This window comes from Choristoneura fumiferana, chromosome 12 (genome assembly GCF_025370935.1).
Source record: "Choristoneura fumiferana chromosome 12, NRCan_CFum_1, whole genome shotgun sequence".
Lineage (NCBI taxonomy): Eukaryota > Metazoa > Arthropoda > Insecta > Lepidoptera > Tortricidae > Choristoneura > Choristoneura fumiferana.
In genome coordinates this window covers 7,837,336-7,898,913 of record NC_133483.1, presented here as the reverse complement: position 1 = coordinate 7,898,913, position 61,578 = coordinate 7,837,336, and the positions used below count along the sequence as shown (strand labels likewise).

At 35.2% G+C, this 61,578-nt stretch overlaps 3 protein-coding genes and 1 pseudogene across 8 annotated transcripts; all 4 read left to right on the top strand.

The window, feature by feature from the left end:
* The first annotated feature begins 97 nt into the window (after window positions 1-97).
* LOC141433224 (lysosomal proton-coupled steroid conjugate and bile acid symporter SLC46A3-like) lies at window positions 98-9,668 on the top strand (annotated as a pseudogene). Its single transcript, XR_012451907.1, has 8 exons — window positions 98-247; window positions 1,060-2,342; window positions 3,651-3,803; window positions 4,782-4,883; window positions 5,171-5,308; window positions 6,516-6,599; window positions 6,898-7,054; window positions 7,911-9,668. The product of XR_012451907.1 is annotated as a lysosomal proton-coupled steroid conjugate and bile acid symporter SLC46A3-like (transcript).
* A 1,264-nt stretch (window positions 9,669-10,932) lies between these two features.
* On the top strand, window positions 10,933-17,355 carry LOC141433221 (lysosomal proton-coupled steroid conjugate and bile acid symporter SLC46A3-like). The gene is made up of 7 exons (XM_074095166.1): window positions 10,933-12,077; window positions 12,156-12,306; window positions 12,571-12,672; window positions 13,025-13,162; window positions 14,613-14,696; window positions 15,187-15,343; window positions 16,373-17,355. Exons 1-7 carry the CDS (start codon window positions 11,268-11,270, stop codon window positions 16,533-16,535), a joined length of 1,605 nt encoding a protein of 534 aa, XP_073951267.1. The 5' UTR covers window positions 10,933-11,267; the 3' UTR covers window positions 16,536-17,355.
* A 1,340-nt stretch (window positions 17,356-18,695) lies between these two features.
* LOC141433223 (lysosomal proton-coupled steroid conjugate and bile acid symporter SLC46A3-like) lies at window positions 18,696-34,699 on the top strand. The gene is made up of 7 exons (XM_074095167.1): window positions 18,696-19,572; window positions 23,705-23,864; window positions 29,325-29,426; window positions 30,819-30,956; window positions 31,719-31,802; window positions 33,392-33,548; window positions 34,496-34,699. The coding sequence occupies exons 1-7, from the start codon at window positions 18,793-18,795 to the stop codon at window positions 34,602-34,604; spliced, it is 1,530 nt and encodes a 509-aa protein (XP_073951268.1). The 5' UTR covers window positions 18,696-18,792; the 3' UTR covers window positions 34,605-34,699.
* A 557-nt stretch (window positions 34,700-35,256) lies between these two features.
* LOC141433218 (lysosomal proton-coupled steroid conjugate and bile acid symporter SLC46A3-like) lies at window positions 35,257-48,947 on the top strand. 5 transcript variants are annotated; one of them, XM_074095155.1, is made up of 8 exons: window positions 35,748-35,847; window positions 35,948-36,216; window positions 37,275-37,431; window positions 38,656-38,757; window positions 39,272-39,409; window positions 45,877-45,960; window positions 47,709-47,865; window positions 48,819-48,947. In XM_074095155.1, the coding sequence occupies exons 1-8, from the start codon at window positions 35,829-35,831 to the stop codon at window positions 48,883-48,885; spliced, it is 993 nt and encodes a 330-aa protein (XP_073951256.1). In that variant the 5' UTR covers window positions 35,748-35,828; the 3' UTR covers window positions 48,886-48,947. The 5 variants fall into 5 exon arrangements, with proteins under 5 accessions (XP_073951252.1, XP_073951254.1, XP_073951255.1 ...); XM_074095151.1 differs by having other exon boundaries at window positions 35,257-36,216; XM_074095153.1 differs by lacking the exons at window positions 45,877-45,960; window positions 47,709-47,865; window positions 48,819-48,947 and adding exons at window positions 39,880-39,938; window positions 40,183-40,268 and having other exon boundaries at window positions 35,257-36,216.
* Window positions 48,948-61,578: the final 12,631 nt, after the last annotated feature.

The following is a 61,578-nucleotide window of genomic DNA, read 5'->3' as shown; positions in this document are numbered from 1 at the left end:
GCCCTCATCATGCATGTCTCAAGAATCGGGCTGTATTTACTGGTCTGCGAAAAATGGTTTGTTTAATGTTTTATTTTTTGCTGTTTGTTTCCGATAGCGATACAATTAACGATGTAAAAAATTCTCATTGTTGTCGTTTGCGAGTTCCGTCGCTGTATCTTGTAACAACGCAGCACAAAAGGCACGCAACTTCAATGATGGGCATGTTATAACCACATGCACACAACTATTTGTACCGTAAAACGGGGTGAGTAGAGACAGAATTTAATATCTACCTCGATAAAAAAAATATTATCATATGTGGCAAGTAGATTTTTGTTCCGGTGGTATGAATTTGCCGAAGAACGAAGTAAAGTCACCGCATAGCTCAAAAAATACGGCAATTGGTGAATACAAATGACGAATTGACGTTCGTTGTAGAGTTCTAAAGGGAGGCTTTGTTCAACAGTGGACGTCTTCGGGGTGATGACAATGATGATTCCAGTTAAAGTCTTTTCACGACCATGAGACTCGGAAAACGAGATGGAAAGTAAAACATTTAAGACGTGATTTTATCATCTAAAAAATTTTTGTTCCAATATGAATTATTTCTCTAGTTAAATTTAATATGGCAGAAATACAACTATGTTTGTAGACATTTTCCTTGTTAAACTAAAAAAAAGCTTCAAACAAGAAAAAAATTAAAACAGGCGAAATAAAGAAAAACACTAAGTACTGAATAAAAAAATAAAATGTAGCTATAGTTCACAATAAGTATTTCATACTGTGGCAATGATATTAGGTACTTAAGCTCTCGTGAGAAATGATTAAATTTATTAATGAAAATATTAAAAACACCACATTATGCACCCATCATTGAAAAAGATCTTCCGAATAGATAGTCGGATCGTTCCTTATTTCTAATTGTGAAACTTACAAAACAACAATTTTACAAAACAAAATCAAACGATTACTAAAATATTTGATCATCGACAACGATCGAACTTTACCTGGAGTTATAAAACTTGCTGTTTATATTGTGTCAATCTTGAAGAGGTGAAATAAACTTTTTTTTTGCAGGCCTACTATCTAAAATTGCTTAAGCCATCAATTTCATTGGGATTACTGCATAATGTAATGAAATCTATCAATGAACAAAACAAAATTATCCTAAGAATCATGAATAATCAATTAACGCTTAAAAAGGAATAACTAGCAGTAAATCAACTAAGGATGGACAATATATAATAAACACAAAAGTGGTACGCTCAAATCGATAACTGCAAAACTTAATTCTGAAGGGTACCTAATACAGAGTTATCATTAGCAAGTAGCGTGCTAATTGCAGTAATTACAAACAAAAGACTGATATCTGTAGTAGACAAGCTTTATCTATATGTACTAGTAACTGATATCGGACAAACTAATGAAATAAATCATCCAGTCAATATTGCAAAGGCAAACAATGCACCACTCGAAACATTTGTAGCCGTAGCAGCGTCTTCATAGTTAAGATAGTCTCCGGAGTTTGATCATTTGAATAAACGTAACCACCATGACGGATCAAAATAAAAAATCGACGGAGAAAGTGGAGGAAGATCCACTAAATAGACCAGAAAAAAACAGGAGACGAAAAAAAATACATTTATAGAAAAACTTACAATCATCAAGGACAACATCACAGTCGAACCACTTCTAGCTGGACTAATTGTACCAAGTGTTATCTCCCGGTTTGCAATGGGAAATTTGAACCTAGATAAAGCTTGTAGAGTAAATAAAGGATTTGGTGACGAAATCTGCGACGCACTGGTAAAGAAAACTAGTGACAACTACACGTTTTATGAACAGGAAGTACAAAAATTGATTTCTTCTATTGATATTTGGAAAGGACTCATACAAACAGCGATGCCTTGTATCATTATTATTTTTTTGGGAGCATGGAGTGACAGAACTGGCAAACGAAAACTGTGCATCTTGCTACCTATTTACGGAGAGCTACTGACTGCGATTAGTAATTTGGTGAATGTTTATTTCTTCTACGAGATCCCTGTGCAGGTGACTGTGTTAATGGAGACTATATTCCCCGCATTAACCGGTGGTTGGGTGACAATGTTTCTCGGGTCTTCAGTTACATCAGCGATATAACATCAGAAGAGTCTAGGACCTTCAGGGTGGGACTTGTCAATTTCTGTATGACAGCTGGTCTCCCCGTTGGAATTGGTCTTAGCGGGTACTTATTGAAAATCATGGGATACTACGGCATATTCAGTATGACTTTGGTACTTTTTATAATCATTCTGATATATGGAACCTGCTGTTTAAAGGAACCCGAACAGTGGCTGAAGGATAAAGGACTGCCCGTGGTAAGTTGGTGCCTATTTAGCTCTGTTGTTATTTATACACTTGAACTGGACGGTTTATAATAGCGTAATCCATGTTATTTATTGATATACTCGTAGTAACACTTGTCTCTAAATACCTTATTTAATTGAAATTTGGTAATGTGTAAATATCAAAAATAATTACCTTATCAATTAATAATTTATATATTATATATATCCGACTGCAAACTGCGTATACGAGTAGGTAGTGGTTATAATATTATAATTATTTAAAGCTTTATAATTTTTTTTTTTGTGATGGTAGGTATTACATTTTGGTCGGTCATTACTACTTACTACATATAATCACGCCTCTTTCCCGTAGGGGTAGGCAGAGACCACTTCTTTCCACTTGCTACGATCCTTACATACTTGTTTCGCTTCGTCCACTTTCATTATTCCCTTCATACATGCTCTTCGGTTTAGGGTACTCTTGACCTGGCCTTTTTTCAAGACGTCCCTGATTTGTTCTCGAAACGTCTGCCTAGGTCTACCCCTTCCTACACTTTCATTCACACTCGCCTCATACACTTTTTTCGTCAATCGTTCTCCATTCATTCTCTCGACATGGCCAAACCATCTCAGCATACCTTTCCTCAATTTTTGTCACTACATCTTCTTTCAGACCACAACGTTTCCTTATCTCACTATTTTTTATCCTGTCACTCAATTTAACTCCTATCATACTTCTTAACGCTCTCATCTCAACTGCATTTTTTCTGCTTTCATGTTTCTTCTGCCATACCAAACTTTCACTTCTGTACATGAGTGTCGGAACCATTACCCCCCCATGCACAGCCAAACGAGCCTTGTTAGACACCTTCCGACTGTTCATAAAGGAGTGCAAAGCTCCATTCACCATGTTTCCTGCATTCACTCTTCTTTCAATATCACTCTCACACTTTCCATCTCTTGTAAACTTTGAACCCAGATACACAAACTCATTCACCTGTTCAATTTGTTCATCTCCAATCACGATATTGCAGTCTGTCACTGTCTCATCTCTTTCAAACACCATCACTTTCGTCTTCTTTACATTCATCTTCATTCCCTTTCTAACAAAAGCTCCACTCATAGCAGTTACCATCTCCTGCAACTCCTCGGCCGAAGACGCAAGTAATACTTGGTCATCAGCATAGAGAAAACATTTGACGAGTAACTCATTCATTCTCAACCCACTTTCATTCTCTTTTACTACTTACTGCACCAACTAAACTAGCGCAGGTTATTGCGCTAGTGAGTAAAAGTTAGTAATGTTGACGTTTTCATGATCACATATTGCTTCAACAGATCGATCGTTCGAAAACATCAGAAGTATCGTTCTTTGATATATCACACGTTCAAGACACCGTCGCTGTGGCTTACCGGCCCGGGATGGTAATCGGAGGATTAAGGTTATCCTAACGCTATTCTGTGTTTTCATACTCTATGGACCTACCTTGTGTAAGTAAATTTCGCTTTAGTACCTGTCTGGTTTTTTTTTCACATCTATAGACGCGTAATCGGTTTTTAAGCACTACAAATGGCTCTCATCATCGAACCGATCAAAGTATTTTGAACTAAAAATTCAACTCAAAGAAACTGTGAAGGATTTTTTTTAAACTTCAAAAATAACTACATAATTTAAATCTGAAATAGTGTTCAAAATTTTAAAGTTTTTAAACATACATGGTTTGGTGGACAATAAATAGAATTACTTTAGTGAGCGAGGCGTGCAGGTTTTACTAATCTAATATAACGTATGCATTTCGTGGTCTGATATAGACATGCTTCCAGTATATGCAATCAAAAGTTCATTTTGAACTTAAAGTCAAACAAAATAAAATGTTTTCAAATTCAAATTCACGTCAATAATAATTCGGTATAAATTCAATCACTAAATGCCAAATGTTTTATTATTTGTGAAAATCTAATAATAAAGACACAGCCCCAGTCTCATTGTTCAAAGTGGTTTAGTTTTGAATACACTTTTTAAATTGCGGTAAAATAAAATTATTTTTCTGTACACTTTCGGTATCTCCGGAAATGACGAACCTTCTGTACTTAGATACAATGTTCACACATGGAATACGGCACTCTCCAAGCATAATGCATTGTAAAATCTTCTCCTTGATTAGCTAATTCTGGTAGATTGATTATCTTCATGGAATGTTTTAAGAAATGGTAATTATTTATATCTAAACTAGTTGTTGCCCGCGACTCCGTCCGCGTTTATCGCTATCCCGCGGGAACTATGCAATTTTCCGGGAAAAAACTATCCTATGTTCTTCCCCGGTGCTCTAACTAGGTATCTGTATAGCGAATGTCATCTTATCGGTTCAGTGGTTTACACGTGAAGAAGTAACAAACTAACAGACTTACATACTTTCGCATATATAATATTAGAGGGATTTTAATATACAATATTGTTCTATTTTTCAGCTGAACATTCAGTATTTTACCTGTTCGTGCGTAACCAGTTGAACTGGGACATGGTACAGTTTGGTCTTTTTACGAGCTATTCTATCATCCTGCATTCCTTTGGTAAGCACTTCATTATTTATCAACAGGTATCTATCTAATCTTCTATCTTCTAATACCTTTAAATAAGTAATTCTTGTATAATTAATAGTACCTGGGCGACTCGTACCGCCGTTCTTAACACTACCACGGGACCCATTAGTTAAACTAAACTCACTAACTAATTTAGTTTAACTAATTAATTACTAAGTTCCTTTCTTTACTCTATCAATTCCAAAAAAATAATAAGTATGCTCAGTATTTTACTGTATTTTAAACTACTCTAAAAAAATTATTATCTGTGTTTTCAGGGGCCATCTTTTCGATAACGGTGCTGAGTCGAAAACTTCAGGTGGACGATGCATTGCTGTGCACCATTTCCATCTTCAGCAAGTTTGTTGGCTCCATCTGGACGGCATTTGTAACCACTGACATCGAGATGTACTTGGGTATATTACAATTCTTTGGAATCTAACTGTAGTTTATTACCTACACATATAATCAACTGATATAGACAGTTTGGTGGCAATGTGTTGGCTATATACTGTGTAGAGTTAAAAACAATTGCTAGATTCTGATGAATTTAAATATATAAGCAAAAAAGGCCCGAAAAAATATACGAGTGAGTAAGGTGAACGGACTCGTTCCAAATAGGTATTTAAAGTATGAACCAAATAGCTCTGACATCGACGAGCTAAAAATAACAAAATTCTTTTTATATAATTTTTTTTTTCTCTTACTTTTATTTTCTTTTTATTCTACAATGCTGTTGTTTACAGTATGTCATTTACCTAAATAATATAAATAAATAAAATTAAATAAAACAAAAATAGCGTCGATAAGCTTATTGGAAGCTTATTAGCTATAGCTTAGCCCAATGAATTCAATCTGATGCGTAATAATATATCGGTATCAGAAAAGTGTCCTTTTAAATAATGAATTGGTATGCAATAAATTGCACTAATTGACCTAGTTCCACGCGACGCACGCTAAGAAATTTCAACATAATAATCTTTTTTTTATATCGTCGTACTACCAACCAAATTTTTGGGTAATTTGGCCAACAATCCAAATCAATAATTAAATTTTATCCAACCTTAACAAAACACAAGCGAGATAGCGGAACCCGAAGTGTCCAAATTCCCTTTTATAATTCCTGCCTAAACATTAATTTTGTTTATTCAAATAAATCGTTAGGTATATCTTTTTTTTACTATTTACCTGTGACATTAACTTCGCTTTTACATTTTGTAACACTATTTCACTATATAAGCAAATTGTAATTTATTCAGCTTTGTAATCACTTTCGACTAAAAAGTAAGGACAACTAAAAATTGACCGTAGGTAAGGATAACTACGAGTGTTGGCATCACTCTTCTTAATCAGGCTCACATATTATGTAAATGAAACCAACTACTTCTGTTACCAACTTACCTACATTGCATTGTTGCTTATTTATTTCATAGCAGCCCCCTGTATCATTGTCCTTATCTTTACTAATATTATAAATGCGACAATACGCCTGACTTACCTACTATTAAAAGCTGATGTTAGTTATTATTCCATTCTTCAATAACGAGACAGTGACCAAGAACAGTTTAAACCCCGAAGAAATCTCATTTCGATGTTTGAGAGGGGTACCTATTTTGCTTTCAGTACCTGTGGTTGAGATCTTCAATGCGACTACCTTCACTTCACTGCGATCAATTACATCGAAACTTGTAGAGAAAGACGAAACAGGTACAATTTAGATTTTTTCTGCTAATAAAACATTATTTAGGGCAATGAACTAAAATAATTTCTTTGCTCACCCGCGACCTTATGATAGGTAAGTTTATGCAAAATATGCGTGTTCATACAGTTCCTCCACCTTCATGCTGTAAGAACACACACAAATTACATAAACCCATCTATCACAACCACCACACTATACTGACGCGTTTCGAACTCAACCAGAGCTCATCTTCAGAGCAATACAACCGTACACCATGCTACCAGATGTACACCTGTGCTCACCTATGGTATTTATCGATTTCAGCCAAAGTAAACTCTTTGTTCTCTCTAACGGAGACCGTGGCTGCGCTGGTGTTCCTACCGTTCTACTCCTGGTTGTACATGAAGACTCTCAATGTGTTCTCGGGAACGGTCTTCATCATCAGTGCCGCGCTCATCATACCTGCTGTGATAGTTCTCATGTAAGTTTTCAAAGGTTGTAATTATTAAAATTAAATATTAAGTATGTGAACTTTTGAACGACAAGATTAAATTTCCCTTACGTTGTGTTGGTGATTGCCTGATTGTGTTGGGGAATTTACGTGACTATTCAAGCCCTATTCCAAGCTCAATTACTCGTACTGTTTCTAGTACAGTCGAGGGTATAAATATCTATACAGCCGTACCGTCAAATATATGTATACATCGACGTTATGGTTAGTGGCATAAAAGTGTACAGATATTTTTGACGTCTTGGTAACGTACATATATTTATGCCCTTGACTGTACCTACCAAAAGTCTCTGGCCTAAGTTGGGAATTTAAAGAAATTAATTTATATTTGTAATCTGCATATATTTATTAATACTAAACAGATTTGTTTACACACATTATACATTTAAATTAACTTCTGCATTTTACCCGACTTAGGTTAGATACTTTTAGTAGGTGCTAATTTGTTTAGTATGAATGAATATGAATACACCTTTAGTTACTTTTGGTGCGGACTAGAAAGCAGCAATTGGGTTTGGAATTTGGCTTGAATTAGCATGAATAGTCACGTTAATACAGTGGTAGGGTAAAATTTAGAAAGAAATTGGTATGCCTCTTTAATACGTGAAGATTTAAGATTTATTTCTCAGCTACGTGGGTTTGGATAGGTCCTTAACAATATGCGGTTGAGTACCACTTATCGATTTAAACGTTAGTTTGTTAAATATTTTATAGGAGCAAAAATTCGTTTTCTTTTCAATTTGATTCGTCTTTTGTGAGTGGAAAAAATATTGTCCCTGTAAAAAAGAGTGATATTGATATTTTACAATTGTTTTATTTGTTTCAGGAACTTTTACATTGGACATAAGTTAGAGATGAGACGCGCCAGAAAAATGGCGCTGGAAGCACAAGAAAAGAAAGACACTGAGACCAAACCGGAACCGTTAGACTTTAACAAAGGCCACATAGAGCCGAAGAAAACAATACCGATAGATATTGTTAAGTAGGCATAATATTCATTAATAATAGTGCGATAGAAATGATGAATGGTTGTTCACAAAATTATGAAGGCCAGTGGTAGCGCAGGAACTAAATTTGATGAAGGCAAAACATGTCCTACTCAAACTGCGAGGCCGTGGGTATAGCCCATGTCACCTACGCATTTCACCGTATCGGATGAATAGTCTCAACGACACTGAATAGTTGGTTATGCACCTGTTGGTAAAGACACAGATACAGAAGAATTAATGTATTTATGTATGTAAACTCTTTATTGTACACAATAAGTAACAAACACAATTTACAAACATTGAGATATATGTACAAAGGCGAACTTATCCCTTTGAGGGATCTCTACCAGTCAACCGTTGAGTGGATGAGAGGAGCATTCAGTTAGGGACAGATAAAAAGTGAGTGAATTAATAATTAATTATTAATGTTAGGTATTATCGATAATTTAACAATGGATACCTAGTTTTCCTCTACGAGTACGTACAACTCTATCGAAAAGCCTATCGACAATATCGATAGCATAAGTAATGCCAATAATATTGATACACTTCGGTTTCACGCTAATTTTGGCGTTAGATCAGCCCACTATTCTGGTTTTGTAACATTTGCAACGAATTGACGACTATTATTTAAAACATTTAATTTTCGCCAGTCCGGGCCATTATGTATTATTTCACTTGTCATTCTTGCCAGAATGATGGGCAGAACTGACGCCAGAATGTATGTATAACCGATGTCATTGATTACAATACAGTATTATTGTCTGTTAGTCTATCGATAGTTCTCGAACGAGAGCTACCTACCTAGTCTAATCGATCGATAGATCGATATTATTGTTTTTCAAAACTTCTTTATACTCTCAATTATATTGCACTCCGCCAGAAATACAGTAATATTGTTTATGTGAATATCGTTTTTTTTGTCTTCTATAAAACAGCTCTCGATAGTCTATCAATATTCGACTAGCAGTTGGCAACACGAAGCCGAATGGTATTACAGATTTTTAAAGCTAACCCTTACACGTTTGCAACTGACATGATGTATTAAAGAAATCACCTTAATTGGCTCATATTGTCTTAACATGTGAAAAAAACTCTTAATGTGTCAGTTTTTGTATATTGTTTATACAGGCTGGTAGCAAATTTTTGTATCTTTTTGAGTAACTTTACCTCATACAAATAGTATGAAAACAAAATTCAAAGACAATAAAATTTCGTTCGCTTTGTTAAGTGAGAAATGGCTTCATTTATAGTATTATTGGTTAAGTTTGTGTTTAAGATGTATTTTTATAACGGAAAAGGCCAATAGGAAAGACTATTCTCATAGTTCCGTCACAGAAAGTCGTAAAAAAGAGATGACTGGGAAGACTGATACTTCGAAATTGTAAAATTTTATTGAAATTATTAAGTGTGAATATTATGTAAATAAGTTTAACTGTCATACTTTGTTACATTTACTTGATTTTAACTGTTTCCTTCTGACAATTTGTTGTATAAAGGTATGAGTTAACGTTGTTAAAATGCATATATAAGAGCGACGGTAATTATTTTAAGTTGTACGTTAAGAAAGACATTAAAATAGTTTTTGTTATTAACTAATAGTTTTTCTTCACTTAGTCATGATTTTTTGAAAATAACACTTTAAGGACCTAGCTTTTACGAAAATATTAAGTTCACATGCTACAGTAAACTATGTGATTTCTTGAACACAATACAAATTAAAAATCGTGCATTTGTAACTTATACTCTTTTCATCGAAATTTACGCCCACTACCTACTTATGTACAGTGCTGGACGAAACAAATCATGTAATACACTTGCACGAAAAGCATATTTTCTAATACAACTTTTTTGTTAATTTCGTCACATTGGAGTGCTGGAAGTCACTATTATGGACGGATGAAAGTAAAACCTGGCGTAAACTCGTCCAGCACTGTAGATATATTAGTTGGGTTTTGCCTGTGCTCAATAAATGCTCGATACTTTATTGAACATAATAGTTTTATTAATGGTATGATTTTAACCAGGAATTTATAATTATATTCCCTGTGTTGTTTAATAATCAAGACAACAAGAGCATAACACGAGCCATTTTACCCAAGATGTTTATAAATATAGATGGAGATGGCTATGGCTATAAATATAGCGTTCATATCGAGTTTTACACTCTGATTTTCACTTAGATTGCGAGGAAATAAAATAGCAACAGTGGAAACAATTGTTCGCTTTCTATGTACCTTTTATTTTTCATGAATTATTATATAATTATATTTTTTTAGTTTTATTGATTTATTTTGATTCATTTGATTATTTTTTAGGTTTACATAAATTAAAAATTATTAAAAAACAATGTTTAAACTTTTTTGTTCATGGCTGTTGACACCCGGATTACCACAGAAGTAATTGGATAACCTACCTCAAGGTCTAAGACCAATCTTAGAATAAGATTTTACTTTATACACTAGATCATATACGATATGTTTTATTTGAATAAGGTCGAACTCATTACGAGTAAAAGGCTGTTCTTACGTGGCACAGTGCGTTTTTTAAATGTTTTATACTTAAATGTAGGTACTTCAAGAGCCGAGTACTGTCAGCTCTAAACATATTCGAGTCTAATTTTATGAGCACCTTATTACTCTTAACTGCTTATGCTTAATGTTTTAAAATTAATCCGTAATATTTCAGCAGATAGTTGGATTAGTTTGAGTGAACACCACTGTAAATTGTGTTTAACATGTTTCCATACATTGATCGATGTTTAAAGTTTGCCGCATCAAAGGCGTGATACATTTTGAATTAAACTCCGATGAAAAACCTTTATAAGGGTACGTGTTTAATCACATTAACCCAACCATCTGCTGTAATTTTTAATCGATTATTAAGCAGAGATATGCTCTTGCATTGTATAAAAGTAATTGTTAATTTAATATTTTGGATTTTTATATAGAATACTTATATTGTGATCAAACTCCACAGATTACAAAATAGGCTCTACGTTTAAAATATCATGCGATTGGTCACTTTGACTTATTGCAAATTCAAAATATTACACAAAACAAAGACCTGATAACACCACGGATAATCTTGCTATCTACGTATCTACATTGGACACATTCACGATATTTATAGTAATGTTTCAATAATCGTGACTAGTAATCGTGGCAATTAAGTAAAGAACGGTAACATAAGCCATGGCGGAAAAAAGTAATGATTTAATACATAAATTGGAAGAAGATCCACTGAATCGCCCAAAAATCATGAAGCAACCGAGGAAAAAAACTTTAAAGGCAAAGCTTGTAGAAATGAAGGATAATATCACTGTTGAACCGTTGCTAGCTGGACTTCTTATACCAAGCATGATCTCCCGGTTTGCGATGGCCAATCTGAACTTAGACAAAGCGTGCAGAGTCAACAAAGGATTCAGTAGTGAAATCTGCGACGCTTTGATCAAGAAATCGAGTGGCAATTATTCGTTCTATGAAAAAGAAGTGCAAAAACTAATAGCTTCTATTGATATTTGGAAAGGAATAATTCATACAGCGTTGCCTTGTGTTATCATCATGTTTTTAGGCGCATGGAGTGATAGAACTGGCAAGCGAAAGATCTGCATATTACTTCCTATTTTTGGAGAGTTATTGACTTCTATTAGTAATTTGATAAATGTTTACTTTTTTTATGAAATCCCGGTTGAAGTGACAGTATTCTTAGAGACTACTCTTACATCAATTTCCGGAGGTTGGATGACGATATTCATTGGGGTCTTCAGTTATATCACTGATATCACTTCCGAAGAAACCAGGACCTTTAGGGTCGGCCTAGTGAATTTCTGCATGACCGCAGGTCTGCCTATAGGAGTGGGTCTCAGTGGCTTTTTACTTCAGAAGATGGGATATTACGGAGTATTTAGTTTGACCCTGGTACTTTTTGTAATAACTCTGGTATACGGATTTATGAACTTAAAGGAACCTGATCAATGGCTTAAAGAGAAAGGTGATCCTGTGGTAAGTTTTGAATGTTTATATTTGTTTACATGCTACTAAAACGATAAAATTCACTTATTTATTTTGCCGATGCTCCAGGTTGAACGTCCCAAAAATGACGCCGCTTTCTTCGACCTCTCGCATATGCGTGAAACTATTGCCGTAGTTTACCGACCTCGTGCGGCAGATCGAAGAATCAAGGTCGTTCTAACACTTTTCTGCGTATTCATACTTTTCGGACCTACCATATGTAAGTACCTACATAAGCTAGAAGATCAAGTCAGATTGTGACACCTAGCCCAATAATACTGAATACTTGAAGAAATACTTGTAGATAATGCAGATAGATTTAAGCCTGTGCATTGTGCTGGAACAGATAATATCAATAAAATCAGAAGTGCATGTAAATAAAAAACGGTAGTTATGTATATACTCGTAGTAGCATTTTGCTAAGGAAAAAAAGGTGTGATAAATGTATCACCCAAAACATTTTTTTTTATTTCTCTCTTTTTAGCGGAACAACATATATATTACTTATTCGTCCGCAACCAGTTGAACTGGGACTTGGTGAAACATAGCATTTTTATCAGCTTTTTCATCGTCCTACATTCCATTGGTAAGTTTTTAATAGAACATTAATTCCTAGGCTGTGAAGCAGGTAATTGCTGGCATATTATGAACTTTCACATAAGTTTACAGGTATATAATATTATGAATACATATAATATAGTAAATAGTATAACCGACCTCAAAAAGTATATACATTTCTTAAAGCATTCAGCACACACACTGGAGTATGGGGGGCCAACTAAATATACGGTATTGACTTTTTTGTGACTATATATATTACGTCCGCACTTGACATTATAAAATGATTTAATAACCCTATTCCTCGAAATGGTTTTGGAATTGGATCACATTGCAAAAAAAGAGATCAATGCCAATTGTTTTTGTAATATTTATTCCAGGAGCGATATTTTCAATAACTGTGCTGAATCGCAAGTTGAAGATGGACGATGCGTTGCTGTGTACTGTCTCAGTCTTCAGCAAGTTCGTAGGCTCCGTGTGGACTGCTTTTGTCACCACTGACCTTGGAATGTACATAGGTATTTATTCGATACGTATATCAATTATTCAGAATAATTAAACTATTTTTCATATTTTACTCAAACGAGAACACAAAAAAAATCAAACCCGTTAGTTTACATTCCATACTCTACTATTATAATCTCACTCAACTATGCCAATGCCAATTAGTGCCACACACACACACGTACACAATATATACATCACGCTCTCTTACCTTAATAATATTTCTGTCGTTTAAATCATCATCATCAAAATCATTCTCTTTTACGTAGTAATAAATTTATAGTTTAATTGTGCAATTCCTACCTACATGGGCACGTATTTGCATATCGAAATTTAAAATATCTATGGTTAAAACGTCGACGGTCAAAATATCGAAAATCAGAATGTCGAACGATCATAAGGTCGTAATTCAAAATGTCAAAAGCATAAATTATCAAACGTACAATTATCGAATGCTAAAATGTCGAAAATCCTAATATCGACGGATAAAATATCGAAAATTGAAATTTCGAACGAACTAAGGTCTAAGAAGAACTAAGGTCGAAATTCTAAATATCGAATTTCCATAATACCGAAGGGTACAATAGTCGATAACTGATACGAAATTTAACTTTGGCACTCGCCGGCTGCTCCCGTGGCACGCTCGCTTCGCTCGCTCGGCTCGTGCTTATTTTGGTCACGGTTGAACCTAACCGCTCCTCCTCGCTGCGCTCGTCGTCGCACCTAATTTTTAGATTAGATTACTTAGTTAGTGCCAAGAATTTAAAACTGAAGTCTGATTAATTCGACCGAAAAGTTTAGGTGCGACGACGAGCGTAGCGAGGAGGAGCGTGTTAGATTCAACTGTTTTAACCTTAGATATTTTAAATTTCGGTGCCCACCTACATACCTAGAATTTACCTTTAGGTTTTATTTATAGCCCTAAAAAAGACTCGCTAGGTCGACAGCTCATATTATTATAGTCACTAGTTTTTATTTAAACAACAATTTAATTACAAGCACGTGTTTAAAAAATGCAGCAACTATTTTCAAATAATTTGTAATTTATGGTATGTTTTTGTAAGCAACATATTGATTTGATACGCACAGGAATTGATAAAACATTATTGAACACAAAGAGAATGGTTTTATCGGCTCGTTGTTTATCTTACGCACTTTTGAGGGCATCGATCTGTAACCGCCAAGCTAATCATATTTAAAGACGTTTGTAATACCCAATGACTGAAAACCAGTGTTGAGAACAATTTTTTTCCTCAAAAATAGCCACATTGATTCAATTGCAAATAAACTTTTAATTGATGTGCTTATTGTGATAAAATTGATACGATACCATTATCTCAAACCAAAAATATAGGTACTTTTTCCTTTTGAGAAACGGGATCCTGAAAAAAAAACATTTTTTAAAAGAAGTAAATGAATCTTCTTTTTATTTCACTAATTATACGTATTTAATTATTTTTTCAGTTCCAATTCTAGAGCTACTCCACGCATCGACCTTCACAACATTGCGCTCGATAATATCAAAAGTGGTGGAAAAAGATGAAACAGGTAATAATCATTCGATGGTACCGTTATTGTTTTATCATCACTATACACAACACAAATCATAAGTTTCTTGTCAATAGTACTCGTACTACTGTAGAAAGTGGGTGAAAATCAAGTTCAAAAATTCCATAACATTCATAGATAAGTGGGTCAAAATTCTTTTCGTTGCATTGTTTCTGACCACTTTGTCACGATATTATTTATGTCTTCTAAGAAATGGTTAACTAATATTTAACTAGAGAAAAATTTAAAATGCCACTACGTTCCATAAAAAAAAAACTCCGTGCCTTTTTTTCGGGGACAAAAGCAAGACAATGAAAAGAATTTTGACCCAAGTACGTAGTTACAGGTGAAGTTAAGTGAGAAATAAAGTGTTAGTTAAAGTGAATATAAACATTCAAAAATAAGTTTGTTATCTAATCTGCAATTAATGCTGCTTAATGTGTCATAAAAAAGACATGGCTTTGCACTACATTTTTTGCTTAATTTGTAGCAAAAGTTAACTCCCTGTTCTCACTGGCTGAGACGGTGGCAGCGCTGATGTTCCACCCGTTCTACTCCTGGACGTACATGAGGACCCTCACCGTCTTCCCAGGAACCGTTTTCATGATTAGTGCTGCTCTCACCATACCTGCTATGATAATACTTATGTAAGTTAATCATTGATGGTAATTGGAGGGTAGGTATTATTATAATGTATTCATTAATAACCTACCTTTTAAAGGAAATTAAAATGAATTGTGTGCTGTTTGAAGTACTGGAATAATTTACCATATGTTGTATGTTTGAACTCATTCATACAACTACACATGCCATCGCCGAATAAGATACCGATATGATCATATGATATAACGGATGTCTGTGTAAACGTACCGTAAGACCGTTTGTCACTATATCTGATCACCGGCGTTTCCTGTTCCATATTTAGTACAAAAAGCTTATTTTTGTCGTCATGTTACCAGGAAACATTAATAAACACCTCGATCGTTACGGTGCCAATTTCATAATTTACTTAGTCAAGCCAATTTTATCATTATTACCTTTTCCGGTCATTCTAGGACACTGTTAGCTGACCATCTTTAAAGTCTTGGCGTAAAAATATTTTAACCTTGTTTAGCCTGTATTTTGTCTTCATCTATTTTTACCTCGAGACAGAACAGTGGGCAGTGTAAACGCGCTCGCCAGGACTGAATCACACCGCGATAGTACTGTTTTACTGGCAGTACGAACTTTACAATATTTTGTGGCGATATCGCTAGCATATCGCCAAAAAAATATCTTTGGTGGTAGTACCTACTGTTACATTCTCACAGTAGCAGTTCTGTGCTGTCCATTATTTTATTCTGTTTCCGGCTCCAATATATTAATCGATATTGTGTTTTGGTTGGGAAGATCGCCGGAGTTTCTATTTGTAGTTTTATGTGTAAAAATTTAATATTGTGGGATTTTATCACTTTTGAATTTGTCTATAATCACGCCCGTAATATCTAAATTTAATATTTTAAAACACTGATGACATTAAAATTTAATTTAAGCGAAATTGTATGTTTCGACTTATGTTTCGAATTGTGTGTTTACCAATTGTAGAGACTATTTACTTACAGTAGTAAAAAAACTTCCTATCAATATTTATTGTTAGGTTTCAAGGGTGAACCAATCACAATGATTTACTGTTTCAGGTTTTTCTACATAAGGCACAAGAGAGAAGTAAAGAAAGCTAGAAGTACAGCCTTTAAGAGCGAAAAATACAATGCAAAAGATATACGACTAAGTACGACTTTCATAGAACAAAATGATCAAATAGATCAAGTTTCTGGATCTATGATAGATAAAGAGAAATAACACAGAATTAATGTTAATTTAAAACCAGTTAATATTGTCTAGTGCGAAGTTATAGTTGTAACATTGGTATTTCAGAATGTGTAGCACTAGAAAGAATATAACCAGAAAGCATAGCGTTTTAAAAGAAAATGTAAGATCATAATACTAACCAATTTAACCTATGGTTACTCCGCGATCACACCTATAAAACAGATATGTCTGTGCAATTCTTATGGACGCTCACAAGATGACGGTTTGTTTTCGTCAGTTTAAATAGCAGCCGTTAATCTTATAGTACTCTTGTATTTGATGCAACTTCTACCATTTTTATGGGACTAGTTACTATGCTTTACCCGACAAGATAATGCGTTGGCAGGCCTCCCACTGGCGATATTGCGAGAGTTGCGGGCAACCGGTGGATGGAAGTGGCGAGTAGTTGTCGTTCATTGTGGCGTTCTAAGGGAGGAATTTGGTTCAACGGTGAACGTCTTCCGGCTGATGATGATGATGAATTACTATGCTTTATTTAACAACAACGACTAACAACACGATGACCATCGAAACATGGACATGGGACATGGTATTCTGTAATCAATTCGTTGGAAGTTAGTAGTAGGACTTCGTGGAAAAGTGAGTTAGAAATTAGACTTACCTATGTAAATATTGTTGAATTTACTGTATATGTATAATTATATTATACTCGTACACTACTTAATCCACTTCATTGCTGATAACAAAGACTGATCAATTCTGTTAAAGTGTTGTATTTTACTAAGAAACATTAAAAAATTTACAAAATATTTTGAAAGTACAATAATAAAAACTTCGATCCCTTGTAATACTGAAGCATTTTATTCCGTAGATAAGAAATGTATCTAATCGTCATCCACCACCATTGTTATTCCAAAAGTGACAAAATTTCATCCACGGTCTTAAATCTAAAAAATACTGCCGAATACGAGCTCAAAGTCCTTCGAAACTAACTTAAATTCATAAATATCGAGGCACCACTCACCAATTTCAAGTCAATCCGATAACTGAATATAATACAAATTCGTACGTACGTAGTTCCACTTGTTTACATTTTGGCGTTTTTTTATTCATATAGAAATCGATTAATAAAAATCGGTTTTAGCTACAGAAAAATATTATTTTTATAGAATTAAAATGATATAATTGATTAGTTTTCTCATTTCTACTTGGTTGTTAGGTACCTACGTGTTACTTTGGTTCTAGCGGTTACAATTCAGAAATTCAACTGGATAATCATGGGAGTTTAGGAACACTGCATGAGAATCCCAAATTCCGCATTTACTTTTTGAATGAAATGGGAGTCAAATAAAAAATAATACCTGTTTCATTTTAAAAGTTACATAAAATATCCATCCTAGCCTATATACGTCACACTGCTGGGCACAGGTCTCCTCTCAGTATGAGGGGGCTTGGGCCATACTTCCCACGCTGGCTCAGTGCGAATTGGGAATTTCACACAAAAAACACTTTCACATAAAATATTATTTTATTATAAAAAAAGAGAAAAATAATAAAAACACGACCAATTGGTCGTGTAGAGGATTTGACACAAATTGACAGACAAGCAAAAAGCGACTGGAAAAAAGTACTTAAATGTAAAATAATTGTTTGATTTTTTCACTTTTTCCTTTATTTGCGTTGTGAGGTGAGGCCGAAAATATTTTATTGTATATAGAAGTATTTAGCCTAATTTTATAATACAATGTCAACGAGAAATACCCAATAGGTTTAGATTCCCTTAGGTTTGAAGTCGCGGGCACAGCTAGTACGAAATATAAAGACCTAATGTTAAACAGCGCCCTGCCTTTAAGCAAAACGTACGCAATATTGCATCATTTTACGTTAAAAGAAAGAAACATTTTGGTCACCGTCATCGGCAAACTGGCATAAAAATTAATTAAATAGTTTTAATATAAGAGCTTCTTACCAAATTTCAAGTCTTTTGGACAGTTGGAAGTACCTACTGTATAGGTGTTGATTCCATGGATCTCGCAACTTTTTGGAGACAGACGTCTTAAATGTGTCTTAAGTTGGTTTTTCGGCTGTTCGTAACTGCCGTCAACATATTTTTTATCTCCAATATCAATGTGTCACAAAGGGCAATTCGATTAACATTTAATCTTGTGATAAGCATTGTGCAAGACAAAATGTATCATTGTAGTAAATAAGTCGTTTAGATTAACACGCCAATCGATAAAGAGAATAATGAATACGTATAGCGTAAAATAAATATCTATTAAGAATAATGATGGCAGTAGCAAGTGCCGGAGAAACGGAGCCGCTAAGGGCTCAGGAAGAAACACCTAAGTTAACTTTAAGGCAACGCATCAGTTACGTGTCGAAACACATCACCGTTGAACCTGCCGGCGTTCTTGTCCTCTCTGCAAGTATATTTGCAGCTGTCTGCACACAAACTCTCCAATTAGAAAAAGCTTGTCGAGTCAATCTTAATCTCGGAGATGAAATATGCACGTCGCTCAGAAATCAAGACTCTGACAACAACACCCAATATGAAATAAAGGTCCAGCAATACGTAGCTACTAGGTTAGCATGGAGAAGCGCCATACAGTCAGTCATACCGTGCATTATTCTGATATTTGTCGGGGCCTGGAGTGACATGACAGGCAGGCGAATCATAGTGATCATGGTCCCGTTATTTGGAGAGATTTTGCAGTGTATTAGTAACATCATAAACGTGATATTCTTTGACGAATTGCCTGTAGAAGTTCTTATTTTCTTCGATGTGTTTTTCCCGGCTATTCTGGGAGGTTGGTCAACATTATTCCTGGGGTTATTCAGTTATATGGGTGACATTACTACGGTCGAAAACAGGACTCATCGCTTAGGGTTTGTCCAGTTCTGCACGTTCGTTGGACTGCCTATAGGCATGGGCCTCTCTGGGGTTGTGTTGAAGAAATTTGGGTACTACGCAGTTTACGGAACATCATTGATAATTCATTTGATCAATGTCACCTATATCTCGCTCAGACTAAAGGATCCGGAACGGACAAAAGAACAAAAAAAAGTAAGTATCTTTTTAATACTTGAGTAGACTTAGGTACAGGTACCTACTGAAATTCAGATTAATCCGGAACTTTTCAAAATATAAATAGGTTACTAGGTATGCTAGTTTATAAAATACGAAAAACCGGCCAAGAGCGTGTCAGGCACGCCCGAAATAGAGTTCCGTAGCCATTATTTTTCTAAGGATTTCGTATTTTAAACTGAATATTCCAAGTTTAGGTATATTTTATACCTTAGGCTGCTATTTACTCTTAAACTACTAATAATTCTCAAGAAAACTTAACCGTTATAGTTTTCCTTGTAAGTTTGATATACCTACTACCATCCTGAATTTTTTCCAATTTTTCAATCCACCGGTTTAGATTTTAGAGGGGGGGGAAGCTCAATTTTAATGAAAATATTATTTAGCACTTTAAAGTTGAATATTTTGCAAACAAATCACTGAATCGAAAAATTGTTTTAGCAACCCCCTAATGGTTTTAAAAGACCTATCCAAAGATACCCCACACTAGGTACAAGGTTGGATGAGAAAAAAAAACACCCCCACTTTACGTCTAATTAAATTTTTTTTTTATTATACCATTTTGTCGGTATAGTTTACATATATATTCGTGCAAAATTACAGCTTCCTAGCATTGATAGTCCCTGAGCAAAGCCGCGGACGGACAGACAGACAGACTGACTGACATGGCGAAACTATAAGGGTTCTATTTATGCCATTTTGGGTACGGAATCCTAAAAATGATAGTCTAAACCCAAAGAATATAATGATGTAACCTGAACATATCTCGTGTCATTAATTCATACCAAAAAGCTTTTTCAACAAGATTGGAGTAATGTCAGTACATTACTCGTATCTTGGAAAAAAAACATACACCCGAATTGAGAACCTCCTTCTTTTTTGAAGTCAGTTGAAAAGAATTTTGTTAGTCCATCTTGAAAAAAAAGACATTCTACTTTTTACACTAAACGACTTAATTATATTCTTCGATGGGAATTTAATTTAGGTAGCACTTGTTTGATTGCCAAGATTCAGCTTATTCTAAGATCTAAAACCATTTATAAGTTATATATAATTTGTATTTATGATTCTGAACAAAGAAAAACCTAAGATTTTATTTAGAAACATAGTAAAAGTGCCCATTTTAATTACATATTTATAGCAAAACCGTGACGGATTATGTATTTTTATTACATTTACCGTGCTTGTATTACCAAAAGTAAATATTGAAAATGTGCAAAATGAATTGCTACAGAAATTCTGTGATTTCTCACAAAAATATTCCCAATCCAGTGCGAAAGAATATAAGTTTCTTCGACAGAGTTCGAAGCACAAGCTTGAAGGATATCTCGTACGAACCAGTGTTGATTCTGTATACAACAAGCTGCATGCTGATGTTGATAGCCTCTTCCAATGTTATGTTAGAAAAAGCGTGCCGGGTGGACTTGCACTTAAGAGAAGGAATCTGTTCGTCACTGCGACAGCAGAATCAGACTGAGAAATACCAGCATCAAGAGGGAATCTTACAAAAATACACGACACCTAGTATCAACTTGCGAACGTACATAGTAACAGGCATTCCGTGCATCGTCTTGCCCTTTGTCGGCTCCTTTTCTGATAGAACAGGATATAGAAAAATCGTAGCAACGGTTCGCCTGCATTCACGATGTCACGCACGTGTATTTTATGACAAAAACTGGATTATATTTCTTCACAGCATCAGAAGCATTGGTAGAAGCTTTGGGAGGTGGTTTTTCTTGTCTCCTTTTGACTGCGTTTTCACACATTGGTGAAGTGACAACTGTCCGGGAAAGAACTTTCCTTCTGGGCATGCTTTATTTTTTACATTCGGTTTCATTTTCTATTGGTAAATCGATTGGTGGACCGATTTTAAAGCATTATGGGTATTGTTGGTGCTATGGTATTGCCTTCTGTGTGCATCTCGTAAATTTGACTTACATTGTGTTACGTCTTAAGGACACAAAGAGGAACAACCAACAAAGTCGGGTATTTATTTTTTTATAAGTTTCATAGATTTTCTCAATTCAGCTTTTAGAATTAAATAAAAGCAGCGTTTAGTCCTTAAAGATAAAAGATAAGATAAATATAAAAATATTTATTTGTTCAAAGTCAAAGTCAAAATATCTTTATTCAATTTAGGCTATAACAAGCACTTATGAATGTCAAAACACGTCGTCGACAGTCGTGTTAAAACACGAGTTACATAAAATACAGCTGTTCGGTTTCTTTTCCTGTTACAAATATTTAAGTCAGTCAATAATAATAACATCATGACTATATAATTTAAGGATAATCATTTTCAATTTTAATTAAATCACTTACAGTATAGTATATTTTGCGTGCACGACACGTTCATGTCGTCGCATTGTTTTTTAATGTCTAATCTAATAATAGATAATAATAAAATTATGTCAAGCCGTAACTCATTTGCTACTATCTCCTCGTGTTTCAAATTAATATATTTTAACACTGAAATGGTGCTTCTAAAAATATGATACAAAAATTCCTGGCATTTATGGGTTCATCTTACCGTATGAGCCCAATCCTTGAATTCTTGAATTAATTTAATCGTAATTTTATTGTGTTAATAATAATATTAACCTTTATTACAACAGTACCTAAACGTAGAGCAGCATCCTTTAAGCCCTTGATTGTCTATCTTCAGAGTAAGCAAACACTGTTCTATGAAAATAAATAATAAACAGTAAGTAGTGACTGTTGGGAGATCTTATTTACGGCGCAATTCGTACTTTGAGCTACTTAATATTATGAATTTCTTAGAAATACGTAAGATTGTTTTGTATTAGCAACTGCGGTTACTTTAATTAGGTACACCTATGTAATTATACTTTATCTACGTTTATTTTTTATTATGTCTGTTACCTATGTCAATGTTTTTCACGGTTTTAGGTAGGAATTGTACTGGTATTCAATTAATTAAATATATTTACTCGTATTATACGAAATAGCAAGATTGTACTGAACGAATTCTTATAAGAAGAATGTTTTGATCATTACTTGTGAAAGATACTAACAAAACAGGAAAAAATCTATATCTAAATCTATGACTAACTGAATGACGAAGTACACAGCCTAAATTAATGGACCCAAAAACTTAAAATTTAATAATCATATTCGTTGAGGATCATTGAGGCGCTACGCCATTTTTTATTTTGAGCTAAATAACCATTTTTTACGGGAGCGAAGCCACGGGCTACTGCCGGTAGTATTAATATTCAACAAGGGAATAAAATACAGATTATCGCTCGATTGTACAATTAAACTAGTAAATGTCGTTTGGATTTAGAAACAGAAGAACCTTTTTGTTTTCTTTTATCATATGAATCTTCAGAAAAACTACGTAATGAGTGTTACAACTTCGCGTGAAATAAACTTACTGCAATTCACTACACTTGTACTACTAATTTTACCAGTGTCTATAATCTAGGTTTCAACAGGGCCGGATTAACCACTAGGTATAAGTAGTGCCACGAGAGTTGAAGGATTACACACACAGCTACATGAAGCACTGTTTGCATAAAAGGTGAATGAATGAAATGAATGAGTGAATGTCAAAATCTCACTGTCATTACATGACATTTTCTTGTGTGGGTGACCTCGACTGTGGTGGCACTACCGAGTAGGCCCAGGGCCCTGAATTGGCCAAAGGCCCCTACTTAAATTCAATATACTGGATGAAATAAAAAGGATATAGATTAGATAGTATAGACAGACATAGATGTAGATAAAGAGATAGATATAGATGAAAATAGAATAGGAACCAGAGAAGATGCCGTTGATACACTGCTTGAACCATCTATACCAGATGATGATGATTATTTAACTCACAATATTCGTACCTATGCATGTAAGCTGTCTTCAAATGTTGCAAGTCGAATTTTACATACTAGTACAGTCAACGTCATAAATAAGTGATCACTTTTGTACCTTCTCGCTTTCAGTCGGTACACAATTTCATATGGCTTTACAAACATGACGTTAAAGTGACAAGGTACAAAAGTGATCTTATTTATGACGTTGACTGTACCAGTGATTAAATCGATTTAAAATTTGGTACGGATGTAGGTACAATAATAACTTTATTTTTCAGCACGACGGCCAAGGATTCTTGCACTTCATTCGCACCTTTTTCGACTTTTCAAACGTCAAGGAGACCATTCGAGTGGTCTTTAAAAAAGGACCCAACAAGCGCCGCCTGCGCATGATCGTACTGCTGTCTGTAGTGAGCATCTTGTTTGGACCCATCTTTGGTGAGTTAAATTAGGTGCTTGTAATCTTTGAAACAGCCGTGCCGTCGTAATACAGTATTGTTACAATTCAACCGAAGAGCTTAGGCTCATACCTCTGACCTTTCAGATTTTTTGATCATTTATTCATTTGAAGTTTAGGGGCTGTTTCACCATCCATTGATTAGTGTTAACCGACGGTTAAATGTGATGCCGTCTCCATATATTCGAACAAAACAAATAGAGACGGCGTCATACCTAACCGCCAGTTAACACTAATCAATGGATGGCGAAACAGCCCCTTAGACTTTTAGATGAAAGAATCAACATAAACAATTCAAAGATGTGTATAAAGTTTAGAGCGGATTATGCACTGGAAAATAAAACAATAGTTTGTTCAAAATTACAATATTATTAACTTTTTAAAAACGTACCCTCGACTAATGGACGGCAATCTATTCAAAATTCAAATAGCAAAAAAAAATTGTTGGGCGGTTATTTTTTATTTTATTGTTTATGAGTGACGCTTTAAACGCTTGCATATTTAGCCAACAGTTTCAAAATTGAAAACTATTTTAAAACTAATTGGACTATGCATAATAAACGAATTAATCCTTAATATAATTGAATAGATTCATATTCAGAAACCGTGTTTTTTAATATTTTTGCACAGTTGTCATTTTGAGGTTATTTACACGCTTAAAAATCCTCCATTCACAAACACTGTGTTGGCTGTTTAGGGGCTTCCAACGTAAATAAAAGAAAATACTTGAATCCCTAGAGTATAAAAAAGAGCTTTAGTCCCGATATGCAGAGACTAAAGTAACATTTTAGGAGCATTGAGAAGTGAAAATAAAATAAATTTGTTATATCTTGCATGCGTTACTTACACGTGGTTTGACCCAATATGTTCACGCAGCGACAAGCGTAGATCACGTTTTGATAGCCGTATCTATTATTAAGTCCAAATAATATATTACGATACGATGTATTGCAATAGATAACGAAATCGTAACCTAATTTATATATCTTAAAACATATTTTATAAAATGTGTATTGAAAAAAATCCTACGGCAAGTTACTTTTGAAAGACAGTAAGAAACATTTGCACTACATTCACAATTAAACTGGTACTTTTTAGAATGTAATCAAATCATGCATCAATTGGTACGACATGTACCCCACACATTATTATATTTCACTAGCTGTTGCCCGCGACTCCGCCCGCGTAGACTTTGTTTATCGCTATCCCGCAGGAACTACGCAAATTTTCCGAAATAAAAACTATCCTATGTCCTTCACCGGAACTCAATCTATCTGTATACCGAATTTCATCTAGATCGGTTCAGTAGATCCAGAGATTGCCCCCTACAACCTCACAAACTTAGAAACTTTACCTCTTTATGATAGTACCTAGTATAGTTACGAGTGTATAATTCACCTTAGATTAAATTCGTGTTAAATATTAAAATTCTAAGAAAATCAGGTGAACCTCAAGCCACAGTACAACTTTATCTTAATAAGTCAACATTGTACTGTAAGAAAAATACTAGAGTAGGTACTAAAATGACGTATAATAACAAAAAATCAAACCGCCGAGAAAACTGGAAGCAGAAAATAATAAACCTTTTTAGGGCTCCGGAGCCAAAATGGCAAAACCCTTATAGTTTTGCCATTTCTGTCTGTCTGTCTGTCCGTCCGTCCGCGGCTTTGCTCAGGGACTATCAATGCTAGAAAGCTGTTATTTTGCACGGATATATATTTAAACTATGCCGACAGAATGGTACAATAAAAAACTAAAAAAAATATATTTTATGGTACCTCCCATAGACGTAAAGTGGGATGGTTGGGTGATTTATTTTCTCATCATGGATAGATATTTTAAAACCATTAGGGGTTTGCTAAGACGATTTCTCGATTCATTGATTTTTTGCGAAATATTCAACTTTAAAGTGCAAATTTTCATTAAAATCGAGTCCCCCCCTCTAAAATCTAAACCGGTGGGTGGAAATTAAAAATTCAGGATGGTAGTAAGTATATCAAAATTTCAAGGAAAACTATAACGGCTAACTTTTTTTGAGAATTATTAGTAGTTTTACTCTTAAATAGCAGCCTAAGGTATAAAATATACCTAAACTTGGAAGATTCCGTATGAAATACGAAATCCTTAGAAAAATATTACTTAATTTTTTCGTAATGGCTACAAAACCCTATTTTGGGCGTGTCCGACACGCTCTTGGCCGGTTTTTTATTAAACATTAATCTAGGTACTAGTTCTAAGTCGGTGTCTCAGCACGAGCCAGCAGAAGTGATTGAAGCCCCATACGAGTATATAGTAGGGTGGAGCGTGTATGTAGGTATGGAAAAAAAAGTTGTTTAATCAGTCTCGAATACCCCTAAAAACTTGCATATATATGGACTAGTTTCTTACATAAATATTTTTATATTATTTTTTCGACATATGTTTTAGCCCTCTACCTTACCTCGAAGATTTTGAGGTTTGTATGAAAACTTCGTAATTTCGCATTAAATTTAATAATATGTTGTTGTTAGCCTGAAAAGTTACGGTACATCAACTTCGATGAAAAATTGTATCAATACATACAGTTTCGTGTTACAAGTCACATAAACATACTTAAACGAAAATTGGTGGTATTGGTAGTTTTAGCAGTCAATTTAATTTGAAGTTTAGGTACATTTAATGCGTTACAAAGGCGTTTAACTTAAACTAAGGTTAAGGTTTTTATTTCGAATAAAATGACAACATACTTACAATACAATACAATACAATGACTCTTTATTGTACCTACACTAGAAATAGTAAGCGATACAGAAAACAGGTACACAGAGACAACATTTATAAACACAACAACAACAACACAACAACAATTAATAATTTATTTGTTTAGAGACACCATAATTTTAGATAAAAACTCAATATTTTACGGAATTTAACTTACCAGTTTTTTCAAATCTTTGAATCACAGTACAGGACTCAAAGTAGCTTTAATTTTTTATTTTTTTCATAGTCCTTTGAACAAACCGCACCTTTGTAGCACTATTCAACATTCAAAAACCAAAAAAAAATCGCTCCACCCTAAAATATAGTATGTAGGTGAGATAGACCACTATATAGGCCCACTCATGCTGGCTCGTGCTGAGACACCGACTTCAAACTAGTACCTAGATCAGGCTATCCCCATTCGTCCAAGGCCGCAAATACCGATCTCTAATGGTGATTTTCCACCAGCGAGGCGAGATGAGACGAGGCGAGACGAGAATTGAAAGTATGCATTCTCGCGCGCCCGCCGCGAGCCGCCGCGGGCGCCGCCATATAAATTTCAATTCCCGTCTCGCCTCTTCGCGTCTCGCCTCGCCGGTGGAAAGTCACCTTAAGTGTATCCCAGAGCAGAGGACTCAAATGCTAGTCGGTTGCCACGCCTCGCTGCGCACGGACGGCGCTACCTATCTACAATCTACGTTTCCCGCGCAAACAACTCTCGCACGCAGCGCGTGCGTCCTGTGTACCTACCTATACCAAAAAAAAAAAAAACGAGCGAAGGCGCGAGAAAAAGCTAGCGTTTACATAACGGAGGCAACCCTAGCGCACATTTCAATGAAGTGCGTCACCCGCGCCCTGATAGGAGCGGTAGGCATCGATAGCGGTGGGATCGCCCTCCGTCCATACAAGTGGTGTATCTGTTACGTAGTAACTTGTATATAATCTGTGCCTAGATTAAGGTTAAATAAAAAAGGTTTATTATTTTCTGCTTATCGGTCTTATTGGCGGTTTAATTGTTTTGTTAAAAAGTTTTTATTTTATATATTTTTTTCACCGTTGGCGTATTTTTTTCTAAATTTATATAGTACCAATTTCAAAGTACACCCTATCCAATAAAAAAAGAATTATCAAAATCGGACTACTCTGTAAACAGTTATGCCTGTTCATGCATTACAATCAGTGACTGATCAATCAATCATCCCCTGTTTTCCTACCCTTAGGGTAGGATTTTTTTCCAAATTTATATAGAAACACCCTCGGAGTATACGCTTTCCAATAAAAAAAAATACGCGTTGACTTGAGAACCTCTCTGCGTTTTTTTTTCGCGGTTAAAAAACCTAACAAAGGCGATAAGTAACGTCGTATTATTTTGATTCTGAAGCCATTGGCCATTTGCCATTTGGTCATTGCGATTAACAATATCCAGAATTGAAATTATAGCACATTAACCATATGATTGATGTTAACTGACCACCAACAATTTTTTTTTTAGACTCTTCAATTTGATTTTCATATAGACCAAAGTTATCCTCCATTGGGTCAAAGTACCCTGACTTTGCGATACGTGGCTGGTCTTAAATCGTGGAGATAAATATAATAAACAAAATTTCCCATGTTCAGGAAAAAAAAAACAACTGCTTTTGGAATTGTTTTTGGATCATAAATAATTTACCATAGGTTTATACTTTTGTATGCTGCCTTAGATATTTGTGTATAATTTATCGTGTATTTTTTATTAAATAAAAGGTTATTCTGAAAAAGAGGATAAAAGAGAATATCACAGGAGTAAAACAGTATGTTACCTCCCACACAAACCATAATTAAATATGCCTTAATAAAATACTGTACCTAGTGAAACAATAATATTTCCGCATCGTAAAATAATGGATTAATAGTCGTACGATATCATCTAAATCTATCAATTTTAAAATCGTGACTCTCCTATATCACATATTAGATATTCATTATCTATTTTCTGAATAATAAAGTCATGTCCTGAAATAATAATTAGACACACCTCACAACGAATATGTGATTAAAGACTTAGCACACATTTCAGGGACAGCCTTAGGGTGTTATTTTTTACAATAAGTACAGCCCCCTGGTTGTCTAATCTGAAACTTTTGGCTTGTTTTGAAGTAAAAACTTACCTTGACAAGACAATTCTTAGGTGGTAAACATCCATGTTTTAATACAAAACTACAAGCTCAAATAAAAATGTCAACTAGCTGATAAAATCTATGAAAGCTATAATGTTCTTACGATATTCGTATATCAATTTCAACAAAATATTTCACCACTTACTAATAATATTTTTGAGTAATGTAATGTCCTGTGTGGCCTTCCAATAAAGTTTTGGATAAAAATACCTACTTATTACGGAAGTTATCTTCAGCTTGTATTTGCATTGCAACATCTCTCCTTTTGATACGTTAAGTGGAGATCTAAGTAGTAAATCTGTGTACTTACATATGTCACAATTCATGTCACAAACGCAAAACAAAACCGTCAAGCAAATGCGAAACATGACGTTTCTCATGATCAAGATGATCGTGTTCTAAGATATTAGGATAGCATTGCCCTCTGTCGTCATAAAAGCCCAATAACCCAAACAAATAACCAACTGAAGTATTTTGATTCCGGATTAATTTTAAATGACTTGCAGATGTTTATAAGTATTCAATAATAATGTTTTTTTCCAGGTGAACTGGCTGTATTGTACATGTCAACGAGATATCGCTTTGGCTGGGACGAACTCCAGTTCAGTATGTTCCAGACGTATAATTTTGTCACGCATACACTTGGTAAGTTATAAACGAAATTTTAGACGAAATGGCAATTACCAAATTGGTTACTCTGGGCCATAGATTTTCGGCTATACAGCACGGTTTACACCATACGCGGAGCGGACTCCTTAATGACTTAGTTTAACTTGCAACGACCCACTTCTTAGAGGTTCGGAGTAAGGTCTTTACTTACGTTAAACTGAGTCAGTATGGCTCGCGTGTAAATTGGGCTTAAGGGGGATCCCATGCCTTCGATCTGAACTCCTTAGCTTTCTAATGTTTTTTGTAGCTTATTATATTAACAACAACTGCTTTAAGCAATATAGTGTCCCATATTTACTTCAAAGTTCATTGTTTTCGAGATAATTGGCATCAAAGTTGAACAATTTTAGGCCAAAAAACTGGTTTTTATTTTTAAAGAAGAAACCTACGCTTAACCTATACACAAACATATTAATACATTACTTAATTCATTCTTAATTATTTCCGTTTTAAATCCTAACTTAAGACCAGCAACTTAATTAGTACCACCCAGATGGTAAGTATTATCCCAGCATGGTAACAGTGGAGCTCGTCTTGTCAACACTCATTTGCAAATTAGTCCTTGCATTAATTGCTTACTTCACCGTTCACGAACCTTATTTTTTAGGAGTCGCGGCATAGTCGAGCGAGCGCGCGAGACCAATCATTCATCTAAGGGTTTTAGTTAGTCGGTATCGGTATTAACAAAAGGGGAAGCTTTAAAATAACTCTAGGGGCCGCTAGGCAAAATAAAGTTGTAAACCTATGGTCTAGTCTAGACCCAACCCATTAGTCTTAGAGTATAGATTATTGGCAATTTATGTAATAACTAAACAATTAATCATCACTATCCCTATTATACAATTGCATAACTATTTTCGATCAAATTATGGATAACGTAATATGTTTATGTCATCCTACATATACAAAAAATAACAATCATTATCATCATTATAATTAACTATTATCGCTATCGATAGTAAAATATTGTTTTCCTAATTACTAATCGGCTGTAGGCTTGGCTAGTAGCTTTTTATCGCTAGAAATTTTTACGTGCTTCGTCAAGTTGAAAATAAAACTAAATCTGCAACTACATATTTGAGTGTAGAACTTTTGCAGTCATTTTATCGGAAGCCGTCTGAAACCTTTGTTTTCTAGCCATTTAAAAAAAATCTCATTATTTTTGTTTCTTTTATTGTTTTATCTGACATTAATTAGCTAACTAACTATCGTATGATAAACATAGATAAGTTTTTGTTAACAACTGTCTATATGTAATTTTTTTATTAAGTGTGTGATATTTCAAAAGACATGTCCCGTAAATCAAATAAAAATAACACACAAAATTAAAAAAAAACTATGATCATAGTTAAAATGTTTTTTTTTCAGGGACCGTATTCTCGTTGGTTGTATTCAGTAAGGCGTTGAAGTGGCACGACTCTGTGTTGGGCATCATATCTACAGTCAGTAAAATAGCCGCTTCTTTCATATACTGCTTTGCACCAACGGGACGGATATTTTACTTAGGTCTGTAATTATGTACTACCTTACCTTACCTTATCGCTGACGATTCGGCTTCATGTTTGAACTTTTGTACCAAAATTGCCGAAGTACAGTGACAATGTACTTAAACGTAAAGATATATCTTTAACCTCGGCACACTGTGTATTGTATATGAACCGGTTTACGCATCATAGCAAATATTATAAATGTCACATTAATTATAATCCAGCTGAATATTTCCGGTACGAGCTAATGAATGCCGGTGGCGTAGAATCGCTTGGGGAGACCTATGTCTAGTAATGACGATGATGACGATAATGATGATGATGATAATGAATAATTAGTATTATAAATATAACCGCGAGTAATTTTTGATGTCAGAATCAGAAAAAATCAACCATTTCATTGACGACCAGATGGCCTAGTGGTTAGAGAACCTGACTACGAAGCTTGAGGTCCCGGGTTCGATTCCCGTGTCGTGGCAGATATTTGTATGAAAAATACGAATGTTTGTTCTCGGGTCTTGGGTGTTTAATATGTATTTAAGTATGTATCTATATCTATATAATTACATTTATCCGTTGCTTAGTACCCATAACACAAGCTTTGCTAAGCTTACTTTGGGACTAGGTCAATTGGTGTGAATTGTCCCGTGATATTTATTATTATTTATTTCAACGACTGTAATAAATAGGAGTTTTATTTTGTATTTAATATTTAAGTACTCTTAAGATCAGCTTTATGCGTTAATGATCCTTTATTGACCGTGCGTTTTCATATTTTCAGCTCCTCTAGTAGAAATGCTAAATGGAACGTCTTTGCTGGCAATGAGATCTATTATATCGAAATTGGTTGCATCAGATGAATTAGGTAAGTTGCATAATGTTATGAAATTAATTGTGCAATGTAACTTAATAAAATTATTCGGACACCAGGAACTACTATGCTTACTGATAAAACGAGAATACGAAATTTACCTATACGTAACAGAAGCAGTAATAAAAACAATAGCATAAATTTACAGTAAGTTCCAGTTATAAAGATAACGCTTACGTACTTACGTGCTCTTAAATAAATATCAGTTCTTTAAAAATAACTTTCCATAAAACGAATTAAAACAAACATACTAAACCTATAGTTGTTCTCATAATTTACTCTGAATAAACGTAACATGATAAATTATGACGTGAGGTCGTGACTTGAATCAGGTTTGCTTAATTTCGCGTGCATATAGTTCCATATCCCATAGTCCGCAGAAATGGTACCCTTCACTTTGTAGCCCGTACCCGTCTGTCAAAGACCCGTTTGCTTAGAAACGTGTGTAGTATATTATTATTATTATCAGCCTATTCTGTCCCACTGCTGAGCAAAGTGTGGAGTTATCAAGCTTAAATTAATATCAAATACTCTGGTCTACTACCCCCTGTCAATAAACATAAATTGTAATAGAATCAAAACCTACAAGGTACTTCTATTTGTCGTAGGAACTTGGAATTAGGTAAATATGAAGGTAGCTCTTCAAGCACAACCAAGAATCGAACGGTTTTTTTTCTGTCTGTATATCTAAGTCCACCAATCACCACCAATGTAATATTATCCCTAACTGCATACATTTTGCTTACGATCAGGGCTTTGCTAACACTGGATGTTCATATATACCTAAAAACTTGTACGGAACCCTCATTGCGCGTATCCGACTTTCATTTGGCCGTTTTTTTTCCAATATCTAATTTATATGTATAATTCTGTACAAACTGCTCTAAACGGCGCCTTTTTGTTCGCGCTCGTTTGTCTGTCCGTATCTTTACTACAAGACGGTATCTCTTGAACAGTGATAGTTAGGTAGGTACCGTACACACTTGAAATTTCAAAGTGGAAATCATAAGCGGATGTCCGGTATTTTAGAAGAAAATATGGACCACTTGAACTTCATCGGTAAAATGAAATAAAAAAAATATAGGTACCTATTTGCGTTTTTATCTGAATAAATTTACTTGAACGATAAGTATTTATAAATTGTGTTTTGTGTATTAATAAAACAATTTTTAAACAGTAAATGTATAAGAATTATATTTATTAGTGTTTTCGTCTTACCAATGAGACTTAACAATATGCTCACAAAAAAGTGCTATTTTTCTGTGTTTTTTTCCATGATCTCTACTATAATGCTAGCTACGCTATGTAGTACGCATTTGCGAGACGGAACACTCGAGTGCGACTTCAATCCGCATTTGGCCACTTTTTACCAAAGATCGTGATGAACAACTAGAAAGAAACTTTAATAGTTTAAAATTAGGCGTGCATTGGGTCGATTCCAGGAAATGCAGCGATAGTTTACGCGGCAGCAGCCACTGCCTACCCTGCTGTCGACACAATTCACGCCCCACACACTTTTTTTTTAATTAGAAATCTAGCAAAACTTACAAGTTATGTGACGTAATTCGCCATTTTGTTTACAGGCAAAGTGAACTCTATATTCGGTTTAACAGAAAACTTAATGCCCTTGCTATATGTGCCTTTGTATACTACGGTATACACTGCTACTATGGAGGTCTTGCCAGGAGCTGTTTTCCTCATGGGGGCTACCATGACGACACCAGCAGTCGCTGTTTTCTTGTAAGTAAAGGATAATTGAAGATTTAAAAAAAAACATGCATGCGCAATAATGCAATTTTATTTAAGATTGGTTTTTGGAATCTTTTTGTGGTTTAAAATACAAAAAGATTCCAAAAACCAATCTTAATTTGTTTGCTTAATAACGACATCTCTTGTCCGGGTGAGCGGTTAGTTCCAATGGAGTGCTTAAAGTTTCTCGATGAGGGCTACAGCATAGATTTCGCTAGTGTCGCTGGTTAAGTGACTAAATAAGAAATAAACAGGCTGAGATATGTGGTAGGAGGAATTCATGTCTGTACCGTTGTCCAGCGGTGGTGTAGGGGTATAGCACGCGGCACGGAATGCCGAGGACCTGGGTTTGGTTCATTCATGCATCTATATTTCAGTTTGTATTTTCGATACAATTTTATTTCACTACTGGCTTATGCCACAGCTTATGCCCACGAATTCTTCACCTTCGCAGAAGCATACTATAAAATTAAATATTATTTACTGTATGATGATCAGTGATCGGATAATCGGATGCATATTTACCTAAAGTTTAGGTGTTGGTTAATTTGGAATGCACTTTGCTATCAAAAAATCCTGCGATTCGGGGATCGCAAAATTCAGTGTTTCGACTAGTACTTATGCATATTTGAGATTTACCTATCTAATGTTAAAAGTACAATACGAAATATAGTTTTTGAAAAATTAAATTATTTTATATTAATATTCAATTGGTGGCAAAAATATGGTTACGTTAGGACCGTTAGCCGCGACACGACAGTGTATATATGCATCCGATTAGTAACCTACGCAATATCGGGATCCTGGAATTTTTTCTTCAAATAAATTATATTATGTAGCCGCTTCCATACTTTTATACCTAAAAACAAACTTTAGGTAAATATGCATCCGATTATCCGATCACTGATGATGATGATTAGCCGTTATTTTTGTTTTAGTTGGTTATTCTACGAACACAGAAAAGGAGTGAGACGGTTAAAAAAGGAAGAAACTTTGAAGGAAGCAGCGATTCCTCTAAATGGCACTGAAGAAATTCCAATAAAATAAAACGTGGTTATATTCTCTTCTACCTCAAGTTAGTTATTTGTGTTTGTCTTAGTTTACTCCTTATTAAATAAATATTCCTGTAAGACCGATATCAATATCTTGTTTTCTTACCTAGTAGTCAGTAATGAGTCAATTGCGTCAAAGTCGTCGAGACCACAGATATAGATTACACTAAAATACGCAGATGCATCTACTTCGCGTGTCCGAACCCCGGCCAAACGTCAGGGTTGGCCCCATACAAAGACTGACCACTAACTGACTAATCATGACTAGTGACTAACTCGAGCCCCACGGCGCGGGGGGCGGCCCATTTGAATCGATTTTGCGCGGACATCGGGGAATTCACATCGCTAATTCGCTCTTGAGACGTCACAGTAGATGTAAAAAAGTGACACGGTTGGTTTTCATACAGATTGAGGTGTTTGCGTTATCTAGTGTAATCTATATCTGTGGTCGAGACTAAGGTTGTTATTATCAGACACAATGATAATCTAAACAATACTAATTATATCTTTAAGTGCACAAACAAAATTACAGAGGCTCAAGCTCTGAGCAATCTCATTCTTATCGAGTAATGTACGCCGTATATATTATAAAGTAAATATTTTACTAAGCTGACAATAATAATCATATAAAATGTAGAAGATAAATGCATATAGTTATACAAACAAGCGTCAAAATGGGAATTAAGTTCATTCAGTGGTGATCGTTCTTACCTCCATTAAATACGAAAGTTACCTACGTAGAGAAACAGACTCAAAGTTAGAAAAATAATTATCACACAATCATGGATCCTAAACTTAAAATAATAGAAGAAAATAATAAAGAAAGCGAGCTTTCGCCCCTTAAGCCTAGTTCAGACACTTCAGCAGCAAATGTAAAAATTAAAGCTAAACTTACTTTAAGACAAAGGATAAAACTAATAAAGGAAAATACGACAGTAGAACCAATAATGGCTTGTTATGTAATGCCAAGTGTATTAGCATCATTAGCCACACAAAATTTAAATCTTGAAAAAGCATGTCGAGTTAATCTAAACTACAGCAATGAAGTCTGTGACGCTTTATACTTGCGAGAAACAGAAAACTACACGTATTATGAAGAAGAAGTGCAAAAACTGACAGCAAGTATACAGGCGTGGAAGAACGTAATACAGACGGCTTTACCAGTATTACTAATTTTATTCGTTGGTGCTTGGAGCGACAAGACCGGAAAAAGAAAAATATGCATACTTTTGCCTATAGTAGGAGAATTTTTAACTTGCATTGGATTCATAATTAACACTTACTTCTTTTATGAGTTACCAGTTGAAGTAGCAGCTCTAACTGAATCAATATTTCCAGCAATCACGGGAGGATGGTTTACCAATTTCGTAGGCGTTTTTAGCTACATTGGTGACATAACAAATACAGAAAATAGAACATACAGAGTCGGAATGGTGAATCTCTGCATGTCGCTAGGATATCCTATAGGCAGTGCATTAAGTGGGGTATTGCTGACATGGGTTGGCTACTACGGAGTTTTTTCGATATCAGCCTCACTATATTTGTTTAGTTTGATTTACGGATACTACGCTATAGAAGATCCAAAAAGAGAGACAGTGGATAAAAAGGTAAGAATGAATTCACAATGTTAAATAGTATATTTTCTATACGAATGTATACCTAGTGCCATCCACGAAGACGCGTGATTTTGTCAAAATTAGCCATTAATGTCATTTTAATAATAACCACGGCACGCGTCATCGTGAATGACTACCTATAAGGGTGAAGCCAGACGAGCGTAATTTTTGAGTTGTGAGTCACGTAATTTCTCCTGCATTCAGTTTTATACAAAAGCTACATTTATGGCACAAGGTGACTCAAAATGAGCTGTACACATTGCATGAAACTAAAACTACGCGACCGAAAATACCCGACTCACAACTCAAAAAAATACGCTCGTCTGCCTTTACCCTGACAACAATATTCTATAACATCAAAATAGATAACTGTAAGAACTGTATCTTATAGATTTCACAAAAGCTACTCAAATTCAATACAAAAATAGAAAACTGTTTTTCAGAGATCAGTAATTCTACAAGGAACGCTAATAGTTATGCCTTGTTCGTACGAGCGTGATTTACTTAGGTACCGCTGGTGTTATAAGTTTTTAAAAAGAATTTTCAGTTTGCTTATTATTTATTATTATTATTTACTACCATTCTGAATTTTTTCAAATTTTTCAGTTTAGATTTTAGAGGGAGAGGACGCTCGATTTCATTGATAATTTGCACTTTAAAGTTGAATATTTCGCAAACAGATCACTGAATAGAAAAATTGTCTTAGGAACCCCCCCAAGGGTTTTAAAAGACCTATCCAACGATACCCCACAATATAGAGTTAGTCGAGAAGAAAAAAATCACCCCCCCCCCCTTTACGTCTATGGGAGGTATTACCCTAAAAAAAATTTATCCTTCTTTTTATTGTACCACTTTGTCGGCTTGACTGATATGTATATTCATGACAAATTACAGCTTTCTAGTACTAACGGTCTCTGAGCTTACCCGCGGACAGACAGACGGACGGACAGACATGGCGAAACTATAAGGGTTCCTAGTTGACTACGGAACCCTAAAAATTAATTGAGCTGTGAAGGTATATTCTTCTAAGGAGCTTGTTAATATTACAGCGAACAAAAGGTTGCATGGGGCACGTATCTGAGTTCTTTGATGTCAAGCTGGTAAAAGAGACATTCAGGGTGGTCTTTAAAAAAGGAGCCGGCAACAGAAGACTGCGGGTCAGCCTCTTGCTTATCGTGGTCTGCGTCATATTCGGACCATTGCACGGTAACTTAAAACGCATTAAACATGGGCACCCTGGGACACAACTCCGCTTGGTTCATAAACACGCGTTTTCACAGATATACGAGTAAGACCAAGCCAGATTGTTCACCCCGATTACCCCCACATATTAACACATAAAAAACATCATCGAAATCGTTGGAGCCGTTTCCAAGATCCTCGAAATAAATTTCTCGTTCAGACACCTAAATATCTTAATATATAAAACCAGCCAAGAGCGTGTCGGACACGCCCAAAATGGGGTCCCGTAGCCATTACGAAAAAATTAAGTAATATTTTTCTAAGGATTTCGTATTTTATACGAAATCTTCCAAGTTTAGGTATATTTTATACCTTAGGCTGCTATTTACTCTTAAACTACTAATAATTCTCAAGCAAACTTAGCCGTTATAGTTTTCCTTATAAGTTTGATATACTTACTACCATCCTGAATTTTTTCAAATTTTTCCACCCACCGGTTTTGATTTTAGAGGGGGGGACGCTCGATTTTAATGAAAATTTGCACTTTAAAGTCGAATAATTCGCAAACAAATCACTGAATCGAAAAATTGTCTGAGCAAACCCCTTATGATTTTAAAAGACCTATCCAACTATACCCCACACTATAGGGTTGGATGAGAAAAAAAATCACCCCCACTTTACGTCTATACCTCCCATAGACGTAGTGGGGGTGATTTAATTTTTTTTTTTAATTTTTATTGTACCATTTCGTCGGCATAGTTAACATATATATCCGTGCAAAATTACAGCTTTCTAGCATTGATAGTCCCTGAGCAAAGCCGCGGACGGACGGACAGATAAACAGACAGACAGACAGACATGGTGAAACTATAAGGGTTCTTTTTTTTGCCATTTTGGCTCCGGAACCCTAAAAATGACTCCCTATTTCCCTTGGTCACGGCATCACGCGTGAACAGCTGGACCGATTTCGCTAGTTCTTTTTTTGTTGTGTTTGCTATTGTCAGGAGAAGGTTCTTATAAAAGAAGATTTAGAAAATTTAAAAAAACTTCAACGGGGCTGAGCCGCGGGCACCAGCTAGTTAGATATAAAATATGATTTTCCATGGAAGTCAGAAGCAATTCAGTTACTTTATGTTTAATACAAATACTTGTTTGTCTTAACTAGGTACTTTTCACAAAACATTTGTTGTTTTTCTGAAAAAAGTTTTTTTCATGTTTTATATTTTATTTCTTTTTTGTTAATTTCAGGGGAATTTACCGTAATGTACTTATTTGTAAGGTACAGATTCAACTGGAATGAAGTTCAGTACAGTATTTGGTCGACTTACAGTGTCGTGACAAATTTAATTGGTAAGAAACTTACATTTTAATTATTTGTACCTAATAAAATCTCGTATCACTAAAAAACCCTTGTATGCCATAAGAAAAATCTCTCTAGGCGGATATTACGCCAGTAAGAAATTACGTACTGGTGAATTTTAACCTGCAAATTGGAAGGTACTATATTATTGACATAAAACTGCTAGGAACTCAAAATAAAGTATTATTTTGGTGTGTGTGAAGTGTCCAATCTGCACTGGGCCCGCGTGGGAACTACGGCCCAATCCCTTTTATTCTGAGAGGAAGCCTGTGCCCAGTAGTGGGATGTATTTCCGGACAAATACAATGTAGGGCTCTTCAAGGCTAGGGTGAATAGGCTGTTACTGAACCAGTGAGATACACCATTGGTATGTCATTGGCCTCATCTGCACTTTACATCAGGTGAGATAGGGGTCAATTACGGTCAGTTTTATGTTTGATGTGAAAAAATATTATATATTTTGGCTGGGATGATGGTGATGAAATTATTTTGTAATGTTTCCAGGTACTCTGTTCTCCATAAGCCTGTTCACTAACTACATGAAGCTAGACGACACTATGCTGGGCATTATATCCTGCACGAGTAAAATTGTAGCCTCCTTTGCGTACGCCTTCGCAAGAAACGACTTAGAAATTTATCTAGGTGAGTTTCCACATCTGTTGAAGACAAAAGAGGCTAATAAGTTCTCTGGCTTGTCATTTGCCACTGCTTTAGTGCATACTTTAGCGATTTATACAGAGCAGGGGTGTTGCGGATATCTGCATCCCTTCAAGTGACTCTGGTTTGTCTTCAGTATTCTGTACCCAGACCATACTATCTTCATTCTGGCATAAATCTTCCTTTCTGTTGTCTTCCATCACTGTTATGTCTCTCTTTACAGTGACAATATTCTTCTTAGGGTCATATACTCGATAACCCTTCACTGTCTCTGAAAAACCCACAAGAATAAATTCTTCAGCTTTCTTATCCCATTTAAGTCTCCTTTCTTTTGGGATATGAGCCATGACACAACTACCAAACAGACGAATGTGACTTAAATCTGGTTTCTTTTTATACCATGCTTCATACGGTGTTTTGTTGTCCAAGCTTGACGTTAAAGACCGATTTTTTAGGTACACTGCTGTATTTGCTGCTTCGGCCCAATATTTCTTCTCCAACTTGGCGTCAAATAGTAAGCATCTCGCCTTTTCTACCACCGTTCTATTTGCCCTTTCGCAGACACCATTTTGCTCGGGCGTGTATGCGTTTGTTTTCTGGTGGATAATTCCTTCCTTATTCAAATAATTATCCATTTCTGCATTGCAAAACTCGCCTCCATTGTCTGTGCGTAGTATTTTTATCTTTTTGTCCTGTTGATTTTCAACCATGGCTTTAAATTCTCTGAATTTCTTCATCACTTCATTCTTATGTTTCAGAAAGTATATGAAAGTCATGCGACTGTAATCATCTACAAATAATAGAAAGTATTGTGCTCCACCAATGGATTTGGTTTCCATAGCACCGCATACATCAGCATGAATGATCTGTAATGTCTCTGTGCTCCTCTGACCCACATGTGAAAATGGTAATCTCATCTGTTTACCTTCACAACAGGTTACACATTTCTTCTTCATCATGTCGCTGGTCACTGGGTAAGACACTCCATCTACAGCCCCATTCTTCATTTTATTCATATCACTGCAGTTAATATGTGCTAAACGTCTGTGCCATAAATCTGCACTAGCTAATGCTGGAGCTGCTAACATACATTCTGCCACTTTAATTTGTAGCCTGTATACTCCATTATGCGACTTTGCCGTTGCCACTAAGTCATTCTTTTTGTTGTAAATGTAACAGTAATCCGCTTTAAAAATAACATTGTTTCCATTTTTGATCAGCTCAGTTACAGACAGCAAATTTGTTGTTAGACTTGGCACACACAGCACATTTTTAACTGTGATATCATAGTTACAATCAGTCGATATTAGTACGTCACCGGAACACACTACTGGCACCTTCATATTGTTTGCGACGGTGATCTCTGATAAACTCGGTGTGGAATTTACGTTGTTTACCCAATCTTTGTTTGCCGTCATGTGTGCACTTGCCCCGGAATCCACGTACCATTCAGTCTTACTATATTCTCCGTTTAAAAATACCACGCTAAAAGCATTAGATTGCTTATTTTGCTGCAATAATGGACACTTGTTCTTAAAATGACCGACTTGTTTACATTTATAGCATTTCACAGTTTTTTCTCCAGTCATTGTCACTTTTGACATTGACATCCCGCCATTTTTACTCTTTGATTTTAGGTGAGTTCTGTTCGCAGCGAATGCAGCGCCACTGGTATCCGTGTCGGTATTCTGAACCTCCATATCAATCAACTTTGATTTAATTGCGTCTGTGGTAATGTTTATTCCAGAATGTTCGATGGCCATAATCATAGGCGAAAATTTTTCCGGCAATCCTGCTATTAGTAAAGATCCTATCCATTCATCTGTAATTGCAAATCCTGTTCCTTTTAACCGCTGAGCAGTTTCCACCACTTGCGTCACATATGCAGTCATGGAACCACAGTTTTCTAGTCTTAACGAGATTAAATGCCGTAGTAGGGTTATTTTTCTTGAGAAACCTGAATCGTCGAACATGTTTCTAAGTTTTTCCCATAACTCAAATGAAGACTTTGTTTCCCTGATGTGCACGTACAATGTAGGGTCAATCAATAATACTAGCTTTGCCTTGGTTTTCTGATCGTCTGCTTCTTTATTTTCAACGCCTTCAACCGGCTTAATGTAATGAAGCATGCCTTCGAGCACCAATATATTTTCACCGGCATAACTCCAGTCGTCATAATTTTCTCTGCCTTTTAGCTTTGGAACACTCTGAATATAGTTTGTAGACATTTTTACACGAAAGTTCAACAATACTTTCAACTGTAATCACTTTTTCACTTTAAATTACTTGAAAAATATGGATTTACGCCCATAACCTAATAAAACACGTTGACTTTCAAACATCGACTGACTTTATTTTTTCTTAAATCTACCTCTACCATAAACTATTCCAAAGGGATCTTGTGACATACATCCATTTTGTTACTAGATTAAATTAAACATTTTAACAGTAGGTAGGGTGCCGTTACGGTTTCGCAAAATTATTGCTCCCGAACTTAGTGCCGTGCGGCCGACATACATCGCGTCGCGCATCCGACTGCTTTCCTGCGGTTTTCCTGCAATCTGCGCATGAGAGGTGGGGTAACTCGAACCGGTGCGGGGCGGAGCGTGGCCATTCTGTACGTTAGTACTATTATATAATCTGTGCTATTGTAATGCGCTTACGAGTGAAAGGTGAAAATATAGAAGTCACGAATGTACATTTGCTTGCGGGTATATCGCTCCCCTTGATTAAAAACAATGTCACCGTCGACGCAGTGTGATTTTTTTTAAATACCTAAAAAGCATCATGGTTTTTTTATGTAACAAATCTTACATCCGCACCCGCGGATGTGAGCCTTGTCAAATCCGCATCCGCATCCGCGTCCGCGGTTGTCAATAAATCTGCATCCGCAACATCCCTAATACAGCAGAGTGTCTCTGACCATGGGGCTTTAAAAGCAAGGTTCGATTCTATACGTATAACTGAACAAATTTGATCCACAACTTTTTGATAGGTACCCAGTGTTTCATTTTGTAATATTAACACCGCCACGTCGGATGGAGTGATTCAACGATTAAGCCTTGAGGAACAATGAATCAACTACGTATAAACGAAAGTTATTTGAAAATGTTAGAAAAGAAAAGTAGCTCAGTTATGCAAGTAGAATCGAACCTTGCATTTAAAGCCCCATGTTCAGAGACATTATAGAAATAAAAGACAAAATTTTACAGTAGAGCAAAAAAACGTTATAATCGTTATTGAACTGAAACTATGATCTTAAAGACTTATTTGTGTAATTCAATTCTTAAGTCATCACGGTAACTATTAAATTATTTTGTTTATGTTTGAAATTATTATTCAGTTTGAGTTTAAATTAACTATTTGTATCAGTAAATGACATGTTTTTTTTTTATTAAATTTTCAATTATTTTTTTTATTGGGGGAGGTCTATGTCCAGCAGTGGATGTCTTTCGGCTGACATGATGATAATGAAATTTTCAAATGAAAAACAAAGTAAAGCGATATGCTTTGTTTTTCAATTTTGCATACCAACCATATTATGATTGAGGGCTTAGCCGTTAAAGATATTTGGAGTATTATACAGGCCTGTATTAATGAAAAAATACTTAAAGCTTTGTAAGAACGTATAGGTAAACGGTTAATGTGTAGAGTATTTCCTAAACCCATAAAAAATATTATCAAGACATTATTTATTAAGGGCAAATCATAGCCTAGCACAGGCGTTTTCAACCTTATTGTTTTAACGGCACACTTTTCGTTCATCAAAGTTTCACGGCACACCAGTAAAAAATAGCCAAGTGCGAGTCGGACTGGCGCTTAGAGGGTTAAACCCGCCCCACCATTCCTTCTGCTCCGTTACCATAACAACCTGAAAACTAGTGGTGAGACGTACTAGGCAAAACGCGGACTGAGTCTTGCGAGTACGCGTCCACAAAAAGACTAGATCCAAAGACTAGGTCCACGAGTACTTAACTCCATTGACTCATTGCGTAAACAAAATGATTCCCGTAAATGCGCTCCTATGATTGCGTATACATCGTACCAGTTTAAGTAGCTTTACGAATATCGAACTACCGAATTCCACGTCACAGTCAGTCTTCACACTTAATATTTTTTTAATTTTAACTTAAATTAAATACCGACTGAAAACTTCCCTTCATACTTTGTACAGGCTTAGGACTGTCAGCAATTATTATAAATTTTTTCAATTAAAAAGTGTACATAACTGCTGGTTTTCAAGTTGGCGGAACGTTGTCAGCCGCCGTACTCCTAAATACTCGTACGCTAAAAGAATCGCGGCCGGGAACGCGTACTCACGCGTCCAAGCCAAAACCTATTCCAGTAAATACGTCTTACCTCTACTGACAACGCGAATCGCACACGCCACGCGTGAGTTGTTTTCGTACTATTTTTTCATTAAAATAGCTATTCATGAATAATGATGATTTCAATGCAGCATACACTTCGCGGCAATCGCGGCACACCTGAAAGTATTATGCGGCACACTGTGCCGCGGCACACGGGTTGAAAACGTCTGGCTAGCACTAAGAATCTTTGATAAATAAAGATTAGCTATGTGAATAATGTAAAAACAGTTTTTTTATTTGAAAGAATATGAAAGGCAATGTAAATTATTGTTTATTTTTACCACTCTTTTATCAGCTTAGTATATATCTATTTAACGGAAGCTTTGATTTGAACGTGATTTTCACCTTCTCCAAAACGTCGGATTGATTTGCAACTTTGCACACTTATCAAGAAGGAACCGATGACAGTACAATAATTTTATAAGAAATATTTTTTCTTTAAATAAATCGAACTGAAAAGTGAAAAATAAATTTAGTTTAAAAATACCGGCCCAGAGCGTGTCAGACATGCCCGAAATAGGGTTCCATGGCCATTACGAAAAAATTAAGTAATATTTCTAAGGATTTTGTATTTTATACGGAATCTTCCCTAGTTTAGGTATATTTTATACCTTAGGCTACTATTTACTCTTAAACTACTAAAAATTCTCAAGCAAACTTAATCGTTATAGTTTTCCTTGAAAGTTTGATATACTTACTATCATCCTGAATTTTTTCAAATTTTTCACCCACCGGTTTGTATTTTAGAAGGGGGGGGGGACGCTCGATTTTATTGAAAATTTTCACTTTAAAGTTTAATATTTTGCAAAAAAATCACTGAATCGAAAAATCGTTTTAGCAAACCCCTAATGGTTTTAAAAGACCTATCCAATGATACCCCACACTATAGGGTTGGGTGAGAAAAAAAAAATCATCCCCACTTTACGTCTATAGGAGGTACCCTAAAAAAGTTTTTTTTTAGTTTATTATTGTATTATTTTGTCGGCATAGTTAACATAATATATCCGTGCAAAATTAACGTAAAGTCCTTAAGGACTTTAAAAGCCAACACTTCTTACTTGGTCAACCTTACCTTCTAACTAAACTGACAAATTGGGGAATCGTTCATTTTCTATTTTTTGCTTTAATACTATTTTTTTACATTTCACACACAATGACGTCTTTTTTCGCATCACAATAACCAGTGCTATTATAGAAGCCATAATTTTCGGTAGATACATAAAAAAATGTTGTCAAACCGTCACAAAATTACCCAAATTGCTAACATAAAACGAAGTAACTATCATTATTGGGCTATTATAAAAAAATACCTAACATTAACAAAAATACCTAACCTAACCTAACCGAGTCGGTTTTGCCCTGAACAAGCTAATTCACTCGCTTCATAAATTTATGCGTATTCGTTTTATAACAGTTTTAGTTATAGATAATATTGTTATGCATATTTCAATTATGCGGATATATTATTATGCTGAATAAGTGTTATGCTTCTTTATAATTATGCAAGTTCGGTGTTATGCATAAATCTGTTATGCGAAATCATATTAGGACAATTACAGTTATGCGAAATAAGGGGCACCCAAAATACCTACTAATAGCCTCCATAACTCTAGTCTGCCATGATAATGTTACAGTCGTTAATGTGTAACCGCGCCTTTATCCCTAAGCTAAGCTAGCTCAGCTCAGTTACCGAAAACTATAAGTCCGACCTACAAACTTTGCCCAGTGCAGTTGCACTCAAGTTATATCTTATGGTTTCATTTTGAACAAGAATTAAACTTAAATCAAGCCAGAGCAAACTCGTAATTCACCTTACCACTTTAGTACATGTAATTTAGTAGGTACTGCAATAACGTTATCTAGTTCACAACTAGAATCTGGTATAGTAACGAAAACATAACTACAAAAATTCATATTTAAGCGACTTTCGTGCTCGTGAAGCATCGAGATAAAAGGAAAATAAAATAGAAACAAACCGCAAAAGACTTTTACTTTTACCTTTTATCGTTTTACACAAAGATATGGTGGATGCAATTTTGATGGTCCACTCGTAAGGTAATACGTCTACTACTACTATTGCAGCACCACTTCTCGAAATTCTGAATGGAACGTCGTTTACTGCGATGCGTTCTATCGCAACCAAGCTGGTGAGCGGAGAAGAATTTGGTAAGTCACTTAACAGATTTCAGTGGTGGCGGTGAAGTGTTTAGTAAGAGTATATGTCTTTAACTAATAATTATTACATTATAAATAGGGTTGGGACTTTTGGATGCTTACTGTGGTTCTGGAATCCATGGAGTCGTCATATGTTATTATAATTTTTTTGAAGTTAAAGTCAAAGTCTAAAAATAAAACGATATATTAGATACTATGATACTGTTGTTGCATGGTAAAATAAACATATTATAATATAGAGCAATAAAATTATCATAAATCTTTATAATTATAGTGGCCGCAGTTCACAGATGACGCGATACATATAGATACGATTTATCTAAATATGCATCCTCTTTGATATTAGTGTTGTGACAAACTACTGACAACTTTTTTGTAAATTAATATTTAAACAAAAATTGAGTAATCTTGTCACATGATAAAGAACGTTATCATTATTTTTGTTATAATTGAACTGAATCATTTTAATAAGACTTGCGAAACTCATTAGTACCACAGAGATATCGTATTGTTTTTTTTTTCGATAATATGAAAGTGAAAATTAAAATGAAAAGATGTATTCGGGACACACACATATTTATATTGTTCTGTATCTATTATTTATAAATAATAGATACAGAACAAAAACATAATAATAATAAAGTGAAATAAAATAAAATGAGAATACAAAATACGAAAAAATAAATAAAAATAATTAAAAAAATACTTATTTTCATGTGCCCGAAATGGTCCCTCAGCATAAAATGCGGACTCCTTTGGTGGAGCCAGCGCTGGTCTTCCGGCAAGACCATATAACGACCATATACCAATATAACGCACCTTCAAAATTAAACTGAAATAATTCGAAATTTTCTCATTTTAAAATTCAACCAGATTGAGTTATTTAAAGTTTATTTTGGAAATATGAATATTTCGAATTGTTTCAGTTTAATTTAAAAAGTGCGAAAGTTTAACTTCAGTCGATGTGAGTAGTGAGATCTTTCTCAACACAAAAAAGTTTTTGATCAATCTACATCTCATTTAACCCCGCAAAACAGAAAAAACAGTAACGATCCATGCGTATACTACCTTTTTTAAATAAAAATAAAATAATAATTGATGACGATTATGATACATTTATACCAAAAGCTAGTTGAAGAAGACATTTTTGTTGCTGTCACACAGAGTAATTGTTTTAGTTTTTTTTTTGAGTACAACAAAAGTGTTTTTGTGTATAATAATTTGTATAATGTTGTGTTACGTAACTTTGACTTTGACTTCGAAAATTGTTTTTTTAGCATATGACGACTCGTGGTTCTAGAACCACGGTAAGCATCCAAAAGTCCCAAGCCTAATTATAAGATTAACTTATTCAAATGAATTGCAATGAATAATTAGCAAGTGTACCTATTTATAATATGGCAATTTTATTATAAATAATATGAAATAGACTAGCAATTACCCACAGCATTGTTCACGTGAACCACTAAAAAATTAAATTGGAATACGCGGATTTTACAAAATTAACAGGATAATTCCCAAAAAATACTTTATATTCATGTTGTAAGAGGAGCATCCCTGAATAATGTGGGCTAAGTGACAGTCGAAATATGGCTAGATGGCGTTAGTATCGTTAGGTTTTTTTGACGACGGTCTTGCTTTCAATTGGCTCATTATTTAGTTATTAGCCAATCGGCAATATGTTTATGTATAGCTCATGTGTTTCAGTCAACAGGTTGTGATATTGCTAATTTTTACAGGTAAAGTGAATTCCCTCTTCGGGCTGGCAGAGGCGGCGATGCCTCTGGTGTACGGGCCCCTCTACTCACGCGTGTACATGGCCACTCTCAATGTCCTCCCGGGCGCGATATTCTTGCTCGGAGCTGGGCTCACGCTGCCAGCTATTGCTATATTCGGGTAGGATTTCAGTTGAGATGAAAAACGGGTTGCCTTTATGTCATACTTACAAAAATATTCCTCTGTGTCCTCCCTGAACATTCAAACATTTTTTTATACCGCGTTTAGTTAAATTTACCTCCGCTACGCTCCTATATTTTATTTTTCTCTTATTATAAAATATGGATTTTTCCGGGATAAATACTATCCTATTTATGTTCTTCCCTTAAAAAAAAATTAATAATCAACAAAAAGTTGGAAAACCGCCGACATTGTCACTTCAAAGTACGATATCTCAAAAACGGCTGAGCCGATTTTGATAAAACATGTTTAAGAACCATCGCTATAAAACCTGATTTCAAATAAAAAAATGCTGCATTCAAATCGATCAACCCGTTCAGGAGCTACGGTACCACAGACACACACACACACACACACACACACACACACACACACACACACACACACACACACACACACACACACACACACACACACACACACACATAGCGGTCAAACTTGTAACACCTAAAAGAGTTTTGCATCGGGGGTTAAAAACCGAGGGACACTGCAGTCACACAGACCATTTCGAGCGCTACTTCCCTCACACACTTACTTACACTCACTACTTATAACTTTTTTCCCAGTACAGGTAGGAACCTGGCCTTTAAATGATTTATTTTTTCACGTAGATACCTACTTTTCTACATCTGAGGTGTTCGGGTACTTAAGCGGTTCTTAACCTTTTTGGCTGGCTTTTTTGGGGGGACTTTTTTGAAGTCCGCGACCCTTGACGTTACAATAAAATATTGAAAAATAATAACAAAAAAGTTAGGTATTGTTTTTTTACGACATATTTTAATCAGAGAATCATCGCGACCGTTTGGTTTGGGTCGCGAACCGAGGTTAAGAAACGCTGGCGTACTTTTTACATATTTATTCAAAAAAATAAAAGTGCTTTCACTTTTTTACAGGTGGCTGTATATTGAACACCAAAAAGAAAAAGTTGAAGACATTAAATTGGATACTGAAAAACAATGAAATGCAATACCTTTGTGTACCATGTTTCATTGAGCTTTAATAATAAATGATGCTGAAATGAGTTTGCTATTACTTTACCTGATTAAACTACAGATAGAAGTGAGATGGAATAACTGTATGTGTGTGTGGAACACGTTCGTTTTGAGAAGATGTAAAATGAGAAGGTAATATTGGCTTGACGATGACGGTTGTTTGAATTTTTTCAATTTAATTTATTTAAAGAAACGCCAGCAAAAATAAAAAAAGGCCGCCAAAAAGACAACTAAAAAGTAAAAAATAATTATGCACTATCTTGCTGTTACCCGCGACTTCATCTGCGAAGAAATCTTCGCAGATAAAGTCGCGGTTGTCCTAGTTGACTACAGAACCCTAAAAATGATGTGTTTGATTGAAAAAATGAACCATAGTTTAGAAAAAAGGTAACCTAACATTTTCTCGTAAGGCGGACTTGTGCGGACCAGTGTATTTATTCACAAAATTACAATTCTAACCTTAATAGTATGGAACCAAAGCGCTTACAGTGGAGAGTTAAATAGTGTAAAAATCTAAAGAACTGTCAACCTTAACCTAGGTTGAATGGTTTATTTTTTTAACCCTGGATATAAAATGCGGCCTTAAGTAGGTTTAGATAGTATAAATATAAGCAATAATCACACACACACACACACAAACATCACGCCTGTATTCCCAAATGGGGTAGGCAGAGCACACGAAACGTTACCGCTTCGGAGCCACTTTTAGCAATTTTAGGTTTAAAGTTTAAGGAATAATTCCTGCGAATTTTACATGAAACATAATATTAATACTTGATGTGATAAAAAGTAAAGCCAGAATAAAGTAGATGAAACCACCAATCGATTGACGTACTTTATATAAGCTAGCAGAAAACAATTCTACCATAGAATTTAACGAGTATAATGGCAACGTAGCAACTAGTTAAACGTCACTTATTTGCCAACTAAATTGGCTAACTATTCGTACTTACGAGTATTTTCTTGTAAGCAACTAAAAAATACTTTTGCAGTTACTTAAGAGCTAAATTAAACTGTTTTTGTTAGACTGCAGTCTCGGAATCATTGTGTTATGATATCAAACTATTATTGGAATGAACATAAGATTTTGTCTCCGTTTGATACATGGACACCCTACTTTAAGGGCTCTTTTCCGAAAGTCTAGTCATTTTAATTTGATACTCAAGCATTTAACTAAAAGTACACGACCTTAAAACCATTCAAGATCTAATTAAAAAAGTGTCCGGAATGGTTTGAATTCTTGACCTGTTTTTATTTTATTAAACTTTAAAAAAGATTTTGGATTTGAAATTTGCTTTAGCCAGATACAGACAATACACGAAATTTAGTTGGTATAGTTTTGTTACTGTGAATAAAGAAGTTTGAATGTAAACTCAAAATATTATCTGTACTCTCCTACCGCCGCCTAAAGCCGTGGTGGCCTAGCGGTTTCACCTATCGCCTCTCAAGCAGAGGGTCGTGGGTTCAATACCCGGCTCGCACCTCTGAGTTTTTCGAAATTCATGTGCGGAGTACATTTGAATTCACCACGAGCTTTGCGGTGAAGGAAAACATCGTAAGGAAACCTGCACAAACCAGCGAAGCAATTCAATGGTGCGTGTGAAGTTCCAATTCGCACTGGGCCCGCGTGGGAACTATGGCCAAGCCCTCTTGTTCTGAGAGGAGGCCTGTGCAGCAGTGGGACGTATATAGGCTGAGATGATGATGATGATGGTGACTCTCCTACCGTGCTTAAGCTAAAAGGCGGCTATGTGACAAAAATCAAATCAAGTTTTGAGATGGAGTCTTATAGATCGATTAAAAATAATACCGCGTTTTCCGACCACAGCACAGCACTATCAGAAAGTATTTTTAAATATAGCTTGAAAATTATCTAAAACATCAAATATAAGCGCTCGTTAGTGATCCTCAAAACTTTTTAAATAGATCGAGCTGGGCTAAAGCATAGTTGAGAAGTGCACTCATCTCGCGGTTCGTTAATTCGAGCATAAACCATCTCTCAAGAGTCTAGGACGCGTCATAACCTTTTTGTTACTCGCAGTTGTTTAGTCACCGCTTTACATGCAGCGAGGGGAGATTTCAAGCAGTTATATAATGAGTTTCTATAATAGGGTAAGTAATAGGTACGTAGGTACGAGATATAATAAATTATGTGACGCTCATAACATTATAAGCTTTGATTTAAATTAATAAATATTATTTTACATTCTCAGAACAAGAGGGCTTATGGGATTTTACATTAGGTAGGTAATTTAAACTATTTTGACTTTTAATGTCAAAGTAGAACAATATGTACATCATAATTTTATAGTTCCTCCTTTTACCAAAAGTACCTACAATTAAAATTCACTTTATAATGTCTTTTCACTCATAGTCATAATACCACGCACAGGACTTATCACGCTAACACACACGAGTAATATTTACCTCGACGTTTCGGCAACATTAGTGTGTTAGCGTGACAAAATTCACTTTATCAGAGTCTCGTTCAAAAAGCAACAAACATTTGGCTCACCAAATTAAATTCTTACACAAAAAGCTTGATCAAAATCTTATAAAGGAATCGCCACACCGCCTGTAACCGTTCCAAACAAAGATTGAATGTATTAGGATAAATTGCCACCCGAACGAGTAAATATCGCCAAATAAATCCGAGAAACGGCTTAAACAATAGTGCTCGGGAATTGATGGGGTAAATCACAGTTACCTCGAGTATTGGGAGCTCGGAATGTCGGATTAAATTTTAAGCAACCTGGGTTTGTTAGCTGTTTGCAGCTTTAAAAACGTACTCGTACCATTTACTAAGCGCTGAATAAGTAGTTAAAGTTACGTAACTGAACACTGCATTAATTAAGTATTTATAAATAAATAAAAAATACGACACTAAATTGAACCGACTACAAAAACACAAGAGCAAAATGCACGAGTTACTACTGAACACTTATCCAAATTATCATAGGTGTCCTTACAATATTTGAAGAGTTCCCTCCATCGCATCAGATCCTGACTCGGTGACAATAGAACCTAATCGGAAGTATGTATACTCATTCCAAAAAAACATCGGTTCATAAATGACGGAGTTCTGAAGTCACACACATAAAAAATTCAATAGTCTATAATATATATTTTGGGAATCTCGGAAACGGCTCTAACGATTTCGATGAAATTTGGTATTTAAGGTTTTTCGGGGATGAATAATCGATTTTCTGGGAAAAAGCTTATAATGAGTTAGCCCAAGGGCAGCTCGGTCGCCCAAGCAATTACATTTATAAAATAATTGCTCGTTAAATTAATAGGATACTCGTTATTCAATACTGGAGGATCTTAGTTCACCATTGATAATTGATACGCTTGTTAGGACTTATTTATATTATAATTAAAAATATACATATAAATCTGAGCCAAACAGTGTTCCCTTGATTGGTACTCGCTTATTCGTTAAGAGGGCTATCATTTCCTGTTCACTAAATCATGTCGACCTAAATAAATTGTATTCAATTTGTAGGAACTATTTGACGCTTATTGCGATGCGATTAGTGTTTTATATTCATATAATACAAATAATACTTGAAAAAATTGTTAATCGCTTATTGTAAGTCTGTTTGATTATTAATGAACTCTGATCCAATGATACAAACCTCGTAAATATGCCTCATATGTTTTAACATTTTAATAAATCTGCATCAGTGTGTTTCCGCCATCACCTAGAATAGATATGAATATATTTATTATGGCAACACAAAAGAGCTGAATATTAGGAGGTGTTTAGATTATCTCAACAAGACACGTTAAACTCTCGATAATTTCATAAAGCACTCTATTACTAACCAACGCGTTATTTTCCTATTAATTTTGTGGAGCTTTCATCATTACCGTTCCCCCCTTTTAATTACGTTAATGAATAAGCGAAAATTACCTTTTGTATTATTCCAAAACCCCTTTATGTGCCGCGGTTCGTGCGTATCTTAATGAGGTTTTCAAATTTCAAAGGCTGTTTTGAAAATAATTAACGATCTCGGGTGAATAATACTGGTCGTCGTGTCAGCTTGTGGCGTTGATCCAGCCTGGCCCTGTCTCCGCTCATAATCTTTCTTCCTACCTCAAGCGTAATGTTCCCGTCCTTATTTGCTTTTCAAGGTCAGACAGGGATGACTTGACCTCATCATGCTGTCATTAAGTCCGACAGCGAAAACAGCTATCCGACTACTTACCTTACATCCAACAGTCTAAGTGACATGTCGGTTTTCTCTACTTAGATCAAAATCAAAACTGTCTGAATTGTAAGCTTTAGCGACATTTTTAAACTGCCTGTCAGCTAGCTAGCTACATAATTTAGTAATCAAATCACCATAATAATGAAGAAAGTTTTTATAGTAAAACGAGCTGCAGTTGTACGAATGTTCCACCATTTTGCATTTTAAAAGGCACTTGAGTGTTTCTTTGATGTAGTTTCAACGTTTAAGTTTGTTTAACAAACAAACCACTCATTCGTGATCTTTAATGCTAGAAGTTCTTTAAGGCATATTAAGAAAAAAACGTGGAACTATCCTTGGTAGCGATTAGATTGATATTTTCGGTCCCGATATGTTGGTCTGCCACATAACATTGCGTATCAAGTTTTGAGTGTATATTTTTGAAATAAATTAAATAGAATTATTTTAAACCAGGTCAATTAGAATTAGGCTCCACAAACTAAGTAACTTTTTTGGACGGACTGTTGCTGTTGCCTTAAAAGCTTGCCGGAGAGAGGGCGAGCTGCCAGACGGGCAGCTCAGCAAGGCTATTTTACTATTTTATTATCATATTATTTTATTATTAAGTACCTATATTTCATTATTATTACTTTAAAATTATTCTTACACAGTATAAATACTCGTAACACTACCCCTACCGCTTCAGTCACTTCGACCTGTAATGTGTGTCTACACATTGAACAGATTGAGTCTTCATGAAACAACCAAGAGCAGGAGAGTCCTATCTCCCAGATCCCGTTGCTGCTTTCTCTTCTTGCGCGTGAGTGCATGAAAGTCGTCCACTGTTGCATCAGCAAATATGCCAGAAATTATAAACACGTTTTCATTTGCTTTAGGTAGGTAACTGATTGATTGACTGATTGAATGTAAATATTTTCAAAATTGTTTCTTGGAGTTGGATATGAGGCTATTACATATAATTTTAGGTATATTTTACAAATAATAATTTATCCGTATCATATCTGCATGGATGAGCCCAAACTTGGTATGTTTTGAAAATGATTTTTATTGTAATGTGACTGAAATATAATGATGAGATATATTTTTAGAATTGGTTTAGTAATCCCTTTCATTAGATACCACACGCAATAGGTTTCAGAACAAAAAAAAAACACTTACAAAAAAAAGATGACGTCTTAACTCGTCTCCTTTTTTGTTTTTTTTTTCGTGCTACGGGTCAAATTGATTCGTATGACCAAAAGATCAATCGTTCCGATTTTCATGCTTTTAACACCATGTGCAGTTTTTTGCTGAGTTTCGGGGTGTACCGCTAGCGCTAAGTATGTTTTGGAAGACATAGAAGGACAAGCCAAAAGAAGATTGGTACTTGAACTTGTGTGATTCTGGCTGCCAGCAGCCAAGCAGCTGACGCGGTCGGAAAGGTATACCACCATCTCTTTCTACCCTCCTCCTATACCGTGTATCAGAATGAAATGGTAAAAACGATTGTCCTTCCGAGCGCGTCAGACAATTAAGCAAATAGCAATGCTTCGTGCTACGAAGATAAAATATACTATTTACCTATAATGAATAAATGCCATAATATTTTTTTCCTAATATTGTATATCTTAATGCTTATTTGCACTAATTGCGTAAGTACTAATTATCATAAGTCCTATTAGTCTTATGTCCTAATATTGGTTGACATAATCACTTTTGTACTAAACTGGATTGGGAACTTCACGCACACCGATGAATCATAATTAATAATACACAAAAAATGGGTTACTTTTTATGAATAATTCTAAATAACATACTTTTCTAGCTACGGTTCGTTTCTGTTGGGGTCGCAGTTCTAACCTAACCTACTTTTCAGGCTGCGGTTCGTTTCTGTAGGGGATGCAGTTCTAACCTAACCTACTTTTCTGGCTGCGGTTCGTTTCTGTAGGAGTCGCAGTTCTAACCTAACCTAACTTACTTTTCTGGTACCAGTTCGACACTGTTGGGGTCTAAGTTCTAACCTAATATACTTTTCTGGCTCGCAAGTCGCTGTTTGCCAACAAGTGCTCTGTTATGGCATTTAATATTATGGATTATAATATCATTACTCGTAAGTTTTATGTCTTACTATATTAGTACAAAACATAGTATAGATTTAGAGTATTAGGACATGTGATATTATGGCTTGTGATTATTATAGGACATAAGATCATTATGGCAAAGTGTTATGGCATTTGAGTTTCGGACAAACGATATGATGGATTACGAAGGAGACCCCTTTGTAATGGATGCTAATTTTCTAGCAGCACTTTTTTGTAATAGTCAGTGGTTATGAAACTACATAATAAAAATACAATCATAATAAAATGTTAGAGCGTCTGTGAGTTTTAGCTTTATGTATTTCACCGTGCTTAAATTGCTTTGTACAGCGTTTTTTGATAATCTTTTCTGTCAAAAAGGCAAATTCACCAAAGTTAAAACACTTCCGAACTACCTCAATCTGAAGTAAATTCGAAAAACGTTAGCTGTTTGGAAAAGATAATGTAATAAGCTATAATGTGGATTGTCCAATTAAAAAAATATATATATATTATAAAATAATATTTTACATATAAACCGTCAGACCGTCAGAAGACGCTGTATAAAATAATTTAGGCAAATATAAAGCTAAAACTCACAGACGCCCTAACTTTTTATTATGATTATATTTTTATTTTGTAGTCTCATAACCACTAATTACTTAAAAAAGTACTGCTTGAAAATTAGCATTCATTACAAAGATACACAATATCATGCATGACCAGATTTTATCGTGAACAGTCTTTATTTCTTTAATGTTATAATCATATTATTTATTATAAACCTAAATTTTTCTCCATTTAGTCTTATCTTTGGCCACCGATACCAAGTAGGTACTTGATTTTTTTAGCTACTTTAATTTTACATCTAGATATTTAAGACCTAATACTAGTCTTAGGTAGATCCATCAGAGAAACCGTTTTGGCTTATTAATCTTATTAAACGTCAAGGTAACATAAATTGCTGATGGCATAAATCATCCTCCGCGGGACCTCCCTTTTTTCTATCATTTATTATAATATAATGCTGTCAGGAGACAGGAAATACGTAAATCACGTCGCTCCATAATTAGAGAGATCGCTTCCTCTAGCATTGTGTAGAGGTTTCTCCTGTGTGGTATAAATAATACAAGACTTGCGCTCCGCTTTGCACGCAGTTCATGGTTTATTTAATACTTGGTTACTGTCGCACTGGATTACGGTTTTAATTTGGTGTTTGTGCTGAAATGATACTTATTTTACTTACATTTGTAGGTGTCACATGTATGTCAAATTGGCCGAACTAGATTAAATGTTTTACACCTTTTAAGAACTTAATTAAAAACAACTGACTAAGTTACCTGACGAAAATTGTTGTGGATTAGTATTACCTTTTTGTGATTTGATTATTTTTTTATTAAAAACAATGTAACTTACAAGTATTAAACTTTTAAGCCTTCAAATTAATAAAGTTACCAACCAAACAAGAACCAAATACACAAACAAAGTTGACCTCTTTTTGATTAAGGTGAAATTTTACCCCTAATTTTCTGCAATACGTTATATCGCACAAACAATGGTTACCTTTGGCCTAACGAAACGAGTAGTACCCAATTACACCAATCAAAGGCCAGCCCGACTCGCCGCAAACATGATCGAAACAAACAATTTGCAGGAGAAACAAGAAAACATGGCGGTTTGATTGCACACAACGCGATGCAACACGCTCTGACGTAACGCAGCGTGACACGATGCCACGGAGCAAGAATTATCAGCTGGCTTACTAATAAACTACCCTTTTTTAATAAAATGGCTTCTGAGTCGTTTTTTTTTATAATTACACTGGTTGTCCGGCGCCGTGTTATCTGACAAGTGTCAAGTGACTGATAGGTTTAATTACCTACAACAACAAAAGAAAACTTTCATGAAATGTAATTGGAGCATTGTGACAGCTTTAATTTATTGTTATTGTTGTTGTAATATTAATGTAATATGCTATATTTTCGGTACATTATTGATAAAGTATAATGATGAACTAAAAGAATTTACTTGCTCACCCGCGACCTTACGATAGCTAAGCTTATGCAAAATATGCGTGTTCATGCAGTTCCTCCACCTCCACACTGTAAGAACACACACAAATCACAATCATAACAGGCTGTTGACCTCCGCAAAGTAACGCCTGATTCAATAAAGTATAATGAGTTAACTACAAACGTATTGATGAAAAATTTAAACAGGTAAATGACCTATTGTATGTAGTAGTGCACAGAATAGTTTTTTTATCCAAAAGCTGGCAAGCGAGCATGCGGGTCACCTGATGGTAAGCGATCACCGCCACCCATGGACACCTACAGCATTGTTAGGACTGCGGGACCTGTGGAGGATATGGGTCTTAAGTCATTTTTAGAATATGGAACGTCGCTTGATCTATATGGACTCGTTACTACGATACACGATAGGTTGTTTAGTTAAGTTTTTCACCTAATATACGGTTATAATAATTCCTCATCAATAAAATCTATATCACACCAAAACGATTTAAGCAACATTCGATTCCAAATAAGATTCAACAAATTGGATGCAATTGCAAACGTAGAGCAGAAAAATTGCATTTAAAATTCTAATTGCATTCGTTCAAGTAATGTCATTAACATATTAAATGAAAGAATAGCGTGTTTTTGAATTCCTTTTAGGTACATTATAAGTTTTATTTACGATACAGTTTTATTCTCATAAGTACGAAGTGTACCATCTTCACCCTTCCCTGCTAGGTAGTGTCCCATAATGTCGCTGACCGCAGCAAAGGCTGCTTCTGAAAGCCTGCAATTAGTTCCAAAACGAGCATGCAACGCATCACTTCCAGTAATCAATTCCAAACGAACACAGTATATGGCACACTTGTGACAATTTTGAGTTGAATTCGTTTGTATTTGGGTTTCGGTACCCGAAGATCGGTTTCGCTCTACAGCGATCCGAATCCGATCCGAACACGTGAAAATACGGTCCGGAGTAGCCGTGGAACTATTTGTATGGTTCCGTCATCCGATTTCTCTTCAATCTAAAGCGTACATTACTATACAAATAGTTTTACGATTACTCTGGACCGTATTTTCACGGATTCGGATCGGACGTACCTATACCTAGTGCCATCCACGAAGACGCGTGATTTGTCAAAATTAGACATTAATGACATTGTAATAAGAACCACGGCACGCGTCATCGTGAATGACTCTACCTAATAGTGCGTAACTACTCTCGTAGTCATATTGCTGTCACTCACGTGTGCGTCTGCCGACTGTCGTATACAAGTTTTACAGCCAAACGGTTGAAGCTACTAAGTCTTGCTAGCTAAACTAGTCTTGAAATTTATATTGATAAATCAAATCTTTCATATTCCCTAATAATTGACAACCGGATAGTTCAGTGATTAGAGAACCTGATTATAGAGCTTAAAATCCCATGTTGAATGAAAAATACGAATGTTTATCGCAATCCGCACTTGCACGCACGGGAACGACTGCCCAAGCAGTCTCATATTGACAGGAGACCTATGCCCACCATTAAGACGCATAACATGTCTATACGTATACGTTCATGCAACAGCCTGTAAATGTAAATTATTATATTATGAACAAAGATGCATAAACAAATATACATATATATATATATTATACTCGTATATATTAGGTATATTACCAATAAATCAATGTAACAGATTTGGATTAAAAAAAAATGTATTTTATTCGCTTTATTTTTAGTGTTGTCCTTAACAAGGCATTAGGCATAATCATCAACGTACACAAAAGCCGTAATAGTTCCAATTCGACTTTAAATAGGTATGTTTATCTTGGCAGAGGACCGTCAAATGAGATGCAAATCATTTGCGGCCCCGGCCTCTCGTACCTTGGTACGCCGAGTGCCGCCCACCCTGCTTCCTGTGGGCCTAGCATGCTAGTTTTTGTAGCCAACACAATCAAATATCCCTTACTGACCAGCAGGCGAATGTTTTATGTTTAAGATGAATGATTGTGTGCTAGGCCTCCCTGTCCTCGAGATGCGTACATTAATGTCTTGACGCGTTAAGAAAAGGTGAACCAGGACATCCTGCTTCGTGTTCCTTGTAAGTGGCATTTGTTCTTATTGGCTTGCTCATAGTGCGACCAATAATTTTGCAGCATAGATATAAATAAAGACCGATCTAGTGCGTGTCCGGCCAAGTCCGTGTCGGGTCACGCGCAGTGTAGGGTTTTACATACGACAATATTCTATATTAAGTTTTAATGGACTAGGTATTACTCATTAACTTTTAAAGCCTACTATACCTAGTGCCATCTACGAAGACGCGTAATTTCGACAAAATTAGACATTAATGACATTGTAATCATCGTGAATGACTCTACCTATAAGCTATGATAGTTTGTTTGTTTGTTTGTTTGTTTGTTCTTCGATAGTTTCCCTTACCACTTTATACTAATTCGATGTTATTATTTTATTCTTTCCATATAATGTATTTTTATGTGTATCGAATAAGTGTAAATAAATGTTTCTCTCTCTCTCTCTCTCTCTCTCTTATGAAAAATCATATACAAATTGAACCCACAATTTTCAGAATTGTCTTTAGTTGCCTTGTCAAAACACTAGTTTATTTGTTTTTGTTCATTTACAGGCTATGTATAACCTCTTATTGTTTAATCACCCTTATTTTTAGGGTTCCGTAGTCCACTAAGAACCCTTATAGTTTCGCCATATCTGTCCGTCTGTCTGTCTGTCTGTCCGCGGGTAAGCTCAGAGACCATTAGTACTAGAAAGCTGTTATTTGACATGATTAAACATATCAGTAACGCCGATAAAGTGGTATAAAAAAAAAGTAAAAAACATTTTTTGGGTACCTCCCATAGACGTAAAGTGGGGGTGATTTTTTTCTCGACTAGTCCTATATTGTGGGGTATGGTTGGATAGTTCTTTTAAAACCATTGGGGGTTGCTAAGACAATTTTTCTATTCAGTGATCTGTTTGCGAAATATTCAACTTTAAAGTGCTAATTTCATTGAAATCGAGCGCCCCTCCCCCCCCCCTCTATAATCTAAACTGTTGGCGGAAAAAATTTTAAAAAATTCAGAATGGTACTAAATATAATCAAATTTACAAGGAAAATTATAGCGGCTAAGATTGCTTGAGAATTATTAGTAGTTTAAGAGTAAATAGCAGCATAAGGTATAAAATATACCTAAACTTGGAAGATTCAGTACAGAATACGAAATCCTTAGAAAAATATTATTTGTTTTTTTCGTAATGGCTACGGAACCCTATCCTGGGCGTGTACGACACGCTCTTGGGCCTTTTTTTTCTCGTTTTTTATGTTAGTTTTACTCTACTTTAGTGTTTAATTTTAGTTTTATTTTCCGTATTTTGCCCGAACATTACAATTAAACGCTCTAATCTTTCTACCACAGAAAAATAATTTTAAGTAATTTCAAACTAATAAACGCTTATCAATCACCATAGCTTATCCGTCGCGGTGGCATCTCAGGATCTGTAGCACAACCGCCGGAAACCTCATCAGTAACGTTACATGACGCGGAATCAGAACGCAATACGTCATCAGTACAGATTAATGTCCGCAATGAATACCTCAGCCACGTCCGTATTATCCTCACACGCCGCATTCGCACGTGCTTTGTGATCTAGAAAATGACATTATTCTGTACCGTCGGCAGGCGAAAGGGTTAAGTTTGAAAAACGCCGTTCAAAAGCTACCACTCAGTTTTTTACGGTTCTTTCTATCCTTGAGGGGTACCGAAGAATTATAATTTCATTAAATTTAATCGTTTCACGATTAGCGATCTCAATTAAAAATAGTCCTATAATTTTAAAAACCAAATGTACTAGCATTACGTTACGTTCTATACATATAAATTCTATTGACCCATTTGAAACAAAGTAAACGTCTTGAACATTAAACTACCGTGAGACTCACTCATATTAAATGATATTGTAACGGATAACTCACGTCTTTAACGGAGCAGTAGTGTGCGTGTCGGGCAGTAGCCGCCGAGTCGCGTGCTCCTGAGAAGAAGGGCTACGAAAAACCCCGAAACATGTCGAGCTAAACTCGGTTTAAAACGTGAGTTATCCGTTACAATTTAATAAAAATCAAAATCAAAATATCATTCATTTAATAAAAGTCAAAGTCAAAATATCTTTGTTCAATTTAGGCTATAATGAGCACTTATAAATGTTACTCACTATAGGTTTGATAACATATTTGCATTTCCATTGAATTAAGTAATATTGAAGTGTATCCCCGTAGTATAGGCCAAAAGTTTCCTTCAACAACACTTAAACAGAAAAAATATTGAAAAAAAAAAAACAGAAAAAAAAATGAGCTTAGGAAGGAATCAAACCTGG

What these genes read in the sequence shown, in the direction of transcription:
- LOC141433221 (XM_074095166.1), top strand. Translation starts at nt 11,268, where the DNA reads ATGGCGGAAAAAAGTAATGATTTAATACATAAATTGGAAGAAGATCCA. An exon ending in AAGAGAAAGGTGATCCTGTG is followed by an intron (nt 12,078 to 12,155) that starts GTAAGTTTTGAA and finishes CCGATGCTCCAG; the next exon opens with GTTGAACGTCCCAAAAATGA. An exon ending in ACTTTTCGGACCTACCATAT is followed by an intron (nt 12,307 to 12,570) that starts GTAAGTACCTAC and finishes CTCTCTTTTTAG; the next exon opens with CGGAACAACATATATATTAC.
- LOC141433223 (XM_074095167.1), top strand. Translation starts at nt 18,793, where the DNA reads ATGATGGCAGTAGCAAGTGCCGGAGAAACGGAGCCGCTAAGGGCTCAG. An exon ending in GGACAAAAGAACAAAAAAAA is followed by an intron (nt 19,573 to 23,704) that starts GTAAGTATCTTT and finishes TTTATTTTTCAG; the next exon opens with CACGACGGCCAAGGATTCTT. An exon ending in CTTGTTTGGACCCATCTTTG is followed by an intron (nt 23,865 to 29,324) that starts GTGAGTTAAATT and finishes GTTTTTTTCCAG; the next exon opens with GTGAACTGGCTGTATTGTAC.
- LOC141433218 (XM_074095151.1), top strand. Translation starts at nt 35,392, where the DNA reads ATGGATCCTAAACTTAAAATAATAGAAGAAAATAATAAAGAAAGCGAG. An exon ending in CGACTTAGAAATTTATCTAG is followed by an intron (nt 39,410 to 45,876) that starts GTGAGTTTCCAC and finishes CTACTATTGCAG; the next exon opens with CACCACTTCTCGAAATTCTG. An exon ending in GGTGAGCGGAGAAGAATTTG is followed by an intron (nt 45,961 to 47,708) that starts GTAAGTCACTTA and finishes TAATTTTTACAG; the next exon opens with GTAAAGTGAATTCCCTCTTC.